At 50.5% G+C, this 70,994-nt stretch overlaps 1 protein-coding gene across 1 annotated transcript; it reads right to left on the reverse strand.

Annotated features, from left to right (window-relative positions):
• Positions 1–17,294: 17,294 nt before the first annotated feature.
• PKP1 (plakophilin 1) lies at positions 17,295–59,623 on the reverse strand. Its single transcript, XM_049770629.1, has 13 exons — positions 59,422–59,623; positions 48,041–48,147; positions 30,678–31,072; positions 27,886–28,030; positions 27,024–27,231; positions 25,916–26,093; positions 24,542–24,656; positions 23,070–23,225; positions 22,300–22,476; positions 21,342–21,495; positions 20,438–20,624; positions 19,817–19,901; positions 17,295–17,369 (listed from the first exon to the last, which is right to left on the reverse strand). Exons 1-13 carry the CDS (start codon positions 59,621–59,623, stop codon positions 17,295–17,297), a joined length of 2,184 nt encoding a protein of 727 aa, XP_049626586.1.
• Positions 59,624–70,994: the final 11,371 nt, after the last annotated feature.

A 70,994-nucleotide genomic window follows, 5' to 3' on the forward strand; every position in this document is an offset into this window, starting at 1 on the left:
GTCTAGCACCCCTGGCAGGGGCCCAGCCCCTCTGCAGCCTCTCCTCTTCCCTCATGTCTGTGGGGCCTGCCCAAGGCCCACCCAGTTAGGCTGTGATTCACAGAAACCAGCTTGGTCACCCCGCCCCACTTCCCTGGCACCGGCTCATCCCGGCCCACTGCCCACCCCAACTTCCAGGGCCATTTAAGCTGATCTCAAGGGGACAGTTGGGAGACAGCGCCCGGCCCCAGGGCGCAGCCCCACCCGCCTCTGTGGCCCTGTGCTGCCGCCACGCCTCAGCACACCCTAGTGCCAACGCGGTTCTCCCGGTCGGGTGGGCCTGGGTGCCGCGGATCAGCACCGGGAGGGCTGCTGAGCTGCTTCCAGGCGCCACAAGAGCTGACGCTGCGCTGGGCAGGGCGGATGGTACAGCCATATGGCGCATGCGTTGCGCTCTGGAGGACACTTGGGGTGTGGTGTGGCCTAGAAGCCTCCAGCCTAGTCCCAGGCTTCTTGGAGAAGCAGGACTGGAACTGGCCCGAGTTGGGGGTCACAGGCAGAGAGGGTGGGTGGGAAGGACTATGGAACAGCAGGGTCCCCTGCTGCTCCCAATTTACTCATGGGGTCCTACCTGCTGCCTGGCCTGGGGGACTATGGATGCCCCACTTGCAAGGCACCGATAGGTGCTTCCATGACTTATAGGGTCCCAGAGTCCCCTGGACGTGAACACAGGCTGTTGTCATCCTGGAGAGGTATATGCAGACTCGCTGCTTCTTCCATGACTGCTGAGCCCCTCCGTGCCCCCTCTGCACCCATTTCCCTGATGCTCCTTCAGAGCATCCCCATCCTGCCTCCCTACACTCAGCTCCAGGGCTGTGCAGCTTTGGGGAGAGTGGGTACAACCAGAACAGTAGTCTCTGGATGGGAGACTCTGGGCCAAGGACTTGGATTCACAAATTTGCCACTAACTGGCTGGCCTGGGCTACAGCCCTGAATCCCAATTTCTTCCTCTGCAGAGTGGTGGTGACTGGCATGGTGGTGGCCAGAAGGTGGGAATAAGTGTGTGGGGTAGCCAGCACAGGGGCAGAGCAGTACTGGGGAGCAAGTTGTGTAGGAGCAAAAGGGGAGGGACCCTACTAGTTTGGGACACAGGCAGAGGTAGGAGAAGGGCGTTAAGCCTAAACAGTTGGGCCCAGGGTCACAGTGCAGGGACTTGAAGTCCAGCTGGCTCTGCCATGAACTGTCAGCCCAGATACAACCAAAGGGGGGCCTGTGGGATTCCTGCCCTGAGTCTAGCCAAATGAGGCCCCACCCAAGTGAAGCCTTGCTCCACCTTTCAGAAACTAGGTTGGAGTTGAGGCTGGGCAGTCCTGACTGCAAGGCCTGTCACCTGATCCACTGGGTACAGATCTGTGTCAGGAAGGGCTGGAGCTGAATGAAAGAATTTCTGGGAGAATCCGTGGTCCCCACACTGGCTTCCATAATGCATCTCAGGGTTGGGGTGTGTGTGTGTGTGTCACTGATTACCTAGAACTGGGGAGGCTGATTCTTACACCTCGTTGTGGGCTGCCACCCCCACACTTGTCACACCTTTTATACCCCCCCACACCTGCCACCCCCTCACCTGAGTGAAATGACAGTCTGCACACACCTGACCCCTCAGCTTTTCATATGGTCTCTGCACCTGCCCTACATCACTTGGATAGAACCTGGAAGTGACAGAGGCCTTGGCTGGGAGGCAGCAACAAGGGTCCTTGATCCTGGGAAGGGCTGGCATCCATGCCAACCCTGGGCTCAAGCCCTGGTGCCCACTCCCTCCTTTCTGTACCCACCAGTTCCCTGGCGTGGCCCAGGGTGGGTCCTACTCATCCCTCCTCGCTCCTGGGCCAGGTTGGGCCCTTGCTGGTCATGGGAAGATGCATCTGGGCCTTACTCACCTCTTCTAGCCTCACCCTGTGAAGCGTGAGGGACCCGCCTGGCCCCTCTTCTGAAGACTCGGCACCCTGGTGATTGTCAGCTATGTGCATGGTGTGCAGGAACCTTTGCATGAACTCCTCAGCCCAGCTTTGTCATCTTGAACCCTCTACCTCATCTTAAATCTGAGCCCCTACGGGGTGCCCCAGCTCTTCCAGACCTCTCGTGGTTCAGCATCTCCTTCTGCCTTTCTGTTCTGTGGCATTGGCTCAGATTTCTGGCTCTTGGGGCTGCAAGACTCCTCTCTGGGTGTCTCCCCTTCCAGAAAGCCTTCCTGGATCAGCTCAGATCATGCTGCTTCCAGTATGAGACACAAATGCAGCCAGAGCACCTGTCATCCAGCAACTGGTGAAAGTGCATTCTTGGAGCTACCTTCTATTTATTGTTTTTAGTTTATTTCTTTGCACCACTCCCAGTGGTGCTCAGGGCTCACTCCAGTTCTTTGCTTAAGGATTACTTCTGACATTGCTCAAGGGAACATGTGCAGTGCCAGAGTGCAAACCTGGGTTGGCTGTGTGGAAGGCAAATGCCTCCCCACTGTGCTTCTTGCCCAGAGCTGGCAAGCACTGTAGTTTAGGATTACTGCCTAGGGGTTACCCTGGCCAACATTCCTAAGAAAGTATTCTGGACCCTGGCTCAGCCAATATGAGTGGCTGCAGGCAGAAGAAGGTATTTTTCTCCTGAACCCAGTGGTCTGTTCACAAAGGAAGGTCACATGTCAGCTACAGTCAGCTGACCAGTCTTTCCAGGCCCCGGCTTCTGGAGGGCTCTGCTAAGGCTCAAGATAAGGAGTGGCGAACAAGTTCAACACAAAGAGCCAGAATTTTAAACTGTGAGAGTCAGAGAGCCACACCATGCAGTGACTTGCCAAAACAGACAAATACTCACACAAAAGCATATAATTTTAACAATAATATATTAAACACATAGTGCATTTTGCCATTTTGAGTGAGGGTAAAAATCCTGCAGTGATGGTGAAGGTGTGCTGCGTCCTCCACACTAAGAACTAACAGCAAGATATGACCCAGCATGTGACGGCAAGATATGACCCAACATGTGACACACGGGTTCCCACTCGCTGGCCCGAGCAGTTGTTTCCGAGGGATGGGAGACGGGATGACGCAGCCTGGGGGCAGGACTTAGCGCTCGGAGATCTCTCCTCAGAGGTCCCTCCTCAGAAGCAGCAGAACAAAATCCAAACTTGGCAAAGAGCCACAGTAAACAAAATCATGATAAGAGGCAAAGAGCCTCGTTCATTTTGGCCGGGAGCCGCGTGTTCAACACCCCTGCTCCAGATGCTCCCTTCACCAGTGCATCTCCGCATGCAGGGACTGTGTTGCCAAGTGCCCAGGCCTTGACAAACCATAGACTCTTGTCCTGCTGGGCACCAGCTTCTCTAAGTGTCTGTCAGAGGAAAGGAAACTGAGTCACCTCACAAAGGCAGGGGTGTGTGAGGATAGGAATGTGTAAATTCGAGTCAGTCTGTATATATATCTATGCTTATGTGTGTGGGTAGATGTGTGTGTGTGTGTGTGTGTGTGTGTGTGTGTGTGTGTGTGAGAGAGAGAGAGAGAGAGGATATGTGAGTGTGTTAGCTCATCTGAATAGGAGTATGTGAGTCTGGAGTTTGTCTCTATGGGTGAGTGTGTGAATCTGTGTGTGAATACTGCATGCTTGACGTCTGTGTATGTGTGTACATGTCTACATGTGTGAGTGACTATATTTGTGTCTGTGTGTATATTTCTATGTGAATGTGAGTCTGTGTATATATATGTATATTTCTGTGTGTGCATGAGACTACCTTGTAGGGGTGTTTGCTTGTGTGAGTCTGTGCTTCTTTCCTTATGTGTGCGCACATCTGCATTGTGAATCTGTTGTCTGTAATTGTGTGTGATGAAGGGAGTTAGAGAAACTTTGCAAGTCTCTACCTTCATAAACATGGATACATATCCACACACATACTTCCATCCACACAGACATCCAATGAACATATATCCACATGCACACCCACCCACATACTCATATGTACACATATGCACCCACAATTCACACAGTTCATGCACATATCCACACACACCTATATGCACCATACGCACAAGAACGCACTTCCACACACACAGACACCAATTCTGCATGAGCCTCTCACAGGGCCTGGTAAGGGGCTGAGCTGGGCCAGAGATTGGGAGTTTCTCTGCCGCCCCTACCACAAAGCCTTATAGCTGGGTCAGTGGCACATCTGCATCTGGAGCAGGATGTCTTCACAGCTGATTTGAATCCCAGATGTCCCCTGTGTCCCAAAGCCAGGGGCTGGCATGACTGCAGGGAGGGGCTCAGGAAGGGCCCATCCTGCTGTCTAGTCGCAGCAGTTGGAGGCACCACCCTGAGACTCCTCAGTGACCTGAGGCTCAATGGCTCTGGAAGGCGGGACTGGCCCGGCCAGCCTGAGCACTGACTCACTGGCTTTGGCTGGCCTGTGTGTGGCAGAGGATTGAGGCAGGAGGGTGGGGATGCGGGCAGGAGGCCCAGGTGCCCGTGGACATGGGAAAGACCCACTGAGCTCAGGCACCAGCAGAGCAGCCAGGATGGGAGGAAGCAGTGCTGCTCTCTTCCTGAGGCTGGAAGGAGTCAAGGGGCTTCACCGGGCCTCAGGTCTGTGGCAGATGCAGCTTCTGCTGTCCACCGCACAGCATATTCAGCTACAGGCCTGCTGCCCTGAAGGCCAATGGGTCCACCTACGCCCAGAATTCTGTTAGCAAGTCCAGTGAGGGTCCAGTCAGTCCATTACCCTAGCAATTACAGAAAGGGCTGTGTGTGTGTGTGTGTGTGTGTGTGTGTGGTGTTGTGTGTATGGCCGTGTGTGGTGTGTGCTATGTGTGTGAAGTATGACTTGTGGGATGTGTGACTGTTATGTGCCTTTGTGTGATTCTGTGTATGGTATGTGTGTGAGTGTAACTGTGTGTATGTGTATGAATGTGATTATGTGGGGTGTTTGTGTATATGACTATGAGGCGTGTGATTTTGTGCGTATGGTATGTGTGTGTGTGACCATGTATGTTGTGTGTTATGTGTTTGAGTGAGACTTGTGTTGCATGTATGACTGTGAGGTGTGTGTGACTGTGTGTGTGGTATATATGACTTGTGTGGGGCGTCTGTCTGTGTGTGTGTATGTATAATGTGATCCAACACAAGCCCAATGTCCTTGCAGTCACAGGCTTCTGTGCTCGCTCTGACTCCAGCACCCTGTGGTTTTGGGTTGTGACTAAACTTGGATGCCTTGAACCTGAACTCAGGGCCTCACAGAAGAGTGAGCAGGTTCCCTGGCTGAGGAAGCTTAGGGGCCCAAGTGGACTATCCTGAGCAAAGGCCTGGTGTTGAATTAAATAATTAAGGATGGGGCTGGATGGCGATGGATGGTGAAGGATTTCTTTCTGCCACTCCAGGCCACGTGGCTCTGCAACCCCATTTAGCCGGTGAGTCCCAGGCCCAGGTGAAACGCGAAATCACTCACTCACAGGCAGGCTTCAGGAAGCATTAACTTTATTCATGCCCTATTCGCCACATGTGTGTGGCCTATCTCATAACCTTTCAAGCATTCAGCCATTCTTGGCTAGCCCTGCGTCTTAACTCACTTCAGCCATCTTCAGGGCCAAAGGAAACGGCCAAAAGGGCCGAATTCCCTCGGTTCCAGCCTTATCTAACTTTTCCAAGACCCCTCCCAGGAATGGGAGGGTCTTGCAGGTAAGGTTACACCTAATATTCAGTTCCCAAGACCCCTCCCAGAAATGGGTGGGTTTCAGGTACACCACAGCCTGGTTCCTTCTCCATGGCCCCAAGATGGAGACCAGGCCAAGGCTGGTGAGACACAGACTGAGGAGTAAGTGAGGGGGCATCCTAAGACACAGGGGACTGCTGGCTAGTTATCAAAGGGCAGAGTACTCTAAAGAGGGAGGTCAGGAGGGCACATAGGATCCATTTTCCTGGGAGCATCTATGTATCAACACAAGCATGATTTTTAGTCCCATTTCTGAGACTGTGTATCCAAGTCCTCTGCATTCTCTTCCCAGTTTACTGACTTTTCAGGATCATCTACAATCCCATTTACAACTGACCAGATACACTGAAACACTTCCTGTTTTCCTTTTTCAAGTGGTACCAGGACTCAAACACAGCCATGCCAGTCCCTTTCCTTCTATTTCCATGAGTATGGGAACATGTTCTGAGTTGGGTACGGTGCTGGCTGCTGAGAAAGGTCCCAGAGAGCATAAATCAGGGCTCCTGCCACAGGGATGTCTGCATTCCACCAGGGAAAGGGGCAGAGGTGGCATAAGTCTAGACCTGATCTGGGTCTCCACACAGGTGCCAGTGGGCTGAACCCCATGACCAGGCCTCCAAGGATAAACAGGCTTCTGACAGGCAATGCCAGGTAGAGCACACTGGGTAGGAGAAATGACATCATGACATGGAATAAAATGGGCACATTGTGTTTGGAGAGACATCGTCTGGGTGTAGCATGGAGGGAGGGAAGGAGTGGACAGAACAAATTGTGAGAGTAAATTGACCTCACAATTCTCCTCCAGCCACTGGGAAGTGGCAGGAGCTTTGTCTTCTGTGGTGGCTACTTTGGTGGCTGGAATGGGTTAGGATGGCCGGTAGAAGGCACTATCTCCAGCCATGGCCAAAGCCAAGTTCCAAGATGACTCTGAGTGATGGGCAAGGAGGGAAAACGATGTTTTCAGGTTTTGAATGAAAAAGGAAGTTCTGAAGATAAGGCCAAAACTGCTGCTTGGTTTAGTGAGTTGGGGATGGGAATTTCCTTAACTTACTATTTTGTTTCTCAAAAGTAAATGCATCCTTATCATCAGGTAGGCTTTCAACTTGGGGGAACAAAGAGTGAAAGCCAGGAAGGAGTAGGAGGGGAACCAAACTATGTCTAAGAGAGCTGAAGTGGGCTGTGTGAGTTTCCCTCTTGGGGCCTTAGTTTCCTTGAAGGAGCAACAGAGACAAGCACAATGTCACGACTTTCTCACCAAGCCCCAGACACCCTTGCTGCCTCCATCCCACTCTTCTGCCTTGCTTGGCTCACCACACTCACCCCTAATCCACCTTGGCAATTGTTCTCTACATGCATGCGCCTGCAAATGCTGAGCAGTGACTGCAATGCCCTCTGCAGCCTCTGCCCACTCTGCCCCTTCCTGTGAGTTTGAGCCAGCAGCAGCTTTGTTCTGACCCAGCAGGCCTGGGGAACAGTCATTTCTCTGCTCTTTGAACAATGGTTATTCTCAGCATCTTCTGGACACTATGGCCACGCTCACCCTCTGTGACTGGTGTTTGTGGATTTAGATGTGGAGGTGAAAAATAGGGAATAGGAACATTTGGGTCTGCCTTGAAACTCAACTTCCATCTTGTGAAACCAAGGTTTTGTGCATTTTGGATCACCATAACCCCTTTGGGCATCCCAGTTCCCTCTTCTCATTCTCCTGAAATCTTTATTTCTTTTTATAATTATTGATTTTTGGGCCATACTTAGTGGTGCTCTGGGCTTATTCCTGACTCTGTGCTCAGGGATCATTCCTGGTGTACTTGGGAGACCATGTGGGATGCAGGGGATTGAACCTGAGCCTGCTACTTGCAAGGCACATGTCATTTCTACTGTACTATGGCTCTGGCTCCCCCCCAAAAATATTTGTTCCTGATTGATGTCACTTGTTCAAGATTCTTCTTGTTTTCACTCCTGCTCATTTCCACATTTACAAGCATATTTCATCCAATACTCTGATCCCTTTGCTGATTTATAATCTCAGTTCCAATTTAGGTATTTACTCCATTGTAGTATCCAGGAGGACAATTTCTTCTTAATTTCCATCTCAAGCAATGAAATAACCGCTATACCTGATGGTGCTTAGGTGTTACTTGTGGCTCTGCGCTCAGAAATTACTTCTGGCAGGTTCAGGTACCATATGGGATGTCAAGGATTGAATCCGGGTTGGCCACATACAAGGCAAATTCCCTACCTGCTGTGTTATTGCTCCAGTCCCAGTGACCCTCACTTAATTCTCAACTCGCTACTTCAAGGACCTCAATTCTAATTCTTCTTCTACAGCTATTTGTTTCTGTAGCCAGCTCTCACTCCTGGCCTTCTTTCCCTGGGGAAAGCTTGGTTTTAAAGCCCACACTTATTCCATTACATCCACCCTTTACTCTCTTGCCTCATTGTGTCTTCCTGGGAAATTCCTCAATCAACGCTTTCACTGGTCAAACACCTGAATCTACAAAGTAATCATAGGTGGGTGGAGAGATGCCAAACCCAGGCAAATGCTCTGTCTAAATTCACCCCCACAGGTGCCCAGCACTGCTTGCCTGACCATTGAGTGGCTTATTTTTCAGTCCCCTATGTTCCTAGTAAACGATTTCATACCTCCCCAGCATCTCACACGATCTCTTCCATCATCATTGCAAAGAGCCAGACTTCTTATCTCACGGAAAATATGGAAGCAAAACAAAAACTTGAACGCCAACAAACTGGCTCCCTTGCTTCTCTACCCACGTCCCTGCTGCTGACTGAGAATGGATTGTTTAGTGTCCAAAGCAGACTCTGCTACTACAGCCAGGCTGGGCCTCTGCTCAGCACCTGCCTTCTCCCATCATGCTTAGAGGCTCTCTCTTCTGGACCAGTCTCCTCACCCACTCAGCCTTTCCTCTTGCAAATAGCTTCTCCTGAGGTCATAATTTACTTCCATCAAGAACACAATTATCTCTCTTTATATAAAAAATTCTTAGAAAAATGTTCAAACTTACCCTCTATTTCCTCTATTTTATCTTTTTTTTTTTTTTAAGCCACATCAGACAGTTCTCAAGGCTTATTCCTGGCTCTGCACTCAGGGATCACTCTGGCAGGCTCAGGGGACCAGATGGATTCTGGGGATCAAACCTGGGTTGGCTGCATGCAAGGCAAATGCTCTACCAGCTGTGCTATCTCTCCAGGCTTTCTTCTATTTTTTCTTTTCTTTTCTTTTCTTTTTTTTTTTTGGTTTTTGGGTCACACCCAGCAGCGCTCAGGGGTTACTCCTGGCTCTATGCTCAGAAATCACCCATGGCAGGCACAGGGGACCATATGGGATGCCGGGATTCGAATCACAGTCCTTCTGCATGAAAGGCAAACGCCTTACCTCCATGCTATCTCTCCTGTCCCCTATTTTTTCTTAAACCCACTCAAATCAAGTTCCTGCTCCTCTTATGTACCTTGTAAGGGCACCAGTGAGTCTTATGGCATTTTAAGTTATGGTGATTAATTCCCCTAATGCAGCATGTTAATGACCTAATAAGGAAGTTGGAGCTCACCACCCAAAAATTGTGAGGCACTTGGTGAATGACCCAATTCTTTTTTTTTTTTTTTTTTGGTTTATGGTTTTTGGGTCACACCCAGTGACGCTCAGGAGTTACTCCTGGCTACATGCTCTGAAATTGCTCCTGGCTTGGGGGACCATATGGGACACCAGGGATTGAACTGTGGTCTGTCTTGGGTCAGTCATCTGCAAGGCAAACGCCCTACCACTTCGTGACAGCTCCGGACCCAAATGTCCCAATTCTTTTTAGCTAATTCACCCGTTATGAAACTTCTTTATGGGGGGGGGGGTGGACACAGTCTGGTGTTATTTGGTAATTACTCCCAGCTCAGTGCTCAGGGAACATGTAATGTTGGGAACTGGACTGCCCATCTGCTCAGCCTTTTTTAACATTTATTTTTATTTATTTTATTTTCTTTGGGTCACACCCGGCTGCATTCAGGGGTTACTCCTGGCTCTACACTCAGAAGTCACTCTTGGCAGGCATGGGGGACCATATGGGATGTCGGAATTTGAAACACCATCCTTCTGCAGGCAAGGCAAACACCCTACCTCTATGCTATCTCTCCAGCCCCATGCTCAGACTTTTTGATTTGTCTCTCAGCCCCATGAAACTTCTTAAGGGCTGGACCAGAGCAATAGCACAGTGGGGGAGGTCACTTGTCTCACACTCAGCAAACCTGGATTTGATCCCCAGCATCCTATAGGTCCCCTGAGCTCATCAGGAGTGATCTCTCAGTGTAGAGTCAGAAGTAATCCTTGTGTATCACCAGATGTAGCCCCAAACCAAAAAAAGTTTAAGGGTTAACTATTAGGTTGAGAATGTGGGTCGAAATAACTATTGGGCTGGGAATGTGGGTATGGAAACCTTTTTATTCATATATATATATATATGTACAGAGAAAATATTTGTCTTTTAGTTAATTTAGTTGATATGCTTATTATGCCAAGGATTGAACTATAGCTTTATAGCCTGCACAGGGCCCTGGAATGTTTCTTACCCGAATGTTTCCTGCTGCTCCGACTTTGTCTTATTGACTTACATGTGCTGAATCTTCTCAGGAGCATGCAGATTTTCCCCAACTTGTAGCTGTCTGGATCCCATCTAGCTCTGTTAAAAACCTGCTGTAATGTCTCACTTTTCCCTTGGGGTCTTGGTTGCCTCATCTATAAATTTTATTATTATTGTTATTGATTTTGGGTCATACCCAGCAGTGCTCAGGACTTATCTCTGGGTCTGAGCTCAGGGATCACTCCTGGCAGGGCTTGGGGGATCCATCTGGGGCGAAGGGTTGAACCCAGATCAACCACATGTAAGGCAAGCAAGCACCTTACCCACTGTTCTATCTCCATCCCTCAAGGACATGCTTGATTGTTTATATCATTATATCAAATGTTAGTTGATTGACTGGCGGGGGAGCAGAGTGGTCACTTGGAGAGTGACAGAAACAGGGGGTACTAAGGGTTTTAGGAAGCAGAGAATAATTTTCTTTGTATCTGTGTGGATTTCCCTGGAGCTGACCACATTTGAACTGCACAATTTAGCATGCCTACTTTATTAAACTGTAACTTCACATTTAAATACTTGGGGACTTTGAATTTCTTTTCTTTTTTTTATTTTTGGGCCACATCCAGCTCAGGGGGTTACTCATGGCTATGTGCTCAGAAATCGCTCCTGGAGGGTCAAACTGTGGTCCATCCTAGGTCAGCCACATGAAAGGCAAATGCTCTACCTCTGGGCCACCACTCTGGCTCAGGACTTTGAATTTCTAATGACCTCTGTCAATCCTATTTTTAGGTCTCATAAAACTGTTGGAGGACCCAGATCTAGTATAGGTGGCCCTATGGCCCACTGAGCAGCCAGCACCCCTACTTTTGTTTTAGATATGCCCCCACAAAGGCATATCTGATCCTACAAGGGCCAGTCACCTCCCTGTCAGGAAGAGAAGGAAGAGGCAAAGATGACAAAGATCTGGAGCCTTTTAAGTCACCAGTTCAGACACAACCCTGAATAGATTTTTCCCAGCAGCGAGTCCATGGTCTTTCCTGGTGAATCTGGGTGGCTTCTTATAACTGGAACCTGGTAACATTCTTCCATCTTGGCAGCAGCCTGATAGCAGCTCTGACCAGCCACTGCCAGACACTCTGCCCTGAGGAACCCCATACGTGCCTTGTCACATACTGTCTGTTCCAGTAGCTTCTCCAGGAGGACACAAGAGGTGCCCACATTCAGGAAAGGGGGCTGGAGTCCCTCCTCAGAGGGCGTTCGTCCATCTATAGGACAGCCTGGGTCCTGCTTCACCCCAGGAGTAGTTGGCCCCTTCACAAGCTGGGTAACTTGGGTGTATTTGATTTTGTTTTGGGCTACACCTGGTGGTGCTTTGGGCTTACTCCTGGTTTTGCAGTCAGGGGATTACTCCTGGTGGTGCACTGAGGAACATATGTGGTACCAGGGATTGAACCTGGTCCTCTGATTGCAATGCAAATGCTCTACCCACTGTAGATGCTCGGCCCTGACTTGGGAGCATTCAACTTACTTGTACAATGAAGGCAGCAACATCAGCCTCAAAGCATCCGTCTGTGGATCAAGAGTTCAGGCACAAGCAAGTCTAAGGGGTGCTGGCCCTCACCCTCACCCTTTCACACTCCTCCCCTCACCTCTGGTGATGACCTCTAATCTGGGTACTGGGTCGGACACTGGAGATCCCAAGTTCTCCTCAACTTTGTTCCCCATAGAAACCCTCAACAATCCATTCCTTGCAAAAGCTCAAAGAAATGCCAGCAATTTATTAATTTCCTCTATTTCCAAAAACAAACAAACAAAAAAGAGCAAATACACAGTGTATCACACAGGGAGACTGGGCCCGGCCAGTACCAGGTTCCTGTACCATTGATGGGTGGGGGACAGTAAACATTGAGCTCCCCGCCCCTCCCCACAACCCTGACTCCTTTTCCTTTTAGCTAGGCTCTGAGCTGGGTAAGGCAGGCTCCTCATAGCCCCTGATGGGTGGGGTGCTTATATGGGAGTCCGTGGGATCTGAGCAGGGGTAGCGAGGGGGTCTGATTCCTTCCCCAGTAGGTACCAAGTTGGCATCTTGTTTAGGGTCTCTACCCTGCCTCCCCTACTTATTCCCAACCTCTAGCCCCCCATAGCTGGTGACAAGCCTGGATCAGAGGCTGAGAGGACCCCCAACCAGTGTCACCAACTCTCTTGCTACCACTAATCCCCCTTGCCCTGATTAGTTGGGACAGTTTTTAGTGACCGGAGCCCAGGCCTTGGGTCTCTGTGTACCCACATGCCTGCTGACCTCTAGAAGAGAATTCAGGAGATGTCGAAGCGGACAGGTCCCCCGCATATGAGGGCCCAAGCACTCTGAGAAGTGAGTACCATGGGGCCCCCCCGCGGTGAATAGAGGACAGTGCGGTGCACTGGGCTCAGGGGCCTTGAGTGGGCATGAGTCTGTGTGGACCCACCAGGGCAACCACACCCCCAACAGGCACATCCTGTACAGGGTGAGCTTTCAGTTGCCAGTAAAGAGGAGGGGAGACTTGAAGAAGAGGAGGAGGAAGGAGAAGGATAGGGGACAGGGCAAGAGAGGGGAGCAGAAAAGGAGGAAGAGAGAGGAGGAGAAAGAGAGGAGGAGGAAGAAGAGAAGAAGGGAGGAAGAAGAGAAGAAGGGAAGGAAGAAGGTGATGGGAGGAAGAACAGGAAGAGGAGGAGGAAGAATGGAAGGTTCCAGGGCCTTTCTAAAGAGGGCCGTCTAAAGAGGGTATAGTTCTGGCAGGGCTCCCATCTGATGCCGCTTCTGCTAGTTTGTGGGTGAAGGCTGCAATCAGAAACTTTGGGGACACTCCCTCTTCTCTATCTCACAGCCTGTAGGGGTCTGGAGGGTGTGATTTACAATCTCCCTACCAGGACCTCTGGGGGCTGCAGCTACTTCATGTCTCAGCTGCAGAAAAGCCTACTGGCTGCACTGTCCTGGAGCCTAGGCTCATACAGGCAGGGCCACTGGCAGCTCACCTCAGTGGAGAGCGGTTGTGGCCTCTGGTGTGACCCTATGGGTGCCCAGTGTGGATGGCTCCACCCTGTTTATCCGAATCTCTTCTTCAAGTTCTTCTCCAGGTCCTTGTAGATATAGGGGTGGGGGAGTATTGTCCTGATTGACCAAATGGCTTCTGATTTTCTTCTGGGAGTGGGAACAGGTTCCTTCAGCCTCACACAGAAGCTTCCCAGACAGTGGAGCTGGCAGCTTTGATTTTCAGTACCGTTTGCCTCAATTCCCTGGGCCTGGTGGATCAAGTACTCTCTAGTTGAAGCTGTTCTGCTGGCAGGAGGTGGGCGAATCCTTCTCCAGGACTAACCTGATCCAGCAAAGCCAGACTGTCTCTTTCACAACATCCACCTTGTACCCTGCCACCTGCCAGCCTCAGTCCATGTGGCATTGTGTACAGGAGGTTATTGGGCAATTAGTATGAGATACACTGACATTCAGTCATGCCAACCTCCCTGCCCACAGTTTCATCTCCTCCAGGAAGGCTGCCTGGTCTTTGGGCTTCTGGTGTTTCTCCTCCCATGAAGCCTTGGGTGGAGGCAGGCTGGAAGCCAGCAAGAATACAGGGAAAGCCCTGCTGTGGTAGTACACCCGGAACTCTGGGAGCTAAGAGAAAGATGCACAGCACTGCCAGAATGAGGTGTCATGGGCTTCACCAACACCACAAGCTCCAGACCCCAGACCCAGAAGCTGTGGCCAAGCTACTGATCTCAGTTTCTTGGTCCCATAGCTCATGACCATGCCCCTGGGTGCTCCACACACACATGTGCACACACCCTCACACTAACAGCACACACACACACACACACACACACACACACACACACACACACACACACACATTTACTGGTTCTCAGTGAAAGAAATATTGACATCAGACACAAGCCCCTTTAACTCAAGAAAGTCCCCCCACCCGCACCCTCCCAACCCCCATTGCCTGCCAGTTCCCCCAAGGAAAAACAATAGAATCTAAAAATATTTCCATCATCCACAGTCTTCAGCTCTTGGGTGCATTTGAACACTTCCAAATACTGCACAGGTTCAACACAGTAATCCCTCCAGCGAGGCCTGCGGTCTCCTCTGGTGGGTGGTGTTAGTTCTAGAAAAGGAGAAATTCTTCACTGAGAACTTTTGGGGAAAATATGGCTCCTGGCCAATACAGTCACCCTGTCCACCCACAGAACACACATCTTTTGGTTTTAGACTTTTGTTTTATACCCAGCATTGTTCAGGGCTTACTACTCCTAACTGTGCTCAGGGAATCATATTGGGTTGAACCCAAGTCAGCTGTATTAAAGGAAAGTGCCCTGCCTGCTTTACTATCTCTAGAGCCCAGAACACACATTTTTTTAAATTAGTTTTTGTTTGGGGAACCGTACCTAACGGTGCTCAGAGACCACTCTTGGTGCTGGGAATCAAATCAGGATGTTAGATTCTTGAGCCCAGAATACACATCATGATAGAAATGTACTCTAGCCTGACCTTGCTTCAGGGCTGCACCAAACACCTTCCAAGGGGAATTGCTATTGATCTAGAAGTTTCAGCTTTGGGAACCAGTGAGATAGCACAGCGGTAGGGCATTTGCCTTGCATAAGGCCAACCCAGGATGGACTCCAGTTTGATTCCCATATGGTCTCCCAAGCCTGCCGAGGTGATTTCTTTTTACTTTCTTCCTTTTTTTTTTTTGTTTGGGTCACACCCGGCAATGGTCAAGGGTTACAACTGGCTCTATGCTCTGAAATTGCTCCTGGCAGGTTCGGGAGACCATATGGGATGCTGGGATTCGAACCACCAGTCTTTTGCTTGCAAGACAAACACCCTATCCCCATGCTATCTCTCTGGCCCCTAGGGGTGATTGCTGAGTGAAGAGCCAGGAGTAACCCCTGAGTGCTATTAGATGTGACCAAAACAAACAAATAAATAAGAAGCTTCAACTTTGTCTTGCCACTACTGTGCCCACCCTGATCCACCACAGAGCCCAGCACAGAACTGAGCATCAAACTGAACTCTTGGACCCAATGGGTTTAGGCAGAGGAGCTGAGAAGCACCTTCCACTGAGAAGATCTTGCTGGCCCACGTGGATCTGTTTTTGGAGAATCTTAGCTTGATGCTTTCTGGTTTGATATGGTTTAATGATCAAATCCAGTCTTCTCTATATCCAAATTCTGTTCAAGGCTTGATTAAATATGCACTCTCAGGTATCGGCAAGAGATTATTGTGGGTAGGATATTTGTGGTGCATACAACTGATCCAGGTTCAATCTCTGCACCCCATATGGTCCCCGAGCCCTGTCAGGAGTAATTCTTAAGTGCAGGTTATACCCTGAGCACTGCCAGGTGTGTCTCAACATAAGCCCCTGGGTAAATAAAAATGCTTTTCTTCCAGGCTGGATAGCACAGGGAGTTGTACTATCTTTGCCTTGTACACAGCTAATACAGGTTTGATTCCTGGCACCTTGGTTCTCTCCAACCACCACTAGGAGTGATCCCTGAATGCTATTAGTTATGGCCCAAATTCTCCCAAATACAATTCTGATTATCCACTTCACAGCTGCTAGGTCAAAATTGTTGGGTTTTGGTCTAAGACCCAAATTTGGATGATTTTGGTGAAAGCTAAGGCTTGGGAGGCCTTACCACTAACATGAATGCTGAGTTTGGGGCTCCTAGAAACCTCAAAATGGGTTGTAAATAGGTTGGTCTATGCTGAGCAGAGGCAGAGATGGGTGGATGAGATAAGGGCCTTAATTTGGGGGAAGGATTTGGGAGCATGGGTAGAGGGGGGGGCTGATGGATGGTGGTGGTGATTTTGTGGAAAAATACAGTAAAAGATAAGAAAATCAATAATCCTAGGACATTCTTCATACCTGGAGCCCATCTAAGTTTTCTGGGAAGGAGCAGTGTGGAAAGCCCAGCACCCAACAGCTGTGTTGACACAAGAGTTTATTGTAAATCTCTGACTTTTGCTTTAAGAGGATTTTTCCCTAACTGTTGCTGCTTCCTATCTGTCATTCCTGCCCAGGAGGAACCAAACTATCTCCCCTGGTTAGTGCAAAGGCCAGTGAAGCATTTCTGAGTTGATCATGACTGAGTTAACTTTCAGCATTGAAGAGTCTGGAGCAACTCAAAGCTTCTTTTTTGTTGCTGCTGTTTTGGGCTATCCTCGGCAATGCTCACTCCTGCCTCTGCACTCAGGAATCACTTCTGATGTGGTTTCAGTTACCATATGGAATGTGGAGGATCCTCTCTGGGATGGGATGAGGCTGCTGCAAATATCCTGGTGTCCTGACTGTGTATTGTGTGAGGGGGGCTGTGTTCAAGGCAAGGGCTCTTCTCTCTTCATTATTGCTCCAGCCCTTAAAAATACTTTTTAATGTTATATTGAAAGAGAGATAATTTTCTAGGACCCAATGTAGATCAAGACCATTTTCTAAGAAGTAAAGATTTCTCTCTTTCTGGAGAGCTGTGGAGGCCCTGACCCAGAAGGGCACAGGCTCAACTCTGGGTGTATCTGGGGGTATAGTCTCACTGGCTTGTCCCTGAGGGGTGCTATGTGTGACTTTTACAGCTGTACCACATGGTCCTGCCCAGGCCTTTGGCCTGCTGATACTCCCTCTGTCTGTGGCGGCACAATACCTGCTGATTCAATCATGCATTGGCCATTGCAGCTCTCAGGCCCCTTGCATCAGCCTAAGGTAGTCTGTCTGCCAGTCCAGAGGCTGCTTCTCTGTCTTTGGGGAGCAGAACTGGGTCCCCTTTTTGGGATGGAATAAAGTTTCTGCAAATATCCTGGTGGCCCCTGGGGCCGTGTGTGTGTGTGTGTGTGTGTGTGTGTGTGTGTGTGTGTGTGTGTGTGTGTGTGTGCGCGCGCGCGTGATCAAATGTGCATGTGTACTGTGTTTGCACCTGTGTAGTCTCACCTGCAAGCACGCGTGCCTGGGCATCTCTTCTTAGAATCGAGAGGTGAAGTTCCTGAGACTGTTGGCCCCAGTCAAGGGTCCCAGCATGCTCCGATCAAAGCCGTGCTGCAGGGGGGAAGTATTAGCTGCATGAGGTGTCCTGGGGAGTTTTATGGAGCTCCCCATGGGTACCCCCCCCCCCCAAGCAGCACCCTGGTCCCCATGAAGCACCCTCATAACATGATACATAGGTGCGTTCAAATTGCTTTCACCTGCACATAGACAAGCCTGCTGGTCTTCAGTGAGTGGGAAGTTCCTTCCTAACCTGTGTTAGGGCTGGAGGGCTGGACATGCCCTCTACTTTATTTTAATTTTTTAATTTTTGGGTCTACTGGAAGTGATTAAAGGTTTCCCCTGGTTTTGCTCTCAGGAATCACTCCTGTGTACTCTGGGGAACCATATAGGGCGCTGGGGTTCAAACCCAGGTCAGCCATGTGCAAGGTAAGCATTCTACCAAGCATTGTTCCAGCCCAACCAGATAATTTTCAACCCCTGGGGTGGGGCTGGCCTGTGCTGAGAGGCTTCTGGGTACGAACTGTCTTCTCACCACCTGCAGCCCCATTAACTCCTGAGTAGAAACCAGTTTTACTCCTGCCTCTCCTGCTTCTTTCCCTCCCTCCTCTCTTCTTCCTCCTTCCTGTTTCTTTCTTTTTCTCCTTCCTCCTCCCTGCATTCCTTCCTTCATTACTCTCCACTTCTTTCATCTATCCCATCTATTCCCTCCCTTCCTTAACCTTTTTACTCCTCCTCTCTCCCTCCCTCCCTCTCTCCCTCCCTCCTTCCCCCTCCCTCTCTCCCTCCCTCCTTCCTCCCCCCTTTCCCCCTCCCTCTTTCCCCCCTCCCTCCCTCCCTCCCTTCCTCCCTCCCTCTTTCCCCCCTCCCTCCCTCCCTTCCTCCCTCCCTCCTTCCTTCCTTCCTTCCTTCCTTCCTTCCTTCCTTCCTTCCTTCCTTCCTTCCTTCCTTCCTTCCTTCCTTCCTTCCTTCCTTCCTTCCTTCCTTCTTCCTTCCTTCCTTCCTCCCTTCCTTCCTTCCATAGTATCTCCTCTCAGCAGTGCTGGGGGGCCTGGACCACTACCAGGATTTGCTGGTCTCTTGGTGCTAGCAAGATTATTTAATGGACCACCAGATCCACCCCAACCAGTGACTGGATACCCTGCAGTCCTAAGCAGAGCCACAACACTCTAGGCCACATGTGCAGCCCTGATTCTGTCACTTCCCCAGCATATAATAGGGGCTCTCTAAATGCTTTGGAGCAAATGAGAACAGTTGCAGGTATGGAGGGGTCCTGCAGAAGAAACCCCTACCTCCCGCTCTTGGAGCCAGCTCGATTCTCCTGGACCTGAGGGAACAGTGTTCCAGCAGCTAGTGTGAAGCTTGGCCTGGGGCTTGGCCTGGGGATAGGTGAGGGCAGGGAAGTTGTCCCTAATGAAGCCCTGGCTTTTGGTTGAGAGTTTTGAGCAGAGTCATCCTCTGGGTCCTTTCCTAACTAAGGCCCACCCTGGAGTCTCATTCCTGGACTTGCAGGGTGGACAGAGGCAGGGGGCCCACCTGGCTATGGCTAGACCCCTCCCAAAAGAAAGGCAAAGGTGCCTGGATGCTTCAGGATGGAACAGCCACAGACAGCCCTGGGTGGTGGCCACTTACAGCTGGATGGACATGTGGTAACTCAGCGGCTCCCTGGAGCTATACAGGAGTCTTATATGGTGTGGCTCTACCCACATTTGGGGGGTTAGCTGGGCCCTAGAACAGCTCCAAGAAGCTCTCCTTACTCTCTCACCCTCATAGTGGTGGTCAGAGGAGCCTTGGGCCGAAGCAATTCCAGGCCCCACAGTATCCTCTTACTACAGAAGATCCCCTAAGTACTGGAGGATGTGCTGGCCCCTCTTTTCCCCAAGCTCTGGGCTGAGTCCTACAGCACGAGCTTCCTGCCCATTTTGTCTTTCTCTCTGCGATTTCTCCATACGCACACTCCTTCCTGGCCCCTTCCTCTGCAGATTCCAGAGGTCAACCAGATACCATGGTTCTCTCGTAGCCACAGCAGCCCCAGGACCTGAGCCACTCTCCCCAGGTTCCATGCCATTATCTGCAGGGACCCCCCTCAGCTCTGTCTACACACTGGCAGCTCCAGAAAAGGGTCTGAGGGCTTGGGAAGGATAGAGGACAGGATCCTGTGTCCCCACCCCCAGGTGATATGCAGAACTTCTGTACCTGGCACCAGGGCCCACTGTACCTAGCCTGGTGTTACTTCTATCTGAAATCCTCAATCCAGCCCTTGTGAACCCGTGACTGTTCTTTAGCCCAGACCTCTGTTGCAGCTGAGACTTTCCCCAATGCTTTCTAGTCTGCCTTTAGTGTACCCACCAGCTCCTCACCCACCTCCTGACCTCAGTCCCCACACATCTTTCTAGTTGAGGCCCAGATGAGACCCAAGCAGAGTTCGTTCCAGAGTCGTGCCCCAGGCTCTTCCCTCCCTCTCCCTCCTCTTGATTCAGGGGCTTAGTTGGGGTCCTTACCTGTCTGAGGACTCCCTGCAGCTCCTTGCTGGACCACATGTCGGACAAAAGGAGCCGGGCAGCTTCAGCAGCTTTGGGTGAGGCACTGCAGGCGGGCAGGAGTGCAAGTGGGTGAGGCTTGTGGAGAAGTATGCTTCTCTCCCTCTCACTGTCACATCTAGAAACTCTGGGATACCCAGAGTGGACCAGAGCCCCTCACCCCTAGAGGTGTCTATTAGGGACACTTCACTCACTCTGAGCCCCTTGAGCCACCATCCTTGTCTTGGCAAGAAATTGCCAAAGGTGCACATAAAGTGTCCTCACGTTCGGTCTGTTGTGCCCACCTCCCCCGGATCTCAGAACCCTCATAACCCTTCATGGTCCCCTGTGTTGCCCACTGATTGTTATGAGGGCCTTAGCTCTAGAGACTTCTACAATTTCTCTGTAGTAGCCTCCATCATCCTGGTACACCAGCACTGTTCTAGGGCCTTCTCCTGGCTCCCCATTTGCTGAAACTGAGAGGTGAGCTCTGGGACCACCCTGCCCCTTAAAGACCACTCCTCCATCCATCTCAGTGCTCTGCCCCCTTTCCTCTGGTTCCACCTATCTCAGTGCCTGCCCCTCACAGCCCGCCCCATCTACCTGCTGCGACACAGGTTGAGAACATTATTGATCATGCTGCTGGAGAAATGCTGCTTAGCCACCTGCGGCTGCGATGCCATCAGATTCCTCACGGTGTAGCAGGCAGAGGACAGGATGTCTTCCGAGTTGCTGGTGTTGCCGGTGTGGCTGGTGAGCAGCCTGGTCACCTCTGGGAACACTTGGTTTCCTGGGGAAGAAGAGGTAGCAGAGTCAGGACGACAGCTGAGTACGACTCACTAGGGCCACTGTCCCTGCCTGCTCTCAGTCTGGCTCCACACAAGGAATGCCCAGAAGATTCCAATCCAGCTCCAGCCCCATGCTCTGGGTCTCAGAGGGACCCGCACCCTATCCAATCACCTTCTTTATGTGGGTTTGGGTTTTGGGGTCACTCCTGGCTTTGTGCTCAGAAATCGCTCCTGGCAGGCTCGGGGGACCATATGGGATGCCAGGATTAGAACCGGTGTTTATCTGGGGTTGGCCACATGCAAGGCAAACGCCCTGCTACTGTGACCCCCACCCAGCCACTTTCTTTCAGTCCAGTTTCCTCCTCCTGACAGCTGGCCCTGCCTCTAAGGGTAACATTAGAGGGTACCCTTGCACTAAGCTCTAGAAAGTGTGTGTGCCCGCCAGTGTGTCTACCTATATGTCCATGTATCTGTGTGTATCTGTGTGTGGGTGTTGGGTATGTGTTGTATTGTGTGTTGTGCTGTGTGCTTTGTTTATGATGGGTGTACTGTGTTATGATGTTGTGGTGTGTGTTGGGTTGTGTGTTATGTGTATTGTGTTGTTGGATGTGTGCATGTGTGTTGAGTGTATGTGCGTATATTGGTTGAAATGTTGTGTCTGCCTGCCGAGGAGCATCTAGTGGAGGCAGAGACACAGGCCTGATGCAGGGTCTGCTCACCCATCACTTTGTGCAGCACAGGGTGCCGAGACATGTTGCTCAGGAGTGAGGCGCCAGAGCGCACCACGTCAGCATTGCCGGATTGCAGCAGGCGTGCGATCTGGGGCAAGCCCTTCTCCTTCAGCCCGATCAGCTGGCTCATGCCACTGGACATCTGTGGGGAAAGGGCTGAATGAGGCCTGAGCTGGCTTCCAGCAACAAGGCCAGCAGGACAGGAGGGAGTGTCCCTATACAAATAATCCCCCCAACCTCTCAGTTTTTCTATTGCTACCCTAGCAGAGACACAAAAACTTTCCATTTGTGAAAATACAAATACCATGGTGACAAAGAACCTCACTTTCTGACCCCCCCCCCATCCCTGATCCCAGGCGAGCTCAGAACCTATGAACTCCAAATCCATTTTGTGCCTTTCTAACATCCCCAGCAGAACCTGACTCACAGAAGCCACAGGATACACAGGCCACCTTCCACCTCCCTCACTTTGCCTGGGCAGAGATGGGCACCAGGAGGTGGCATCCACACAAAGAGTCAAATGCAGGGTGGTGGGCCAAGCAATTCAGCCAGCCTCTGACTACTGGATCTTGATGGTTGTGGCCTGATCTAGGCAGGCTTGAAGCTCTCCAAGACCCCTAGTCCAGTCTTCCCATTTCCCGTTCATTTCATTTCCACCCATTTCCCTTTTGATTAAGTCAACAAGGTTCGGTGGACAGTGGCCCCTGCTACACATTTCTTGGATGCAAACAGACCTCAGATAGCCGTACTTATTCTGTCCTGCCCTCCCATCTGTATCGGGCCTCCCCACCTCTCTGGCTTCTGCTATAACTTTCTTACCAACCCCCAACTCTGTCTGCACTTTCACTTGCCCCTCCCTGCCCTGAGCCCATCAGAGCCCAAGGAGTCAGCAGGGGGCCTGAGATCATGGAGCAGCAGAATGGGCAGGGCAGGGGCGGGTCCTCACCAGTCCTTTGCTGGCTGTGAGGTTCTGCAGGGCTCCTGCACAGGCCTCCAGGGTGGCATCCTTTTTGCTCTTGCCCATCAGGTTCAGGTAGGTGCGGATGGCATCTGAATGGTACAGCCAGCTGCTGCCCTTGGGGTTGGTCTCTTCCTCCGGGAGGGGGCAGTCGTAGTTGTTGTTCTGCGGACGAAGGGGGGCAAAGTGAAGATAAGAACTCTAATAGTTCTGTTTCCCTTTTACAGCCCTCAGGGATCAAGCAGGTTCCTGGAGGGGCATGTCCATGGGCGTGTTCATGAGCTGGGCTGCACTGTACCATGCCCTTTCCTTAATGCCTGCTGTGGACCTGTCCTGCCTTCCTAGAGTGAAACCCTGGTCTTGAGTTACTCTGGACTCTGTTGGGCAGTCCACAGCCGTGGAAGAGGCCTGATGGGCTTCTTCCCAGAGCCTGGGATATTCAAAGGGTCCATAGGAGCCAGGCTGAATGAAGAAGGTGACTCTTGACTACGTGTACAGTGAGAGAGACCAAGGCCTGCCTAGGGCTGGAACTTCAGGTTTCTGGGGTATTCTCAGCTCTTCCTGGACCATGAAATCCCTCTGTGTGCAAACAGGAGTCCCCCTACTCATAGTTCTTAGGGTGCAAAGGGGGAACTTAGGGCCAAGGCTTTGATATGGGCCTAGTTCCTTGGACTTGACAAGGAGGTGAGGGTGGGAGGTGGGCCTGTGGTCTGTGGGGCCCATGGACAGACAGAAGGATGCCGGCCAGCGCCACTCACCATCATCTTTTCACTCTTGTTGCTGAAGCAGCCGGTGGAGGACTTCTCCGTGTAGGCATTGCGGTTATTGTACTCCAGCTGGCGGTAGCGAGTGGGCACCTCAGCGTCCAGTCGGTAGGAGAGGTTGTGGAGGATGCACATGCAGTTCTCCACAGACTGCGGGCAGAGCAGGGTGTGGCATGAGCCTCTGCTCAGCACCTGGGCTCCTCTCCTGCCTGGACTAAGGGGTGTTGTCAGACCCCTGGGCTGCTCCTCTGGAATAGCGGCCACCCAGCCAGTCCCTGTCCTGACTGGGAACCCTCCCTATCCTGCCATTTACTCATAGAGAGTGGGGAAAGGTCCAGGCTTCAAGCCTTGGCCACTTGTAAAATGAAAACACTTATTTCAGCAGGAGGATGAGTCACAGAGAGGAACTCGCAGGACCCAGGACACAACAGTTGGGGAACACATGCTGCTGGAGAGAAGGGACCACTGAGCAGCCCCTTGGCCTGGCCTATACGCTTTTAGGACTCATTAACACAAGGATCAGAGCTGCCCAGTCCCCACACTACTTTCCTCTGCCCAGGTGTACCCTTTTTAAGCGGGCTTATAGCCCCCACACCCCACTGCTGCTCCATGTGTGGCCATTGGTCTCAAGTGGACTCTAGAGTGAGGATTTGGGCAGCCTGTGGCTCAGGACATCTGGACCTGCTGCGAGCTAGAGGGTTCAGGGTTCCTCGAGGGTAAGTTTATTCTGCTTTTGGGGGTTGTAACTTGTGAGCACCAGGCTGAGCAACTCCTCAGGCTCTTCCTGAGGCCCTGTTGTCACCTCCAGTGGATGAAGGAGGACACAGAAGTCCTTTCTCAGGGCTTGCAATAGTCATCAGAGCCCTGTCCCCTGGAATGGTGGGATCCCACCTTCTTGGAGACTCTGCTCTGTCCTGTCTCTGTTTCTGTGTGTGTCTGTGAGTTTACAGAGGGCAGAACATTAAATAACCCCTGCACCCCATCCTAGAACAGCCTCCACAGCCATTCTGGCACTTCAGGCCACTGGCTTTTAGCTCTGCACCCAAATATGCCCCTACCCTCTGTGGGCCTGTCTCTAGATTCTGGCTCAGGCATCTGACCATGCTCTAAGGCTTCCAGAAAGTGCTGACCTTTGGGCTGGAGCAAAAGTATAGTGGGAAGGGCACTTGCCTTACATGAAGTCAACCTAGATTTAATCCCACTACAACATACGGTCCCACCAAGCCCACCAGGAGTGATCCCTGAGCACTGAGAAGATGTAAGCTCTGAGCAGCAACCACTGGGTCTGACTCTAAAAAGCCAAAAAGAAAAACTCACCCCAAAACAGAAAGTGCTAACCAGCCTTGTAGAGTCTAGGAAGGAAAATGTGAGGCCAGAGAGAAGTGCCAGAATCATGGCGGGGGGGGGGGGGGGGGGGGAGGGGAACTGTGTGCATGGGACCTCTGGGTCACCTCAGACAACCTCACCTTGTCATCACAACGGCTGGCAGCTACGCAGTTCTGGACATACCCTACCAGGGAGTCAATGAGCCCCGTGTAGTTCCGCATGGTCTGGCGGCCTATGTCAGCTGAGCTCAGGTTCCTGCATTGGGCCAGAGGGGTGCAGGAGGAAGGGGGAAAGAGAAGGGGTGCAGGGAGGAGATAAGAAAGAAGAGATGCAGGGAGAAGGGTGAGAGAGGAGGGGTGCAGGGAGGGGCAGAGGAGGGAGCAAATGGATGGAGGAGGCAGGGGGAACAGTTTGGGAGAAGAGTGGAGAGGATACGTGAAGGGTGGAAGTTGTGGGAAGAGGAGAAGGAGGAAGGAAGAGAGAAAAGGAATAGAGTGGTCAGGAACAAAAAAGAAAAGGAAAGAAGAAAATCTGTCAATGCCTCTATTCCTGGAAAAGTCCCATGCTCTAAGGTCCTAGCTAGTAATTTAGGATGGCCGGGCAGCAGACGCACTTCCTGCCACTAGAGGGTGCAAGTTGAGTGGGAATTGGCAGTCCTCAGCCGGGTTCTTTCTGGGCTCAGGAAGAGCCAGCGAGCTGGTTCAGGAACTGTACTGGGGCAATGCAGCTAAGAAGGAGGCAGGGCCAGGCACCAATTGCCCTTCCTCTTGAATGCTGTGCCATGCAGGAACTCATTCCCAGCAATGCGGACCCCTCTGCCTACCTGCTTCCAGCAGCCGGCCAGCCCCTGTTAAGTCCTTAATTACCCACCTGTTCATCTCCCTGCCTCTCGTGAGAGCTGGCACAGAGGAGGACAAGTTGAGACATGGGAAGGCATACCAGTGACACCCTCACCAGCGGCACCCTCCCTCCCCACTTTCTGGAGGTTCCAAGATGTTGGGAGAAGACAACTCCTTTTAGAGTGAGGCTTGACCCTAAAGGGAATTTGTTCTCCAGCTCCAGCTCCAAACCAGCACCTGCCCCCAGCTTGTAAACCTCTCTCAGGGAATAAGCACACCTAGATCCCTTCTCTACAGCTGCCCAAGGGGCATGGCCCCACCCTGGTATGGGACTCAGGAAAGTTTGGGCGAAGCAGAGCCATCTGCATACCAATGAATGTGGCAAATGGTTTTTAGCATCACAGCAGGGAAGTGACTCATTAGGAGACAAGCTCTTCAAGATAGGACAAGAAATGACTTGGGGGGTGAAGAGGGGCAGCAACTAATACCCAGATTGGATATTTAGGTACAATCTCTTAGATTCCTGACCAATTTAGGGAGGCCCCTCCAAGGGGACCCAGGTGCCTGAGTCAGTTTCAGATGTGTGTGTGTGTGTGTGTGTGTGTGTGTGTGTGTGTGTGTGTGTGTATGTGTGTGTGTGGCTGGGAAGATCCACATCTGCCTCCTTCCTCTCACCTCAAACAGCCTGTGGCATTGAAGAAGACCTCTGGGTCCACCACCTCCCGGGATACGTTGCTGTTGCCATCACACCAGCCGGAGAAGGGGATGATGACACGGTCAGCCAGGACAGGCAGAGCATCAGTGATGAGCTCCTCCTTCAGCTCGTCAGTGGAAGACAAGTTCCAGAGCAGCCCTGGGGTGGGGACAGTAGCATGCCAGGCTCAGAGAGAATCCGGGGGTACAGCCCCCACCCCTAGCTATGCTCAACTTGCTGCCAGCCCATGTGCTCAGCGTCTCCATGGATGGGACAGTAGTTTTTAGGCATACTGCCTGTTCTACAGGTCTCTGTCCAGCGCTTTTGTGCACATGGCAGTGAACACAAAACTCCTCAATGCCCCTGCTCTTCATACAGATGCCAGTACCCAGAAACTTCTGTCCTGTCTGCCCAGTTGAACACAAGGCTTACTACTGGCATTCAGGGATCATTCCTGGGTGGCTCAGGATCAAAGTGCCCTACCCACAACTGTCACTCAGCCCTTTTACTCTTCTACCATGCATCTGAAAGTCATTCCAGAAAACACTGCCCATGTTGCTCTTCTGGTCTTCACGTCTGTGGTTGTCCTTGTGAACTCTATTTCTTGGGTCCCCATCCAAATGCTTAGTATGTTTTATAGAGGGAAGATCCATCATCTCTGACCCCAGAAGCCACCCTCTCACCTCATAACTGTAACCTGAAGGCCACAGGACCTGAGGCAGATGGACTGCAAGACACCAGCCTTTGCCCTCTCTCCGCACAAGGATCTTGATCCCTGTCACCAAATGTGTACAACATAGAGTCACATCTAGATGCCACCCACTAACCCAAAGTCTGTACAAGGATGTTGCGGATGTTAGCCTGGTGCTGCCTGGGGAGATGGCTCCAAGATCCCAAGCTGTGGCTGGGTTTCTTATAGATGGTCTCCCCAAGGTCTAGCTCCCTGTTGACTGGGTCCCTGACTGAATTTTCAAGGCCTTGCTTCCCTTGTCTGGTTCCCTGTGGCCTGGCTCCCCATGGATCAACTCCCTATGGCTGTGCTCCTTGTGGTCCTGCTTTTGTAGCTGGTCTCATGGCTTGGTTCCCTACCGGTCAGCTGTTTCTGGATCTCTGTGCACCCGGTTCTTCTCAGGAGGCTGACAGCCTCGCGGATCCCATTCTGTCTGCGAGTCTCCAGCTTGTTGGTGGAGCTGCGGAACACCAGGTTGCGCAGAGCCCCAGCTGCGGCCTGCTGCACGTTCTGGTTGGGGCTGCGAAGCAGGTCCACAAGCTTGCAGATGCCTCCCAGCTGGTAGACCTGGGGACAGGGTACCACACTGTCAAGAGGAGATGCCTGGGGAACATTCTCAGGCCAAGGCTTACACTGGGCAAGTTAACATTGATTCAGTGTTTGGAAATCAGTGGTTGGCCATGGAGGCTGTGGGCCAGGCTAAAGGCCTGTCCTATCACAAGCCAAGGCAGGCCCTCACTGGGCACCCTAGCTGGGTGCTGCTGCCCCTGAGCCCTGGTATCCCCTCTAGTTGGAGTAAATAGACCTAAGTACAGGTAGGAGGAGGGGCTGCTCCATGGGAAGACTTTTCCTGCAGCCAACACATCTAGATATAAATGAAACCTGGCACCTTGTCTCGGGCTGACCCGGGACCCTACAGGTATCCCCCTCACCACCAGCCATATGTGGGGCTCCCTCAAACTCACTGCTCTACCACAGGGGCCTGGTCAGAGGGAGGATCATGATTCGGAAGACTGAGAGAAGGGGGGGTAGGAGGTTGGGGGCAGTTACTTTCTTTAGGGCTTTCTGCTCTTCTGGGAGTCACATTTGACCAAGGTGCCCACCACTGTACTGTGGACCCATCATACTCCTCACTCCAGGCAGAGGCCACTGCCAAAAACCTCATCTTAGTTGGAGTTCTAGGCTTTGGAAGGAAGGCTGGGAGCACGGGGATCCTGTTACCTGCTGCTTGGCAGACTCGTCCTGGAAACAGGTGTGCTGGATATAGTAGGCGCCAATGGCTTGGTACTTCTCATCCTGGGCGCTCAGGTACTGAACTGCCTTGGGGATGGTCAGCCCGCTGCACTCAATGTCCTCACTGCAGATCCTGCAGGGAAGGCGCAGAAGTGGGTTCCAGGGGCGTTCCCCTTATAGTCATAGACCCCGTGGAGAACACCCGAGGCCAGGGAAAGACACTGTGAACATGACCAAAAATTCTGAAAAGAATTCTAGTTCGGGGTCCCTCTGCACTGAGAAGAGTCAGCACCCTCTCCAGGGTTGGGGTTGCTGTTCTTCCCCTGGGTCTCCAATGACTCTGCCTAGCACCTGGGAAACACAGATGAGCTATGAGCCTTTCCTGCACCAGTTTCCTTCATCCCTTCACCACTGTCTTCCTTCCATTCATCGATTCACCACCACCATTCTCTCCTCCTATCTACTATCCATCCGCTGTCCATCTTTCCATCCACCCTTCAATTCTCCTATCCACCATCCATGACCCTTCCCTCTATCCATCACCTACATGTCCAACTTTCCTCCCTCCACCTTCCATGCACCATTCATCTGCCCCTCTTCCCCCTTCTCTCCATCCATCCTCCAACCCTCCTTAGGCCTCTTCCCTCCCTTCATCCATCTCCTCATCTAGTCATCCTCTCATCATTCAGTCCATCCACCTACCTCTCCTTTCCTCATTTCCCAAAGAAAGCTAATTCTTCCTTTTGATCCCTGCATTCCTTGATATAATTCTTCTTCCACAGAAATTCTTCCATTTCCTCCTTCCATCTATCCTTATGGTCTTCCCCCATTTGCTGTGGCCAGAGACCTCATATCAACTATTCTCCAGGCTCCTCCATCTACTATTGTTCCCTGCTTATGCTTTTCCCAACAGCAGCTTCTCTGTACTGCAAATTTGAGTTCAAACTGCTTAGACTCATAGCTAAGGGCATATCCTATGTATTATTTCAACTCCTGAAATGACTGACCATCAACTTCTGTTTGAGTTGCAGAAGTAAAACCATCATGTTCTAACCTAATGATCTGGGTAGCTTCTGTCCTCTTGGACCAACTCCCTAACAGGTCTGCACAGCCAAATGATTCTTTTCTCTCCACCCCAGTCTGCAGTTCAGTCCACACCTGTTCCCTCCAATATTCCCAGTTCTAGCTGTAGCCCCACATCTGTGAGACTGCTCAGGAAGGACCCTCCTATTTGGAACTCCCCTAAAATGGATAAGCAGGCTGATGGTGCACCTGCCTGTATTCCCCTAAGGTCAGTTCCCCATGGACCAGGGCAGCCCTGCAGACCCCACGCTACCCTATGAGAAATGCTCCTGGCATTCAGGCTTTCTCCCCTTCTTTCCTATGAACCTCCTATCTTCTGTCTCACCAGTGTAGGAACTCAATGAATGCCAATGATTTCCTGATTCTGAAAAAATCCCCAAGGGGAAGGGCTCTTTGGCTCACCTCACACTGAAGCAGTTGTTAGCTGGGACCTGTCAGCCAATGCCACCATTATGTGGCAGTTTACTCCCCCCCCAAAAAAAAAAACAAAAAAACATGTTTTTCCTAGACCTGCCTCCAGCCTCAGCCAAGGGCTGCTCTCAGCCAACTCTTTCTTCTCCAAACCACTTTACATTGCTCCGGCTCTCTCCAGCCCTTAGGCTTAAAAATAGGGCCCAGCTACTGCACAAAGCAAAGGGCCAAGGGAGGCGCCTGTACACCCAGAGTACAGGTCTTAATGTCTGCTCAATGTTTCCTCCTAGGGAACTCAGGTCCTTCCTGGAAGGGGCTGTGAGCTTTAGAGCAGAGGGGAACAAAGCTTTTGGTGCTCTCCTGCTCAGGCCTTTCCTCTGCCTGCACAGCAGTCTGGTTTGGCAGGCCCCAGGCAGATGATGGGCAAACTATGAGCAGCAAATGCTCTTGATGGCTGATAAAGAATAGCTGAGAGGGTGCAGGGACATACAGCATCATGAAGATGAAGCTTGAAGTTCTTTGACATTGTGGCCCCGGGTTTCCCTTTTCAGGGGAGCCAGGATTTCTCCTCAATTCCCCTGCGTCTGATGCTCCAGTTGGCAGTCAGAGCTGTGGGTGCTCAGCAGTACCAGGGCCTCTGACTTTGTGCATCTGTCCATCCTTCTTGGTGTCCACAGGAGTGAGCAGAGCACAACTCACCTCCCCACAGGCCTTGCTGCTTGCTGAAGGCAGAGGGGTCCCAAACTCACATAGAATTACAGTGGGGAGTGGGGTGCTTTTTATACTCTGGCACTGAACTCCCAAGGTTTCTGAACAAGCAACACTGAGGAGGCCTGAGAACTAACATTTCTTCCCAGTGTCCATCCTGCTGAGGTTCCTGCTGGAGGAACATATGGGGTAACCCCGCCCCACAAGTCAACCTTCCCTAAGGAGCCTCCTCTGCCCCTTACTAGGGCCCTTAGACACTTAATTCTTTGCAGAAGTGCTCAGAGCTTATTTCTGGCTCTGTGCTCAGGGATCACTCCTGGCTGTGCTTGGGAGACCCTTTGGGGTGATAGGGATAGAATGAGGGACACACAGCAGAAGCAGCCACAAGTAAGAAAGTGCTGCCATAACCCCCGTATTGTTTCCACTGTGGTATCTGGATTCCATCTTCCCTACACACTCCCCTACACTCTGGGGATTCAGGGGGACCAGAAGCCCTCTCTCCATGTCATTATAGCCTTGAAGGGGATTGAAGCACCTGCCACCCACCAGTTCGCGCCCTCCCACTGTGCCAGACTCACTTGGAGCTGGCTCTGGAGTGGCCAAAGGACAGGTCCTTGTTGCAAGTGAGGGGCGGCACATACACTGGGTCCTGCTTGGAGGTGCAGGAAGGTGGGCGGCCCGGGCACTTCTTGACGGCCTTCTGGCCACTACAGGTGCTGTAGAAGCTATAGCGATTCTGGGCAGTCTTGTGGCCCTTGCTGCTCAGCGTGCCCTTGCGCAGGGTGCCCCGGGGGTCACAGTAGAGGTCTGGCTCGCTGCGACTGGCCTTGATCTTCTGCAGGAAGCAGATGTCACTGCCTGCGCCAGTGGTGGTGCAACCAGCCCTGGGGTAATGCCGGCCCCAGTTCTCCATCTGACTGTAGGAACTGAAGCGCCTGTTGTCTGTCTCACGCTTCAGGGTCCCATTGTACATCTGTGGGTGAAGGGGAAGCTTGTTTAAGGCTGTGGACTATGTTTGGGGAACCCACTGACCAAGGAAACAACTCTCTGCCCAGGCTTTTGAGGAGTCTCCAGGCCTCGCAGTGCTGGGGCCTCAGCTAACATCTGAGACAGGACATTTGTATGTGCAGGTACCACTCAAATGGATTAAAAACCCTCAGCAGTTGGGACCTCTTTCCCATCTCAGGCACTAGGATGCCCAATTCTGGGGACCAGGGCTGTGGCTCAATGGTAGACCACTGGCCTTGCGTGTATGAGGTTCCCAGAGCATTCATGGGAGTTGGGCAAAAGCTGAGTTGGGAGTGAGTGAGCCTTGAGCACCGCCAGTGTGGGTCCTAAATCAAACCAAAGCAACACATGAAATACAGACTCTTGAGGCCGGAAAGATAGCACAGTGGTAAGGCATTTACCTTGGACTTGGCCAACACAGGACAGACCTGGGTTTGAATCCTGACATCCCATTTGGTCCCTCAAGCCTGCCAGGAGTGACTTCTGAACACAGAGCCAGTAGTAACCCCTGAGCACCTGAGTGTGACCCAAAAACCAAAAAAAAAAAAAAAAAAAAAAAAAGAAAAAGAAAAAAGAAAAAAAAAGAAATACAGTATAGACTCTTGTAGTGCTGTGAAAGGTTGTGGAGGCTGGAATGTCATGAATACAGATTTCACGTGTTCTGTCTGAAGAGGGGGGCAGAGGAAGGCACAGAGGAGTGGGACTTCCTTACAGTCACATGAATTAGAAGAACAGAGCTGTGGCTTATGTCTATGGCTCCTGTACCAACTTGCAGGCACCCTCCTGATGTAGCAGCTCCATTAAAGCCTGTCAGGGGGTTCCCAGTTCTCAGGGAGGTGTTCTGGTTTGGCCCGGACTGCGAACATTTATCCCCTGAGATATCCTTAGCTCATCCTCCTACAGGGAGGATAAAGAGGGAGCCCTTCAGAGAGTTATAGGGAGGCTCTGCTCCTGGACTTCTGCAGTGGGTGCTTGCTGGTCAGTCCCGAAGGAAAAGGTCAACCTATGAGGTGTCCCCAGGGCTGTGTCAACACAGCTGAGAATCAGGCCCCAGAGGCTGAGATGGAGCTATGTACAGCAGTTCTGGATGCTCCTGGTTGCTCTCCCAGGCACTGTCCCGGCCTTCTTCGATGCCTGCTTCAACTGATCCCTGGGTCTGAGAAGCAATATACTAAGTAAATAAAAAACAGATCCTCAGAGGAGTCAACTGGGGTCACCTTTACTGGGCCCAGCCCATGGTCCAGAGTCTGGCTGGTCCACCCTGAGTGTGAGTGAAAATGTGTTTAAGGAAGAGTGACCCTGCAATTGTGAATGAGCCTGTTTTACTGTGATTGTGTGGAGATGCTGAGGGGATGTGTCTGTGTGAGTATATCTGTGTGAATGTGTGTCTCAATGTGTGTCTATATGTGAATGCTGGTGTGTATGTCTCTATGTGTGTATATGGATCTATATGTAACTGTATATATGTCTCTATGAGTGACTTTATGTGTAACCGTGTGCATGTCTCTGTATCTGTGACTGCATATGAATGTGTCTCAATGTGTGACTATGTATAAGAGTATGTCTCTATATGGAGGTGTTATGTCTCTGTGTGTATGTGTGACTGTGTCTATATGACTATGTCTGTTAGTGCATATGGTTGTGTCTGTACATGTTTCTCTGACTGAGTATGTAACTACATGTCTGTGTGACTCTATGTGACTCAGTGATTTTTTGTGTGTGTGTGTGTGTGTGTGTGTGTGTGTGTGTGTGTGTGCATGCATAGTGAGGTCATTAGGTACCTGGTAGTCCAGCCAGGCAGAGTGGAAGAAACCAGACCTTGGCCAGGTCCCCTTTCATCTCCACAGTTTTGAGGAGCAGAAAACAAGCTGGAGCCCAGCCCCCGCTTGAAGACATGCGCACTCAGAGTTCTATCCTCCCACTATCTGTCCTGATTGGGGATCTCATGGCCCACCACGGACTGGGCAGGCACTTTGCTTCTTCAGATTGGGTTAAACCAACCTCCTCCAAAGAGAACAGCTGATGGGCTGCTGAGGGAAAAATTGCAGACAGGAGGGGTGGCCGTTGCAGGAGCCTTGGCATACACTGCATGCACTGTGTCCCCTATAGAAGCTACACAGTCCATTCCAGACCTGTGCTGCTTTGGTTGTGGGTGGCCACACCTCTGCAGACTCTACAGGCAGGTGGTACCTTGGTAGGAAGGCCGAGTTCATGCAAGGGCAACACTAAGCTCTTGCTCTCTGCAGCTTTCCTGGATGGCACCTTGGATATTCCAGGTGCTCAGGCACATACACTGTCCCCACTTAGCACACAGGGACCCAGGATGGCAGGCTGGGGCATGAGGCACCTGGAAAATCCTGGGGGGAGACATGGTACAGAGGCAGAGACACCCAAGTGGTACTGCATTTCCCAGACACAATGGGTGGCATTGATTATTCCTAGGAACCATACCCATGTCCTGGCTGCTGGAAGTTGTGTTGTGGTGACTGAGACAGGACAACCATCACCAGGAAGAGCAAGAGCATCTCCAAAGGGGCCTGAGGTCCCCTCCAAGGCTACCATCCAAGCCTGTGACTCTCCTTCTGAAGGCTAAAATAGTGTTCTCAAGGCTGAAATGGTGGCTCTGGTCTCACACCCCTGGACAAAGATGTTCCTCACAGACCCATTGTTTTTAGAAGCCCGACTATCTGGCTCAAGCCCTGACTAATTCATGGCCTGATTGTAAGTTGGCTGGAACTTAGCCCCTGGAACTGCCATGTCTGTCCTTGAACTTTGCTCACAGGACACTTATGTTGGTCTCTGCTGAGAGAACTCCGATGGAGTTGGCAGCCCTGTGGGGACTACTCTGACTCTCTGAGCTCTCTTTGAGATCTAATTGGCTTTAGAACCAGGCTGAAAGTTCTCCTTCACTTGCATTATACTCACAAGTTGTCCCATGAGGAAGTGAGAACAACTCAGGAAAGGGGTACATTCTGGGATTCAGAGGCCCCCTATAGTCTCATTCCCTGTCATAGAACACCCCTATAAGCTTCAGAGCCCCTGGAAAATGTGGTCTACACAGTGGGGCACCCCAGGAAGCCTGTCTTTGTGAGCTGAGTGTATGTATTTACAGGGAGCTCTTAGTTCTTAGCAGATAACAGATTCTTCATTGAGGTGATGCCCAAGCATTGAAATTTCTGGGTCCTGGTCTTCTGGCCCTAAAGACCAATAATACCTCCTTATCATGTGATGAGCAGGAACATTCACCTGCCACCCTTCCAACCCACTTCCTGGCCAGGTCCCAGCAGGCAGTTGTGGGGGTGCGCACAGGTGTCCAGGGTAGGTGGTGGAGACTGCTGCCAGTTGGTCCCAGCACACACCCACTCTCAGATAACATCTGTGGGCAGTGCCTCTGCTCTGAATACAAAGGACAGGCGCACACATAGCCCTTGTCTGGCTGCTCTGCTCCCTGGGAAACTTCAGCCTCAGGTGCTTGACCATAGATGGAACATTCCAGACACCAGAAACTCCTCTGGGAACAGCTACTGGGTTGGACTGAACAGCAAGTGGGGAAGCCTGAGGTGTGTCTAAGTAGAAAAACATAACTTGGAATGCCAGGAGCTCTAGGAGACAAGTTGGACCCCACATTCACACTGGGCCAGAGGGGGCTGCTATGAGCAAGAAACTGCTTGCCCTTTCTGTGAATGACTTGGATCTCAGAGTTCATCCCCTGATTCTTTGCTTCCCTTCCTTCTTGGAGGAGTGTGGGATTTCACTCCCCTCCACTCAGGGACCCCCAGATCTGTCCCCATGCCCACCCCTGCCTTCCATCTAGTTGCTCTTCAAGGCCAAGACCCCTCATCCTGACAAGGACTTTCTGAGATGACCAAGTCAGAGATCAGGAGCCCACACTGCAGAGCCTCTAAGATTTAAGTAGTGTTAGATCTTCAAGAGAAGAGAAGAGAAGGTCTTTTGGCCCACACTTATGGACTGGCCTGGGAAGACACTCCTTCTGTCCTTCCTCAAGAATCCTCTCTGCTCTTCCCTTTCCAGGCCAAGTTCTGAAGCTCATTTGCTCATCAGGGACTATTTCAGGGCCCCACCAGCCCCCTACCCAGCCTCCAAGCTCTGATGCTTTCCTACTTATGGTGTGGTGGTCTTGACCTTGCATAGACAAAGCTCTCATTTGCTTGAGAATCTGCAGTGTCTCTCTGGACTTCCCACCCCACCCTGACTATCCACTCATCTCTTCCCGCCCTCCACGCCTTGATGTGCGACTACCGCCCATTTTACTCAGCCTCTTGACCATCCTGAGGAGCTGCTCCAGCCCACCATCTCTCACCAGTTGAACAGTGTCTCCTCTCAGGCTCTCCCTGACCTGCCAGAGCTGTCTGAGGTTCCCTCTCTCATCCAGTGGCCTGTGGTCTTCTGGGCTCCAGCTGCTAATGCTGGTTTCGATGATTCCCTAGCTCACAGGATCCTTTGCCAGGCCTAGAACAGGGCTGGGCCTGCACAGGTCTCAGCCTAAGGGCAGGCTGAACCACCTTGGGAATCAGTGCTGTGATTCAGGCTGTTGATGGGCACTGAAGTGCCACTATAAACCAGGTAAGTGATTAGAAGGCAGGAGCATCAGGCTACCTCTGACAATCCAGGGGGCTTCTCTCCCCATGACCTGGTGGCAACTTGGTTCTAGCTATACTGTCCAGACGAGCAACCTGGCTCCAGGGCCTGGTATGTGCCCGGCAGACCAAGATTAAAGAATGTCTGTGTCCCCAGCTATTAGCGCATTTGGAAACTAAGCTTCAGCCAGCAAGGTGGGGCCTGCGGAACCGGCTTGCCATGACCCACGCCCTGCTCATCCTTGCCCGGCACAAGGCCACAGTACTCACAGGGTCATCTCCATAGCAAAGGTGCCTATGCCTACACCTGAGAGGGATGCATACATGAACATGGGGACACACATGGAGACATACACTGAAACACATGAACAAACAGATACACACAGAGATGTATACACAGAGACACACCCAGACATGTAGACACACATGGAGATGCACACTGACACACACTGACATGTAGACACACATGGAGATGTATACTTCACTCACGCACACTGACATGTACAAACATACAGAAACACATGGAGATGCATACTCACACACAGACATGTAGACATACAGAAATGAAAACTCACACGCAGGGACATACATGTGGACACACTAAAACGCATGAACAAGAGGACACACATGGAGATGTAGACTCACACATACTGACACACACAGGCATGTAGAAATACACGTAGATGTCCACTAACGTACTGACATGTTGACACACATGGGGATGTACATTCATACACACTGACACGCACGAACATGCAGACACACACGGAGACATACACTGACATACACTGACACACACAAACATCAGACACTCATGGAGATGTACACACACATACTGACATGCGGACACACATGTACACTCACACACTGACATAGACACATAGAGAAACATATATTCACTTACACATAAAGACATAAAGACATACAAATACAAACACATGCACACAGAAATACACATACATACGCACAGAAACATGCATACATGCATGCACATAGGTATATACACACAGAGAGACACATGCACACAAACCACACACAGACACAAAGACACATATACATGCGCAAAGATATCTACAGGCATACAGACTCATATGTCAGACACAGAAACACACATACATGCATAGAGACACACGACAGACACATATATAAACACATTACATATAACACACATGCACTCAGAGAAAAACACAGACACCCACATATGCAGTATGTTACATATTTCTATGTATTTCTATGTGTATACATATATTCATGCAAATACACATAAACATTCTCCCATACATAATAACACACGCACTCACAACTTCCCAAGGCTCACGCTTCAGAGCCTAGAAGGTTCCTCTGAGACAGTTACTCTGAGAAGAGGCATGGGGCTGGAGTGATAATATGGTGGGGAGGGCCTTTGCCTTATATGCAGCCCACCCTGGTTTGATCCTGGCACCCCATATAGTCCCGTGAGCATCACCAGGGGTGACCCCTGAGCACAGTGCCAGGAGTAGCCATGAGCACTGCCCTTGTGACCCAATTCCAAGAAAAAGCAAAAGAAAAAAAGGCCTGACTGGAATCCTCCTGACAGTCCCAAGTATCATCAGGTATCATCTCTGACCCTACCATCTCCTGTGCTGTGCCAATGGAGCAGTCAATTACAAGGTAGCCAGGACTTGGGGGTGGGGGGATGCTCTCCTGCTTACTCTCTGAGAGTGGAGCCCCCCAGCACGGGTGCTCAATGATCCAGGCTGGGGAGTGTGTGTATGACCGGGGGGGGGGGGGGGGGGGCGGGGATGCTGACTCAGCTCTGGAGGCAGCCTGGGAGTCAGGAGCCTGAGTCACAGGGTGGGCAAAGGGGTCTTCTTCCCTACTGCTCCCTCGGGTCAGGGTCCTCCTTTCTTCCTTGACTCTCTGACGGGTGAAGCCCAATGTCTTAGCTCAGAAGTGACAGTGAGTGCCTGCTGGGGTGTTTCCTGCGGTTCTCATCCCCAGGAAAGAGCCTGTGAACAGACTGACAGACATGGCTAAAGGGATCCAGGGGCTGCCTACAACAATGAAGCTTAGAGGAGTGGAAGCACCCAGTGCGGGCAGGCACCTTTCACTACTTGAACTGCTAGAAAGTGAAGAAGACAAGGAAAGCTTGGATGCCGGCTTCAGGTCTATTGTGGCACCTGGGACTTGGTTGGAAGTTGGTTGTGTCCCCAATAACCACAAAAAGAGGGGGTGCTCATGGCACTGAGTTATAGCAGTGAGATGTGGGTAATTCAGAACGAGGACCCTATTAAGGTCTAACAGCCTGGGCTCAGGGACCTTCAGGAAGGGCTTCCATGTCCTGGGCAGGCATAGTTGGGATGCAGCCCAATCTGTAATGGCTGAGATGGGGCTCAAGTCTTCTGGGATAAAGCTGGCCAGAGCCCCTTGGGCCAAGAGCAGAAAATGGTCACCTCATAGACACTGCAATGGAAAACTCCATTCCTCAGCATCTCGTCCCTCCTGCCATATAATGAATATGGGGAAATCTGAGCATCTTTGGCACCCCTCCTAACACCGCCAGATAGGTTTGAGGACTATTACTTCAATCTTCATTTCAGAAAAGGACCCACAGGCCTCAGTGGACAGGGCTGCTCCCCATGTTCATCCTGGTTTCTTCCTGGACTCATTCAAGGCTGAGGCTGGGGCTAATTTTCCTAGGCTTGGCAGTCAAAGTTAGAGGCGAGCCCTACTGCACCTGGGATGGCTCCTTGGAGTGGCCACAAAGGGCTGTCCAAGGTCCAAGGTCCAAGGTCCCCATGCAAGGGGACTCCTGGCATGACTTAACAGCTGGAAGAGCACACTAGAGATGCAGGAAGGCCCCACTGGGCCACACAACCACTACCCTACTCTGTGCTGGTCTTGAGTGATATGACAAGTGCTGGTTACTTTTCCATCCTCCTTCCCACTCTTCCCCAAGCTGCCCTCTCACCAGACACTGAGCCAGTGTGTTTCAGTTTCTGGAGGAGAAGGGCTCTAAGCTATATAGTAGAGGCTCTGAAGAATGGCAAAGACTCTCGAAGACACAGCTGTGGATGGGACCCCCAGCCAGGATGTGACATGGAGGGAAGGACAGGGGTGTCCCAGAAATAAACCCCCCTTTGGGCTGAGTCCATATGACTTCCCCACTCCAGCCTAGGTACACGCTACTACTCTATGCACCCCACCAACATGGCTTTGCTGGGGTAAAGTCAGGAGTGAGAAGTGTGTGGAAGTTCCTTGAGCATCTTCTAACACAATTAGGCCCTGGGCTCTAAAGGACACTTGAAAGAGCATTCCTCTTCAAGGTCCTCAGGGGCATTGTCTCTGCCTGGCCCTCTGGGGGAATCTGAGGCTCAGAGAAGCAGAGACTTGACTGAGTCTGTGAAGATCTGCCAGACTCTGGCCTCCTTCCTCTCTTCCTATCTTAGCTCACCTGAGCCTGGGATCCTGAACATAGTCCCAAAGGTTATGTTGCTTGGGGGGGGGGGCACTCTGCAGGACCACAACTCTGATTGGTCTCATACTCTGGCCAAGCCCCTCCTCAGGGGTACTAGTCTTGCCCCTCCAAGCTGATGGCTGAGCTGGACAAAGGTGATCAGTCTTGATGCCTGACTGCCTGGGGACAGGGAGAACCTGTGGATGGGAGAGGTCCATAGGGAAAATGTGGAAAAAGTCTACTTGCTCTCCCTACCTCCCAGACTTTCCCCCTACCTCACCTCCTCCCCTAGCCTCCCCATCGCAGAAGGGAAAGGCAGGATTCAGAGCTGACATGGGGTTTCCTGACATTTCCTGCAGCTTCTCTCCTGGTGCAGCAGTGGGCTAGGTGGGTTGGCAGCTTGGAGGAAGCATCATCTGTGAATGCTCCGTTGCAGGTCTGCCAGCCATGCAGGTCTCTAAGGGGAGTTTCTACTGGGTCCCCAGCTCTAACCTGACTCACAGGAACAGTTTTGGGAAAATTACCCTGCAAGAGTGCCACAATCTCTGGGAGTGGGAGGCATCTTCAGGGATGGTGGGAAGGGACAGGGCAGCAGCTAACAGCGCACCTCCCTGCCCACCTGCCAGTCCTGAAGCCAGGGTTCTCTGGACACCGGCCTAGCCTAACATCCTGATAAGTGGGATCTTTGGCAATGAAATCATGCTTTGCTTTCAGTCGGGTGATTGTTGCTTATAGCTAGGTCAGCCTTCATGGGTGGCCAAGGACTATGGCATGTCCTGTGCTGGCTCTGTCCTGCCTTGCTGTGAGCCTCAGGCTACCCCCAGCCTTCTGAGACAGTCCCCCCACCCCCATCAGCCCTGTAGCCCTGGCGATGTTGGGGAAGGGACTCCTCTCTAGTTGGGGGAGAGGCTTCTCTTTCTTTCTTTCTCTCTCTCTCTCTCTCTCTCTCTCTCTCTCTCTCTCTCTCTCTCTCTCTCTCTCTCTCTCTCTCTCTCTCTCTCTCTCTCTGTCTCTGTCTCTCTCTCTCTGTCTCTCTCTCTCTCTCTCTCTCTCTCTCTCTCTCTCTCTCTCTCTCTCTCTCTCTCCCTCCCACCCCTCGCACCCCCACCTGCTGCTGAGATTTTGTTTTTCAGCTGAGTTTGCTCTCTAGGGCAGGAAGGCCTCCCGCAGAGACATGCCTGGGGCCCTGGGGGGAGAATGCAAAACCGCACCCCTGCCAAGGGTGGGGACAGAGCTTCCGCCCACTTGGAAAAAGCTGCTGCCTTCATTTCATTGAGCCCAGTGACAAAGGAGACCTGGGAAGAGGCCCCCAATCTGCCCAGGCTCTGGGGATCACAGGGGCTTGGCGGAGAAACTGGACTCATTGCTCTCTCAGCCTATCCTTTGCTCCACTCCTTTGCTCCACTCCCACCGCCACTGGCTTGGACCCAGTTCTGACATGTCTACCCAGGAGGCAGAGGGCAGGGCAGGCCCAGCACTTTGCTGTAGATTCGCTTCCCTGAAGATAAAAGCGAAATGGCAAGACCAGTTCCCTACCAGCTCTCATACTTGGCCCAGCACTCTGAGGACTAATTCTGGGGATCCATGAATGATGGAGAGACTGGAGTTTTATGAACTGTCGGTGAAGACTTATAGGCTTATGGGCTAAATAGAGTCATTTTTGTCAAAATGAGAAGGAAAAGAAAGGGAAAATTTGTTTTCTAATTTTCTTCAGGTGCATAAAAGAGATGTTTGCAATTATTTCCAAGTCTTCAAAACTTCCCTCAGAGATTCTCATTTGAATACTATTGAATCTAATTTGAATCTGATTTGAATCCGAGACTCTAATTGAATCCCTCATTTGAACGAGACTTGCGTTGACTCCTTTGGGAAGACATGCCCCTTCTCCATGGCCAAAGACTTGTGAGTTTAGAAGTCCTCCAGATGGAAGGTGCTGAGCCCTGGCTTCCGTAAGCCTTGGCTTTGCCATCTGTGCCATCTGCTCAAAGCTCTGTATATTGTGGAATGAGCAATGGGGATGCATGAGAGATGAAGAGCCAGAGAAGCATTGTGCATGGACTGTGAGAAGGGCCTTCGATAGACCACTTCTGGGGATGACCAAGTCTCCCACCTCCCATCATCCGTATAGCTGTCAACATGTCCCTCAGTAGTATGTGTCTTTCTGAGCACTCAGATCAAATTGTCACAATCACTGGGGTCCACTTATCTTCTTCTGGGTTAGGAGGAAGTGGGGTTTCTGTGGCTCAGCTTCTGAGGGGCAGCACAGGGTCTGTGACCTTCAGAAGGCTGAAAAGATCTCTGGGGCTATCAATAAGCAACAAGGTGACCTCCTTGTGAATCCTTCAGAGAGGAGTTGCCAGCTTGAGGACCCACGATCCTCAGCATCCAATGCCTTCAGGTCAAAGAGCATGCCCTCCTCTCTCTGTAAGCCCATGATTTGACAGTGACAGAGTAGAGAATTCTTCACCATTGTATTCCTCCCTCTCAGCTCCTTGCCATAGTTGTAGGGCCATGGGCAAGAAATTGTCTTGCTGGTGGTCAGCTTGAGGCTTAGCCCAGAAAGGTTTCAGCACCAGTCACCTGGGCAAGGAGGGAGAACCAAAACTCATGCCCTGCTTCTTCCTTCTGTCTACCCTGACTCTCTCTTCCCTGCCTCAGTCAGGATGAAGGGCCTCTGGACCCACTAAGTGGTTGAATTCAGTCAGCCAGTAGTGGGAACAAGCCATGGAAAGCTGCTCACACAGGACCTAAATCCTCAGGTAGCAGAATGTGCTCCCAGAGAAAATGTTAACTTTTAGGTGAACAGGAGCTTGGAAAGCAGGTTCCAGACAGAATTGTTTGGCCCTGACTTTTTTCTCATCTGGAGTGTCTCCAGCCCAGAAACTTGTTGGTGAAAAATCACAGGAAGGCCTTGAGTTCTGCCTATTCTCTGTGATGGTGGTGGAAAAATGCTGTGCTCACCAAGGCCTGGCACTATTTTAGTGTCTGGCTTTGTGATATGAAGAAAAAAAAGAAAACAGTTTCTGCCACAGAGGGTCTCTTGCTGTCAGGCTCATTGCATCCCTCAGCAAGAAGGAAGGTTGTCTCTTCTTGTTGAAATAGCCTGGGGCCTTGTGGGACCCTCCTATTTCAAAGGTGGGTGGACATGAGTCAATCGCTGGCTTTACACCAGTCACTCCCTCTCAGGTCAGGAGCCTGCATCCACTAGCGCTCTCCCTCCACAGACTTTTCAAGAACAGAGGCCCAGCAGGCACTGCCAAGTCACTCAGAGCAGCCCTCAGTGCTGACAGCTGGACGCGGGGGTAGAGGCTGATCCTGGCTTCTTAGCATGGGAGGCAGGCTAGTTATGAGCCCTGTTACCTTTCTGCACACAGTGTGACCTGCGTCTCCTCCTGTGGCAAGGGCTAATTAGTTGCCAGTTTCCTGGTGCCTGAAGCAGCCCAGCGGGAAGTAGGAGGAAATAGAGAAGGCATTATCTATCTGTGGGCTTGAAGTGGACTCTCTGGGCAGAGTCATAGCTGACCCCGTCTGAGAGAACACAGTTCAGGCTTCTGATCCTGAACTACTCTGATTTTACTCTTAGGCTTTACAGAACCCTGAAAAGTGTACTGAATTCTATCCCAGATGACTGGATGAGTCCTTGACCAGGATTCTATAGACAAGAAAGCCCAGGCCTAGAGGGATAAAGACCATGCCAGGATCCTCAGATTGTAGGAGTTCCTCTGACACTAGAATCCAGGCTAGACACTAGAATCCCATGGCTCATCCCAACCTTACTACCCTTCAAAAGAGAAATTTCACCCTATCTGGAAATAGATAAACTGGGGTTCAGGTTACAAACCCTATCCTTAGTTAAGGGACAGAGCTGGTATTTGGACTGAAGTTTCTGGCCCAAGTTTAGAATTTGTTCCTCCTTTTGGGGCTTTACTAGAGTGTGCTGGATAAATGTGTCTCAGGAACATGCAGCTAAATTCATGAAGCCTGGCTGTGTAGATCAGCTATGTAGCTACTAGCTCAGTATGACAGCCCTGTGGTACTCCTGGCCAGACCTCTTGGTCACATATCTCTGCATGTTTTCTCTTATCTTTAGGCCTAGTTCTATGCAGGATGGTCTCATTCAACCCATAACCAAAGAATAGATCACTTCAAAGGACTCCCTGAAGAACTGAGGTCCAAAATATGTCTCTTGGCACATACATAGGCAAAACCAGTAGGAGCTGATAGAAAGTAGCTTGTAGAGGCCAGAGAGAGAGAGAGAGTACAGTGAATGGGTAGAGTGCCTTGTATGTGGCTGACCTCTGTTTGATCTCTATTACCCTATATAGTCCTGCAAGCCCACTAAGAATAATTCCAGAGTACAGAACCAGGAGTATACCCTGTGCACCACCAGGTGTGGCCCAAAATATAAAACAAAAACAGTAACAAACAAATAAAAAATCCAAACAAACAAGAAAAGTAGTTTGTCATCTTAATCCAGAAATGCTCATTGGAAATCCAACTTGTTTCCTCACCTCAGATTCATGTAGTGTGAATTTATTTGGCATAAAGCCCATTTCTCCTTTGGAAGAGAAGAGCCATACCTTCCAATGCCTTCAACTCTACCCACCTCTTCCATATGGGTCTCAGTACAGCAGAGATCTAGGGGCTTATACAGAAGACCCTAAGCAGGTCAAACCAGACTAATCAAAACTCTGAAATCATTCTTTTGGAGCCTCCTGTCTAGATGGAAGTCAAAGTGTGTGCTGTTTTTTGTTTTATTTTGTGGCCACACTCAGAGATGCTCAGGGCTCACTCCTGGTGAGGTTTGGGGGACCATATGGGATGCTGGGGATTGAACTCAAATTGGCTGGCTTCATTCAAGGCAAATGCCCTAATTGCTGTACCTTATTTCCAGCTTTTCCCTCCCTTTTTATTTTATTTTTTTATTAAAAGGAGTAAGGGGAAGCCACTGATCTAGCATGGACAAAAGTATCCAATAAAAGCACAGGACACACATCAAATATGAATTTCAGTCAAACAACATACAACTTTTCCCTGGAGGATGTTCTCGAGTGCTGTGTTTTTTCGGGTAGTCTCTTCCCACTCCCTTCCGGGCTCAGAGGGACCTAGCTTCAGCCAAGAAGTAGGCTGCTCCCCACCTTATGATGAGATAGTTTGACTTCTCAGAGAAAAAAATGGGCTTAGTCAGGGCACTCACGTAGGGAGGAGATGATGGGATTAGAAATAGGGGCCTCTTGCAAATCCTGACTTGTAGTGTTAAATATTGAAATTTGGAAAATAGAAAATAACCCCCAAATGGGAGACAGGTGAGAAAGGTGGCCTGCTATCCTATTAACAGGCTGTATGACCCTCAATGAGTCTTTTAACTTTTCTGGTAGTTTCCACAACTGTGCTGGGCATACCTCATGAAGCTCTAATACCTCTTCCGCCTGGGTCTGGGAGCTGGAGCAGCAAAGCTGAGGGAGGAGGTGGGGGGCACTTTGTTCCCCACCTTACCTGGGTCTTCTCTCCCCTGTTCCCTGGGACCCCTGGGCTTTGCTGTCACATGAGAGTCTCTAAAGAAGGAGAAGGAATTTGGGGAGATGGAAGAAATTGATTTGGGCCATAAGCAATCTTTTCTTTTCCTTTAAGTCCTATGATGCTTCTTTTATGGTAAAACTTACATTAAGTTATATTTATTACAAGAGTATGTCAGTTTCCTTGATTTGTTATGTAAGCCATCATAGTTAGAGCATACATTTTTCAATAGAAGAATATTGCTGAAGGTAAATAAAACCAGAGGATAACACTACAGCAATTACAACAGTTGAGAAATTTCCAATTGGAATTTCTGCACAACCTTGATATATGTATATAGTATATATGCTCAAGTATGACCAATTTTTGTTAAGGATTTGATATGTTCAACCAGGACCAAACCTTAAGCTCATGAAGCAGTTGATAGAGTTTTTGGTACAACACAGCCCGTAGCAATGTAGAAATAACTGGTTTTATCATAGGGTCCTTACAACCAACCAATTCTATTTAACGAAATTTTAATTATTTATGATTTTATTATATTTTGGTTTGGGAAACACACCAAGCAGTATTAGAGTTTACTCATGCTTTTGATTCAGGGATCACTCTGGCAGGACTCAGAGACCACATGAAATGCCAGGGATCGAACACTATTCAGTGAGCTGTATGCAAGGCAAGTACCCTTCCCTCTGTCTTATTACTTCAGCCCTTTGATAACACTTTTAGAAGTTCTAGAAACATCTGAGCCACTGGGATACTGATGTAGCCCTCTAGTGCAGCCACTCATGCCTGTGTTCAATTCCTCTGCCCTCTGGGCCTCTCCACTTGACTCCAAGTTCACTTAGGGCAGAGCCTCTTCCTTGGTGAAGCCTTGGTGTGCCCCAATCCCTGCCATGCAAGTTGCTTAATCCAACTTGGCTGACTGAGAGAACAAAAAGTTTCTGCAGGAAATGGGCCCTCAGCACCTTTCAGAAGTTCCTGAGACCTGCTGACGAGGCCTTTACAGCCCAACCGCACCCTGCTCCTTCTTTCTCTCCACTGTCGACTGCTATGTTGGTTTCCCCAGAGGGGAAGAAATCAAATAGTCCTGTGCCAGGAGTGTCAAGCCTGGGAAAATCCTGCAGGCCCAGGATTATCTCACCAAGGCCAATCTCTGCTGCTGTTTCTTCTTGCTTCCAACCCCCCAAGTCTGGACCCCTGTGGTTTTGCCTCCTCTGCCTCTCTGCCTGATTCCTCTATCAATGACTCCAATTCTTTCCTGTCTGGCCCCCTCCCTCTGCCAAATCCGCGTGTGTGCTCAGTGCTTAGCTGTTCCCATAGCCTCTCCTGAACTGAGAGGAGACAGGACGTGCCTCGACAGCAGCCCTAAATGTGAGTCATGTCTCCAGTCCCGCCAGCGAGGAAGGAGCAAAGAGGGTGGGGTCTGAGTGTGTTGGAAAGGGAAGACGTTTCTCACTGGCTGTCTGTGAGAAGGCACAGGGAGGGGTGCTGGTCCTTTTGGGGCATGGGGGTGTGTGTGGTGAGATTACAGGGGGTTGAACAATTAACCCTAAGACATGCTCTACCTGAAGATTTTTATTTTAAGAAACATCTCTTCCCAAAATGTTTCTTTAGAGCATTCTAAAGATGACACATTTCCATATATCATAACTCACTCCCCCCACTTTTAAAGGCCCCTTTGATAATGAGTCACAGCTAGTGCACTGTGGTATCAACCTCTGAAAGTAGACACATGGGCATGGAAATCCATACTATACAAAGGAGAATGTGGATGCTTAGGGAAGATATTGGGGAGGGGGATCTTGTTTCTAGGAGAGAGATAGACCCTGCAGTGCTCAGGGCTGACTCCTGGCTCTGTTCCAGGGATCATTATTGGGGATGAAATGGGATAGATACCAAATCCAAATCAGCCACTTGCAAGGCTAAGCCCTACCCAATATACTAATGCCCAAATACTCAGAGAAGTTTATGAAGTTTCTCTAAAATCACAGAGTCAGAGAGCAGCAAAGTATGGAAAGAACTTAGTCTTCTAAGTGAGAATTTGGTGACATAATGGATGTAAGGGAAAGTAATAGTGATTCGTCAGCACAATTCATTTATTCTCACCACTGGTCCCATCCAGGGATCTGTCTTTCTTGGTCTCACCTAATCTTTGGCACTGCATTACTAAATCATTTCCCCCTGATATTGTCCACTCATCACTCCATGGCAAAGCTCTGTGCTCACTCATCTGCCAGCTAATTGGTCTTAGTCAACCTTACTTATGTTTCATGGAAGGTAGCAAAGAACATCAAAAATCAGGAAAAGGGGAAGGGAGGCAATCATGTGACTCTTTTCAGAGACAACAAATCATCCAAGATTAGTCCTAAGAAAGGAAAGAATCAAACCACTGACAAAAGTGTGCCTGACTCATTACCCTCTCCCTTCCCCAGAACCCCAACAATTGGAGGTGGTGCTTGCAATATTGTGCACTCAAAGAAGATGCTACTGATACATGGATGCCCCCAAAAGACAGTACCCATTTCCTGTTGGAAATGGCATTGATCACCGAAGCAAATATCTCTAGAGTTTTATGAAAGAATTTTCAAGAACAATAAAGACTAGTGTAGAAATGCACAAAAAATAAAAGAAAGTTAGAATTTGCAGAGTAGGATAAACCTTGGGTTTCATCGAGCATAAATCCTCCTAAAAATAATTTCAAAGACATACTTTGCTGTATTTTTTATATGGGAAAGAAGCAAAACCCAGCAGTAGAAGTCTCTAAGCAAAGACCATTTGCTTAGTTGCACAGCAGAGCTAAACGTTGAACCCAAGCTTGTCCAATTTACAAACTCAACATTCTGTTCCAGCACTCACCCTCTCATTTAAGCATGAACATGTTCTAGTCTCAGGGACTAGAACTTCCTAGAGTTCCTCCTTGGCTACCAGTTTATATGAAATGAAGAGTCAGTACTGGCAGGAATTTCCTAGAAATATCTAAGTTCATTCACAAATGGACTTGAAGAATACAGACTTCTCTCAAGTCCTTTATAGAAACAGAGTGAGAAATGAACTTTAAAATATTTTTCTTTCTTTTTTAATCCTTTTTAAAAATGGTTTCATTGGAGACATTTAGAAATCGCACAACTGGAGTCCCCATTAAGAGCAAGGAAATGAGCAAAACCAAACCAAACCAGTGACCTAGGTCATTATCTAGGAAGTGATAACTAAGCCTAAAAAGGCTAGAACCTGGTTAAAATGGGCTCCTCTCACTTCGTTGGCCAAAGTGCTACCCTGTATCCATATTGTATCCCCATTCTGGGCCACTGTGATCCTTTTACCTACCATTCCCTTCTACCATGTCCCAGAGCACCCAGCTCTTTGAATGGAAGTGGTGCCTTACCGGATAACCCCAGGATCCATTCCCCGCTTGGAACTTGGAGTAGTAGCTGTTGCGGCTGGTGGTTCCGTAGTTGTTGTAATTGTCGGCCAGGCCATCATACATGGAACCTGAAGACAAAGGTAGCAGGTCAGGCCATGTTGGCTGTGTCGGGTGACTTCCTGCAGGACCAAGGGGTTCTCCCGTGAACCCAGAGAGAGGAAGAGGAGAAAGCACTATGCACACCACCTCCCATCCAGAAGCTACTTCAAGACTGTAGCTGGTTGCTGAATCTTGTGCACCTCTGGGGGAACCTGACATCCCTAATGGCGGAGGGGATGAGATACCTACAAGTCAGGACTTGACCCGGAGAGGCGCGGAGCAGGGCTGTGCCATTGCAGGGGATCACAATGCCACGGGGCACAAAGACCAGCTTCCCGCTGGGGGACGGCAGGCAAGACCGCCACATTCCAGGTGCAGAGCCTAGGTCAGCACCCCAGAGAAGTGGCCGGTGCTTACTGTCCACTCTGGGCAGGGTTCTCAGCCCAGCTTCTGTCCGGCCCCCACCTATGACGGGGTGACTTCCCACCCCTTCCTTCATCTCCTAAGGTCTCCTGCTGGTGAAGGGGGCGAGGCCATGCACCTCAAAGGTCCCACTGAGGATTAATGAATGTTTTCTGCGGGCTTGGAGGCCCACAAATGACAGGCTCCAAAGGATGGCAGAGAGTCATTAGAATTATTAGTGACAAGGTGGCCCTGGATCACAAAAAGCAGAACTGGATTTGGGGCTCCTGGAGGGGATCCCCTTTTACCAGCTTGGTAGGAAGAGGCTTTCAGGAAAGGTTCACCTCTGAGAAAACTGGTCTGTTCTTTGCCATTTTGTTCTCAAAGCATAGCTGATGATCTCACACATAACTAGCCCAGTCCTTTCCCCAGGCCAGGCCTGCTCCCCTAGAATGGACATAACCATTGAATCTCATCTCTTTTCTGTGTGTTAGCGAGGGAGGAAAATAGGGTGTTTAGGTGGGGTATGGTGGTTTAACTCAGGTTGGCTATGTGCAAAGCAAGTGCCTTCTCTGCTATATCACTCTAGTCCAGAAAACCTCACCTGAACAGTTCATTCAAGACAATCTCTGTGTCCTCTGAACATACACTGTCCTGCTCTCTGACCCCCAAGTCACTCCATTCTGGTATGTCCTGCTTCACTCTGGGGTTGGGGAAAGGGTACTGGCCATGGTTCTGTGTTTTGGATCAACAGAGCAAGACTTTTTCACTCTCTAAGGAAAGGATGCTTTCTGGGAATAAAGGGAAGTGGGTCCAGGACATTTTTACTTCTTTTCCCTACACTCAGAGTCAGAGTTCCACAGCAGAAACCCTGGTCCAGAAATGGTGTTGGTGGTCTCAGGGAGATTCAGCTCTCTCTATGAGTCACACCCACCCTGGCCTTACTAACATCTCGAGTTCCAGGTAGAGAGACAGGAAGTCCCAGTAGAAGCCGAAGGGACAGCAGGTGGGGGCAGCTCAGGGAGGGAGGTGGCAATGGTCCCTGTCTGGCATCACTTCTTCCACTCAGTGCCCCTGACCACCCCATAGCTCACCCCATAGCTTACTCAGGGGGTACTGCCTGAGTTCATTCCTACAGCATGAATGAGCAATCAATTGGCCATTAGCACCCTCAGCCTTGGAAGATGCTGCCCTGGACTGGCATTTGGGCATGTCCTTGTTTTCTTTCCTCTGCACCTTTCTCTGTCTGAGAAGGGCCTTGATCTGTGCTCACCTAGGCTCCATCCTCTCCGGTGTTCTGGATTGTACCTCCAGTGACACCTGCCTGCTGGCATTCACAGGGCTGAGAAGGAAGAAGGGCAGATGTCAAAGGCCCCTCAGCAGCTACCTCAAGCCCTCCCAGGACTATTCTGCCTCCCTAATACCCAACAGAGCCCTAACTTCCAAGAAAGTACCCTCAGCTTGTTTCTCTACCTCTCCAGAAGCCTCTGTCAGAGTCTAGGGGGGAAATCTCATATTATCTTCAGTGCTCAGAGAGGTGCTGTATCTGGATCAGACTTGGTCAGTTGGGTCCCCCTTCTAGTATCCTCCAGAGGTCTGGCTGGTCTGAGAGCACTTGGCACTCACTCCAAAAGTGGAATTTCTCACCAAAGGGCAGACAGGGGTCAGCCAACAGCTTTGGATGGAAACTTTGAGGTGGTGATAAATGAACACTCAGAGCTGGAGACCCAGGGTGGCCTCCTACAGGGGAGGCATCAGGAAGGGACCTGTGAAGTCCCTCACTCTCTCTTATCAGTGAGACCCCTCACCTCCTCCCTCACTCTCTCTCATCAGTAAGTCCCTCACCCTTGTGGTCCTTCCCTCCACCTTTGCCTCCCTCTCTCCTCCTATGCTTCTCTGTAAAGTTGGTGTCCTTGGCAGGGCTGTGCACTGGCTCCCACAACACACTCTGGCATTGGACAAAGCACATGTGTGTCCCATCTGGGTCCTGGGGTGACAGCAGTGAGCTGCAGCTTCTACTTTGTTCTGGAGCCTTCCAAGTAGTTCCTAAGTGCACCCTTAATATCCATGTGAAATTGGGGGTCAGATCCTGGCTGTGCCTGAAGCTGTTGGTTCAGCTTCCTGGTACGTCCCATGGCAGGGCAGCTGCCTCAGCATTGGGGCGGGAGTGGCAAACAGGGAACAGATCTGTCTTTGCACCTTGAAGTCATACCTTCCCTTGGGCCAGGCGAGAGAGGGGAGCAAGATGCTGTTCCTGCAGCATATGTGGTGACCCCTCTCCTGACTATTGGCTGTCTTTCTGGCAGGCAAATGCTCCCTTTGAAAGTTAAGTTCCATAGCAGGAACATGGTGCCTGGCTGGGAGTAACAGCAATGGTTGGTTGCTCTTGCATTTGCTCTGCTTTCCAAGCCCACCCAAACACATCTCTAGGCATTAGGCCTGATCAGCAATGCTCAAAAACATAGCCTTGGTCATAGGCTAGTTTTTAATTTCATGGCAGATTTGCCATAATGTATCTCTGCATCCCCCTGACTCCTCTCTCCTGGGCAGCCTTGACACAGAGTATGGGCCTGGCTGGGCCCACCCAGCCCTTTGTAGGCCACATCTCTCCTCACAGTATGGAGAAAGCTCTCAGGGGTCTCAAGATTCAACATCCCATATCTGCAGGATGGGGTGTCCTACAACTCTACCTCCTACCACAGAGGTTTGGAGGGTCTGTTAAACCAGAAGAGGTATGAGCTGAGGATTTGACCTTGGAGCAAGTCTCCTCTAGAACATCCAAGGTCACTTCCTCCCAGAGGAAGCCTGGTCTCCAAGCAAGGTGATATTAGCACCGCTTCCCCCAGTCACTCTTCCCCTCTTCTCAGGCATTGTGCACCCCCAATTCCCTCTCGGAAGATGCAGTTGCCAGGAGATGGCAGCTCCTGAGAGAAACTGGCTGCCTGTTGACATATGCACTTCCTAGGGAAGCATCTGCTGCCCACAGAACCCTGAAGTCAAAGAGCAAATGTTAGTCAGAAGCCATAATGGTCAAACTGGGTTTTTATTTTTGGGCTACACCTGGTGGTGCTCAGGGGTTACTCCTGGCTGTCTGCTCAGAAATAGCTCCTGGCAGGCACGGGGGACCATATGGGACACCAGGATTCGAACCAACCACCTGTGGTCCTGGATAGGCTGCTTGCAAGGCAAACGCCGCTGTGCTATCTCTCTGGGCCCAGGTTTGGTCTCTTGTACCCCATATGTTCCCCTGAGCTTACCAGGAGTGATTCCTGAATGCAGAGCCAGGACTAGCTCCTGTGCATCTCTGGGTGTTGCCCCAAAACAACAACAACAACAAAATAACTAAAAGAACAAAGAGCAAATTTCTCAAGAAAAATGTCTTCCGGTATGTTCAAGCAACACCAACTGCTCACTCATGCATTTGGCAGTGCTGGGAAACAAAGTCCTCCCAGACATTCTCATGTACACAGCCATAGTCTAGCTATGGCTACCTGTTTAGTACCCCTGAACCACATTTCCAGATGGGTTAGGGCAGTGGTAGGCAACCTGTGGCTCGCGAGCCACATGTGGCTCTTTACACTTTTAATTTGGCTCTTTTGTGTGCTGGGCGGCTGCTCCAGGCGTCAGGACTCTGCTCCTAGCCTCTGCCAGTGTGTGCCCTGTGTGGCTCTCAAAATAAATTTCAATCGTGGTTTTGGCGAGATTTGGCTCAGTTGAAAAAAAAAGTTGCTGACCACTGGTAGGGGAACTCAGAGGAGGGCTCTCAACACTGGCAGCAATAAAAGCTTTGAATGTGTAAGAATGAATTAAAAATCAACCACGTGAGGACATCAAGGTGCTTCTAGGAGGGTTGGCCTAGGATGCATTTTTTTAGGTGCAAAGGGGTCACAAATGGGAAAGGTAGGTGTAAGATGCCCCATCCTTGAGGATGGCATGGTGCCTTTATGTTATAGGAGCTACACTCTGGCAAAGGGCTCCTGGGTCAGGCACATGAAGGTCAGCTGCACTAGGGAGCTAACCCTGCAGAATGACTCACCCTGTCCACCGCCAAGCTTTCAAGTGTGTCACACCCACCACACCTGGAACATTCTACTTCTTCTCAGCCAAACCCTCTGTCTACATTCAAAACCTTGCACAAAACCAGCTTCTTCTAGAATTGACCCCACCCTGCACCCCAACCCTTTATTGTTACCACCTCAGAACTCCACCAACCCACTACTGCTCTGCTCCTGACCCCTGGGCCAGGTGTGAGTATGGGTTCTGTCAGAGTGTAAGTGTGAGTGATTGAATGAGATTTAGTGAGTGTGAGTGTGAGTATCACTGGAGTATGCATGTATGTATTTGAGGATGAATGTGTGTGAGTCTGTGTGAGTGTGAGTTACGAGCATGTTTGTGAGTGGGAATGTGTGAATGAGTAGATATGAGTGTATGAATGTGTGTAGTGAGTATGTGAGTGTGTGAGCAAGCACGCGTGTGTGTCTGTGAATGTAAGTGTATAGTATGTGGTGAATGAGTATATGCGTCTTGAGTGTGTGAGTGAATGTGTGAGGTTGCGTACACATATGACATCCATAGACCCTTCCTCTAGGCAGGCTGGAACTTCCTAAAGCAAGAGACCTGCAACCACTAGACCAGAGTGATCTAGGCCCAGCCACTTAGGACACTGGACACTGGACACAGAGGCATGATCTTTGGGAGCCATATTGTTCTCCTCTTCCCTGCCCAAAACCCCTCTTGCTGTTAGTCAGGAAGGGCACCAAGTACTGAGAATCCGGATGTGGGAGAGACATTGCTTCCACGAGAACCCTGGGTGTTTGTGAAATACTGAGATTCCTGCTGAGATTTATGATGTTTCTCTCACATCTCGCCTAGACTCTTCTGACCTTCAATAAAGTTCAACCTCAATAAAGTTCAATAAAGTCCCTTAGCACCAAAATCTCAAGAATGGCTCCCTTTGTCTTTCACTCTCTTCTCCCATAAGGTGCTCAGGAGAGCAGGCCCCTAGTAAGAGGACTTGAAAAGAGATGAGATGCCAGAAGCCTTAGTCCATGACCCCCTCAGATGAGTCTGTGGTAGAAAGAGGTGTCTGTACCCCATGGCCCTTTCCATTATGGGAAATTCCTGTCTCCTCTGTCCATGCTGAGGAGAGTGTGGAGTCTCACCAGGACCTTTTCTGGGTCTCCTGCCCTTCCCTCTGAGCATCAGAAAAGCCTGAATCCGGCTGCTCTCTCTGTTCTCTCTTCTTCAGAAGCTCACATGACTCCTGTGGGCTCTGCTGGAACCTGTTGTAGCCAGACCTGCAGGGACACTGCTCAGCCTACAGGATCAGGCAAAGACTAGCGTCCTGTGGGGGCAGGACTGGCACAGGGCTGTGGGCTTGGGTGTACAAGGTTTAGAATAGGACTCAGTGGCCCAGTTTTGATGTCAAGGGTAAAAAAATTCATCAGAGGGCCAGAGAAATAGTACAGTGGGGAGGGCCCTCGCCTTGCATGAGGCTGACCTGGGTTCAATCCCTGGCACTCCATATGGTCCCTTGAGCCTGCCAGAAGTGATCCTTGAGCACAGAGCCAGAAGTAAACCCTGAGCACCTCAGGGTGTAGTCCAAACATCGGCAACAAACATTAACTATACTAGATGTGTATGTGAGAGACACAGAGAGAGATAGTGCCTGATTAGGTTTGACACCCACACGGGGTCTCTAATGTGAGTGAAGGATGATGAGGATCAGGCAATAATCTTGAATTTTGCTCCATATCAGAAGTAATTTCCTCCCCCCCCCCAACCTGTAAGAGTTGCCCAGTATATCCTGTACTAATTCAAGCACAATCTCTGAGGCTGGGGCCCAGCATTGACCCTTTCTTTATCTGCCAGATGATTCCCCCAATCCCACTCTCTGCCAGTTCTCTGAGCTTGAAAGCCTTGGCTCAGAGGAAGGCTTTGGAGTCTCATACTGTTGACTAGGGAGAAACTCTGAGTGATGCGCCTTGAGGGAAGGACCAGCTTAGAGGGAGGACAGCTGCAAGCAAGCAGTTGGGGGTGGTGTGCAGAGACAGGACTTATCCCAGCAATTTCCACAGAGCACACTCATCACAAAGAGCTGGGGATGATCTCATCCCACCTCACAGCTGTGGAGATCCAGAGTGGCAGTGACTTGCCCAGGATCACACACTACAGGCTAGAGCTGCACATGGGACCCAAGTCCCTCCCAGCTGGTCTCCTGCAAGGTGGGTTGTGTCTGAGCAAGCATGTGTGTCTGAGCATGTGTTTCTGAGCATGTGTAGCTGCATGTCTAAATGGTCACATGTATGCATATGGGTTGTAATTATCCATGTGTGCGTGCACATGCCTGCGGGTGTGCTGAAGTCTTACCAAGAGCACAGTGGGGAAGGCATTTACCTTGGACAGGGCCGACCCAGGAGCAATCCCCAACATCCTCATAGGGTCCCCCAGGACAGAGCCAAGAGTTTTACCCTGACTACAGAGCCAGAAATTACCCATGAGCATGGCTGGGTGTGGCTCAAAAGCAAAAACACAATCAAAAGAGCTTCCCCCAGGACATCTAACATTCTTCTCTTTCATTTTGTTAAGCAAAAGTCACTCCCAGATTTTTGTTGTTGCTGTTGTTGTTTTGGTTTTGAGCCACACATAGTGGTGCTCGAAAGTTACTCTTGGCTCAGTCCTCAGAAATCACTTCATGTGGTCCCCTGGCAGGCTGAGGGAACCATATGGAATGCTAGAGATTGAACCGAAGTTGGCAGCTTGCAAGGCAAACACACTACCCTCTGTACTATTGCTCTGAACCCACTCTTAGATTTCACAACCAATATGACTTATTCCTATGTGGCATACAGTGTTTGGGGTTTATGTGTTTTGGAATCTGCCATCGAGACTAGCAGAGGTGAGTGAACCAGGAAGCATCACTGCCCATTGATTACTTCAGGAGACTCAGTGCTTTGGCATGTGTTGTAACTGGCCAACGGAAATTCTGCCTAAAATTTTAACTTCAAGCCAAACTACTATGTAAAGAAGCAAGAATTGGTTTATTTAAAGTTTAATTAATAGGCTTCATGGTGGGGATAGGTGACAACACAAAGAGCTTTTATACCCATCTCCTCACTCTGCTTTGGGGCGGAGCATATCCCCCAGCAGTAAAGTTTGTTCATGGCACTGGGCAGGAAGACAAGGTTCAAGCACGCTGCACAAGCCTCCCTGTTCAGCCAAAGGTTCAAGCTGAAAACACAAATCCAGACAACAAAGCAGAAGTGGTTCCTCCCCTGGATACATGGGGGACTCCAAATAGCACTTCCGAGGAAGGCTTCTAGCACACTCTCTAGTAAAAACACAAATTGGGGAGTACCAGAGTGGAGATGGCACCCCTCTAGCCTGAGACCAGGAATAAATATAGGCTTGGCAGGCTTTTTTTTTTTCACCCGTTTTTCTTTTTTTTTTTGGGCCACATCTGGCGATGTTCAGGGTGATGCATAGGAATAATTCTGACTCTGTGCTCAAAGATCACTGTGTGCAGGTTCAGGGGATCATCAGGGTAACAGGGACTGAACCTGAGTCAGCTGTGTGCAAGGCAAAAGTCCTCCTCCCTGCATTATCATTCTGGCCCCAAGACTTGGCCCTTTTAGGTGGAAAACTTCTGAGCAGTAGGGAGAAGGAGAGCATCAAAGCTGAAAGTAAGGGCCCGGAGAGATAGCACAGCAGCGTTTGCCTTGCGAGCAGCCGATCCAGGACCAAAGGTGGTTGGTTCGAATCCCGGTGTCCCATATGGTCCCTCGTGCCTGTCAGGAGCTATTTCTGAGCAGACAGCCAGGAGTAACCCCTGAGCAAACGACGGGTGTGGGCCAAAAACAAAAAACAAAAAAACAAAACAAAACAAAAAAGCTGAAAGTAAAATTCCCAGATGTGGAGACAGAGAAGGCCGAGTGTGCTGTTACAGGTTGGATTTTAAAGAATGGAGAAGAGAGATATGTTCAGATCCCACATTCACTGAGGCGGGCCTGGTGCAAGGTTACTGCCCCAGGCTCTGTCCAGCTGCTGATGGCTACATTCACCCTCTTGGCTAAGCTCAAAGGAACCATAACAGGGAGGGCTGTGAGCAAAGCTGCTTCTAGGCCAGCACCAAGGGTAGCGAAGACCTGGTTGTCCTTCAAGCACCAGGAGCAGTGGGGTGCCGGGCATCCCTTGGTGCATGACTGTGCTTCCTTTTATTTGGGAGTTATGGTGCCAGAGCCATCGCACAGCACAAGGGTGTTTGCCTTTTCACACAGCCAGCCCAAATTCAATCCCCAGCATCATATACAGTCCCCCAAGCCCAACAGGAGTGACCCCTGAGTGCAGAGCCAGGAGTTAGCCCTGAGTTCTGCTGGGTATAGCCCAAAACCAAACAAACAAATAAAGTGAACATTCTTTTTTTGTGGGGATCCTCTAGCAGCACCCAGGAGCCTTGGTCCACTCCCAGTGATACTTAAACCCAGTTGTATGGGCCTAGTTTGTGTGCTACTCAGATCTAGGGGGTGGTGGGAACACCAGGGCCACACCTAGCAGTGCTCAGGAGAATAAGCTGTGTGAGAGACTGAACTCAGGGCCTTGCATATGTAATGCCTGTGCTTTAGCCCTTCCTCCACCCTCTTGCCCTGGAGAGGGGGTTCTACCCAGAAAGGAGTTGAATGAGGTGTGTGTGTGTGTGTGTGTGTGTGTGTGTGTGTGTATCTGTGTGTGTGTAAAGCTAGAAGATCAAAGATTCTGTTTATTTGGGGTGGGAGGGTAGGTGAAGGGACAGCTCTGAGACACAGACCCCCAAATCCTCCACCACTTCACTCTCTCAGGGCAGATACATGGGACAATAGCCCAGATGAGAGTGGAGGTGGCCCTGGAACAAATAGGGAGTGCTGGGTGGCTCTGATGAAGAGGGGGAGAAATCTGATGAAAACAAAGCCAGATAAACCAGAACCACCGGCTCCCAGTGACCTAACCGCCTCCTCCACTCAGGATGCCGCTGGGAAAACTGGCCCCTGTGGGAACCTTGCCAGGCTGGGCGCTGGGACCACACCCACAGGTCAGTCCTGGAGAGCCCTGTTTTTGCGGAGGGGGCACTAACTTTGGAGCCCACCTCTCTCTGGAGGGAACACCCTTATGAGGTCAAGGACCTCTACTAGAGGAATGGGAAGGGAGGAAGAAGAGGAAATGAAAGAGAAGAAATGAAAGGAGAGGAAGGGAAACAAAGAAAGGAAAGGAAGGAGAAAAGGGAAGGAGGGAGAGGAAAGAAACAAAGGAAGGAGCAAGAAAGAAGGAAGGGAGGAGGAAGGAAGGAAAGTGGGATGGAAGGGAGGAAAGAAGGTGGGAATGAAGGAAAGAAAGACAGAAGGAAGGGAGAAGGGGATGCCAGTAGATGTGGTCACCAGACTGGACCCAGGCCATGAGGCACACCCCAACCCATGGTCCGATGGCTGCTGGGGAACGGTGGCTGGTTTGAGATTTGGGGGAACTGTGAGGTTGAAATGCAGGCCTAGGATGGGGTGCGAGAACACAAGAGGGAGGAAAAGTTGTGGAGGGGAGGACTTTGGCAGGAGTGTGCCGAGGTGTAAGCAGAAGTAGGGTCACTTGATATCCCAAAGGGACTCTAGTCCCCTAGACTCCCACGTCTAGTAAGCCACTACCAAGGCCCTCAGTCAAAGGGAAGGAGGCCAAAGTTTTAGGAGGTAGATTCCAGGAGCCCAGTAAAGACAAGACAAATAGCGTGAGAGGCCTCAAAAATGGGGACTCAGTCTTTTATTGGCTTACTCAGAAATGTGTGTGTTTATGCGTGCTTGTGTGTGTGTGTGTGTGCGTGTGTGTGTGTGTGCGTGCGTGCGTGCGTGTGTGTGTGTGTGTGTGTGTGTGTGTGTGTAAGAGAAAAACAAAGAGACAGAGATAGAGATGGAAATGGAGAGACAGAGCAGATTTCAAAACAGACACACATGAGTGCGGAGTCTTCCTCTCAGGAGCGGGGACTCAATACCTAACTGGGAACTGTCCTGCCTGGGTGTGAAGTCTGCAGTCATGAGCCTCTCACTGATTTAACTGAATAAACCAAAGCTTACAGATTTGGGTGTGTTCGACCATTTGGCTTCACTTTCCTGCGCACAAGTCCCTTCGAATATTGGCCCTTGAAGTGCAAGGTTTCTACCCCTTTCCCACATTCCCCAGTGAGGGGATGTGCCTGAAGAGAGGGTTGCGCAGGAGGTGCCCTGACCGACCCCCAACCCCGTACAATCTCTTTCCTTGAGCTGAGTGTGGAGGGAGCGGTGGAGGCGGCTGGTCAGTCAGGAAGGTCTGGGCCTGAGCGGCTGAGGATAGACTGGGCAAAAGCACCCCTTTTCTCCCCAGCCTCAGGAAGTGCTGATCTTCCAACCAGTTCTCCCAAGACCCATCCCCATCCCCATCTGAGTCCACTGCCCAGCCTGCCATGCTGCTTGCCAACCCAGAGACCAGAGGCTCCCACGCGTCCTTCCATCAGCCCTGCTTGAACGGCGAGCCTGGGGGCACCTCAGTAGGGCAGCCAGGCTAGGAAGGGGCTGCAGGTGAGGGGTGCTACTGGTGGAAAGGGGCGCGCAGCCACCGTTGAACCCTTCACCCAGCAGGTGAAGTCTTTGCCCTTCACCCAGCAGGACAAGACGCAGGGACCTAGGAGCCTGGAGCCCATTCAGCTTCCTGATTTCCGTCTGGCTATGCTCCACGGGGAGCTGGCACCTGCGTCTACCACGCGCTGCCACTTTGAAGGGTGGGAACCCCGAGGAGCAAGGAGCCAGCCGCCTGGGGAGCGCACACACGCGCTCCAGGGCTTCCCGGGGCTTCGCCAGGCTGCTGGGCCGGGCGCGCATCCCCAGGGCACCGCGCACGCCTTTAGCCTTTACCTCGGTTGGAGTGACTCAGGGTGGACGACTGGGAGGACTTGGACTTCTGGCGTTTGACAGTCATCATCACCTGCTCCTGCACTCGCTGCCGGCCCGACGTGCCCGTCTTCATCTTTTGGTCCGACGGCAGCGCCAGCGTGGAGTTGTCCTGCTCCTGGAAGCACTCGTAAGCCAGCGCGGTCTTGAGCGGCGAAGGGTTCATGGTGGCGGCGCGCGGGGCCCGGAGAGCGAGCGAGCGAGCGAGCGAGGCGGGTGGCGGCGGCGGCGGCGGCGGCGGCGGGGAGCGGCTCTGCTCGCGCTCAGCGGCTCCCTATGGCCATAGAGCGAGTGCGGCTGAGGGCGCTCCACCCCGGCTCAGCCCTCTCCTGCACTGGCGAGGCCCGCCCTCCGTCAGACTGGATATACCACCTGCCCTGCGCCACCCACTGCTCTCCGAGGCCAGGCTGCAGGGCACCCGCCGAGGGAGGGAGTGGGAGCGTTGGGGGGCAGGGCCCAATGTGGGGCGCCCGGGGCTTTCCTTGCTCGGCTCTTTCTCCCCCCACTGCCCGCTCTCTACGGGGGCAGGAAATGTGGAGGCCCCGAGGTGCCGCCCTCAGTCCTGTTCCTGCTTGCTCAGGTGGAGACTGTGCGCAGCCTAGACACCCGGGAGGCGTCTCTGTCTCTCTAGGAACAAGGCTCCTTTCTTTGCATCCCCCCACTATATTAGGAATGCTCATGGTCCTGAGTTTTGGGGGGATCCCTGGCTGTGGGAGCAGCCCCTGTCCAAAGGCAATACTCAGCCAGTGTTGGATCCCTCTTCTTCAGAAAGACTTACTCCACTATACACAGATCCGGACTTCACCCCTAGAAGAGGTGCCTGGCACGGATTTGGGGTTCAATAAAACATAGTTTTGAATGATTTGAATGATTGACAGTCAGTTCATTTCAGGTGAATGAAGCTTGGCTTAAACCCTACCCCTATCCTAGGTAAAATACTGGAAGTGTGCTTTGCAGACACTCCCCAAACTGTCCCACCATTCACCTGAACTTTCTAGTATTTCTGGGTACATTCTCATCTTCTATCTACCTCACCCTATACCAGTGCTTCTCAATTATTTTCTGTCATGTCCCCCTAGGAAGAAAACATTTTTCGTGCCCCCCTCCGCGACTGTAAATAGTATCTTTATTAAAAAAACTTTAACCTGCAAAACAAAAATATGTAAAATAATTTGAGCTTATTTTTTAATCAGGGGTGATGTCTGGATGAATGGTTACAATGAGCACGTTTGGCAATGCATAGCTTTTCGAAGCGGGGTTTGAAGCAGGACACAGCGACTCTCAGCTCCAGAGACATACAGAGGCATAAACACGGGGCTTAGCTTGTTATGACAGTATTTGCCGAGGTCAAATGCGCCCCCTTTACGGAGCCTTGAACTTCCCCTGGGGGGCGTGCCCCACTATTTGAGAAGCACTGCCCTATTCAGACATTTATAGGGGTGATCCATCCTTCAGCTGTGTTCTCATTCCTGAGGTTGCCCACACTAGGAATTGAGTGAGTACAAGATACTAAACATTTATTTTAGTTTATGGTTTTGAGGTTACACTTAATGGTGCTCAGGGTTGCTCCTGACACTGCTTGGGGATTGGTCCTGATGGTATTGGGGTCCATGTGGAGGTTTTTGGGCTTGAATTGACTTCCTTTATGCTAACCATGGCCCTTGTGCTGTCTTTCTAGTCTGGGAACTGAGATTGCTTTTTTTTTTTTTTTTTTTTTTAATGCAATCCGATCGATACAAATTTCTCTAAAAGATCCCACTCCACTTTGGCTTCTTGTTTTGGTTTGGTTTGGAGCCATGCCAAGTGGTGCTCAGGACTCATTCTTGATTCTGTGCTCCAGGTTCACTTTTGGCATTGCTCAAGGGACCATATGTGATGCCAAGGATTGAATCAGGATTGATTATGTGTAAGGCAAGTGTGCCTGCTGTACTATTGCTCTAACCCACCCCCCTTCACTTTGTCTTCCAAAGAGAAAGACATGAAAGGATTTTTAGCATTTCTTATGGCACAGGGCTTTCCTTCTCAGTCTCTATCCCTTAAATGTGTGTGTGTGTGTGTGTGTGTGTGTGCGCGTGCGCGCGCGGATCTGTGTGTCTGTGTGTATGCTACATGGCCAGTTTCTTCTTTTTTGGGGTCCCCTCTTGCTCTGTCGGGCTTCCACTCCAGCTGTCATTTGTACTTGTCAACATTGCTCCCCCACTCCACTCTGCTGTTTCCCTTTGAATCCACAGAGGCAGGGACCACCCAAACCTATGCTTGTAGGGGAGTGTGGTTTTGAGGAGCAGTCCAGAAAACTGCTTGAAAGTAAACCTGTCCCCATCTTGAGAGGTGGGTATTAAATGTAGTCCCAGATTTCTCCTCAAATGCATCCCTGCAGTGCACATACTGAGCAAAGAATGCTGGCCAGCAAATCATGGATTCCAAAAGAAATAGTGGAGTCTTTGGGTTTCCAAAAGAAACTGTGGAATCTTGTGATCCTAATATCTTGGCAGCAAATAATAAGAGATGTGACCAACAATATGTCATTATAGACCCTTCTTTCTTTCTTTCCTTCCTTCCTTCCTTCCTTCCTTCCTTCCTTCCTTCCTTCCTTCCTTCCTTCCTTCCTTCCTTCCTTCCTTCCTTCCTTCCTTCCTTCCTTCCTTCCTTCCTTCCTTCCTTTCTCCCTTCCTTCCTTCCTTCCTTCCTTTCTTCCTTCCTTTCATCCTTCCCTCCCTCCCTCCTTCCTTCCTTCCCTCCCTCCCTCCCTCCCTCCTTCCTTCCTTCCTTCCTTCCTTCCTTCCTTCCTTCCTTCCTTCCTTCCTTCCTTCCTTCCTTCCTTCCTTCCTTCCTTCTTTCTTTCCTTCCTTCTTTCTTTCTTTCCTCCCTCCCTTCCTTCATTAAAGATAAAAAAAAAGAAAAAGAAAGAAAAAAGTATGTCATTAGTAGGAAAATTCAGCACCTGTAACTCCATTGTGACATAAGCCATCAGATATCCAGGCTGGACTGTGCCTTGGACATCATCCAGTTCTGCATTTTTCTGAGCAAAGGTGGCTTGACGTGGTCATCAGTTAATATGTGACAAAGCTTCCGTTCTCACCACCTGGTGACTCCTGGCCAGTGTTCTTCCCTCCATGCCAGGAGGCTTCCCTTATAAAAGGCCCATAAAGTGAGCATTAAAGTACAGCAGTCACCAATTCCTTTAGGACCCAAAGGACAATAAAGTATACATGATGGCACATAAAAATACAACACCATTGTATCACAGTCAGGGCCTATCTAAAATCTAATATGCTAGTTACAATAAATGCTAATTAGGTCCTTAAATAATGATAATTTTGCTACCATTAGGACATAGAAGGGCCCTGGAGGAGGGGATTGGAGTTGTCCATGCGCAGCTCCTGGAAGCTTTGACTGATGACCAGTATAGACATCGTTAGTATGAATTTCAGATTTTTGAAACATTTATCCATTATTCTGAGAATTCATGGGAGTTGCCAGCATTTTCTGTGCCCCTCGGAGCATTGTTTACCCATCAGGCATGGATTCTGCCTGTCAGCAGAACTCTCCTTCAAATCCGTACAGATTCTAAAAGGAAGCCAATAAAGTACCTCACCTTTCTTTTGCAGAAGGGGAAATTGAGGCGCAGTGGTATGTCTGGGCTGAGTAAGATAGAGCCAACCACAGACAGCCTGAATCCAGGACCTGCACATAGCCCTCTGGACCAATCTCTCAACTGTTGACATCACATGCATTACAGATGGCCCTCTGGCCATGTGTCACTCACCAGCTGACAAGTTCCCTCCTCTATCTCCTGCATCCAAACTATAAAGTGGGGAGGTCAATGGATGGTTCCTAAAAGCTACTCTAACCTTTACATTTTAGAGCTCTGATGTCATTAGTGGGCATAATGGAGTAGAATACCTGAGCAGTATTTTTTTTTTGGGGGGGGAGGAGGAGGTATGGGGGATTTGAACCACAGATGGCAGAGGTCTAGGAATACTTCTGGCTCTGTACTCAGGATTGCTCTCCGCAGTTCTCAGGGAACCAGTGGTACCAGGGGTTCAACTGGGTTGTCTCAGCAAAGCCTGTGCTCATCCCCTTGACCTCTGTCTAACCCTGCTCAGTATTTCCCTCTTTACTATGCTCAATAATATCAAAGTGAAGGGGCATCTGAGAGGAATCAGAGAACATTAACTGATACTCAGCCAAACAGCCCCCAGCAGGTCCCATTGGCTAAGTGGCTCACTGACAGTGTCTGTCTCCCCATAACTTCTCCCCTATCCCCAGTAGGTCTTAGTTTTCAGCAAACCAAAAAGGCTATATCAGGGGTAAAGCATAGAATTAAACCCAGATCCAGTCTCCTACCTAAAAGGAAGAATGGAAGGGACAGGAGAAGGGGGCACACCTGGAAAGGGGCTTTGGGACTCAAACATGGCTTGAAACATACAGACTTTATCACCGCTCTTGCTTGCCTTTCTGGAGCCTCAGAAACAAGAACGTCACACTCTGAAAGTGAAGACTGACTGTCCTGGTCACTCTGTGGTGACTTTCAGCTCTGAAGGAAACAAATTCTGAATAGATTTGGTTGCATTTATGAGTTGTGGGTTTCCTGATTTTTGTTAATTTAAACCTGCTTTTGAAACTAGAGGGAGTCACTAGAATGTGTATAAAGAGTGGTTTGAATCTTCTCCATTATTTGCCTTATGGAATTAAGATTTCACTTTCAGGGTCAGAAGGATGGTCTGGGGTTAAGGCACTTGCCTTGCACACAACTGATCATGTTTGATTCCTGGAACTCCATAGGGTCTCCTAATTTTTCATCAGGAAAAGTGTGGCTCAAATCCAAAGCCAAGTGTGGCTCAAATCCCTCTATAAAAGAAAAGATTTTGCTTTCAGATGCTGGGGAGAGAAAAGAGGAGTTAAAGGTACATCCATTGCCTGAGTCTGGTTCCAATTCTATCCTTGACATTTCATGATCCTTAAGAACCTCAGGGTGTCCCTGCCTATATGAATCTAGTGGTCCTTGTCATCATAGTTTGGAGCAAGTCCCAGCACTGATCCATTCTACCCAAGTGACTTCAGATTGACAAGAGAGCCCCCTGAGCACTATTGGACAAGTTCCACCACACACACACACACACACACACACACACACACACACACACACACAATATTTGACTCTTGGCACTCAAGACTGCCAGTAAAACTTCCTGTGACCTCAATGTTTATAGCAATGTGGACTCTGGGGACCTGTGATACAGCTCAGGGAAACAAGCGTCTTGTTATGGAGAGCCTGGGAGGGATACCTCATGCTCTCTGTCTCTGTCTCTCTCATGTTCACTCACACACACTGGACTCTGGACTCATTGATTGCATGACTGTTTATTGAGTAGCTGCTCTGACTGCTCTGCCTTCTGCACTGGCATCACAGGAGGAACAGATGAAGCTCATGGCCTCCTGCAACTCATCTTCTGCAAATGGAAGAGGCAGGAGAATCAGAGGCAGGACCTTCTCTGGTGAAGGCTGAATAGAGGCCTCTTACTCATCTTGCCCCTTTCTAGCTGCACTTGAACCTCAATCTGACACAGATCCCTGAGGATCCAGGCAGAGGCAGCCTTCCTTTCTGTATCGCTCTGCTTATCAGCATGGCCCCCTTTCCTAAGCTTAGGCCTTTGTCTGACAACTGCAGTTAGAAGCTTCATCTGGTTCTACCAGGAAACAGGCTCCCTGATCACTGCCCACCTCACTGCAGGAGTCTTGGTGCCTTCCCACAGGAGCAGCACTTCCGTCCCAACTCCCAGAACCAAGTAGCCTCCATGTAGCTCCCATCAGCTGTTTCCCTTCAGCTCCCACGAAACTGGTTCCTGCCGGTGACTGCCCCTGGGCCTTTGTATGTCCACAGCCATCTCTGATCAGAGCATATAGGCTACTGCTTCCTTAAACTTTGCTTACATACAATGCAGCACCCCTGTCTTCCCTATCTACCTCAAATTCTGCGAGACTAGCTGGAGAAGATGCCCATTTCTGTTCTCGTGTGCATCTAGTGTAGACAGAAAGAGCTTGTCAATGAGCTTCCAAAGAATGCAAAATGCAACTAAGGACACAAATGATGGGCTGGTGTGGAATATACAGATAGGGTAGGGTGTGCTGGGAGGGTCATTTGGCTGAGACCTGACAACTGGGGGTGGCACCTTTTCTCAGGAGTGGGGAAATAAGTGAAGTGAATGGTGGAAGAAAAGCCATGAGTTTAGCATGCCCTTGAACCCACAGATGCCTGTGACCTCAGTGTAAGGGGCAGGAATGGAATACAGGACAGGCCCAGAGGCAGGTAAATGAGCTCCATGTCTGTTCTAGCTATTTAAATCACCTTGAACAACATGAAATAAAAACTCTAGGTCCATGGTCAAACCAACCAGTCTAAGCACTTCAGAGCCACAGGAAATCAATGGCCATAGTGCTGGACAATGGGTTATGCCAGGCCTTCTAACTTCTCTAGACAATGGCTTTGAACTGCCCGTCTGTGGACTGGTGCCAATTCACAGCAATTTCCTGCCAGTCCATTCAAAAGTTACTACTGTTTACAGTACTCCTGGATTATGTCTCTATGCTGTTATAAATGCCACATGGAGAGAGATAAATGTCCTTGTTTCAAGCAGCACTTTCCATTTCTGCCTTGCCCTTGGGTAGACTTTTTCCTATTTCCATTGGTCCAAGGAGAGGCTGTAGGAACTGTTTTGGTTTTGGAGCTAAATTTGTTTTGGTTTTGGAGCTAAATTTAGTGGTGATCTGGCTTGACTTGTGAGTCTGGATTCAGGAATCACTCATGGTGGGGTTCAGTAGACCATATGGCATTCCAAGTATGGAACCTTGATTGGTCATGTGCAAGGCAAGTGCCCTCCCCATTGTAAATTTCTCTGGTCTCTTATCTAGAGGATGCATGTTGGAACACTCTGCTTTTACCCAAAACAAAGGAATTCTCTTTCTTTTCACCAAGCTCTTTGACTTGTAAAAGGCTACCTGAAAAGTACTTTTGTCTCTCACTTGACCCTCCCTATCCAGGTTGAAATTTGAACTGATAAAGAGATTTCTTTGGTGGACCCAGAGAGACCACGTGAGGAGAAGCCACCCAATTCTATAATTCTCTCTCCAATGCCTGGCTTGGTTTATTAATCCACATGCGAACCTGTTTCAAACCAGCTCACCCTGGTTTTTAGCGTGTGGATTTACTTTACATAGGCAGATGCAGTTGAGAAGCCATAAGTCAGGCCATAAATAAGAGGTTACATTCTGTCTCCTGACCCTGTCAATCTTATTTTATTTATTTATTTATTTATTTATTTATTTATTTATTTATTTATTTTTGGTTTTTGGGCCACACCCAGTAACACTCAGGGGTTACTCCTGGCTTTGTGCACAGAAGTCAATCCTGGCTTGGGGGACCATATGGGATGTCGGGGGATTGAACCTTGGTCCATCCTAGGCTAGCGCTGATAAGGCAGACACCTTACCTCTAGCGCCGCCACGCCGGCCCCTGTCAATCTTATTTTTACTTGTTCTAGAACTCCAAATTATATTCTATTCTCTCTTAACACCCTCTAACTGTGGGGGTGCCCACCCTGACCCACAGAATCAGTATCCTCACATGGAGTGGTGGGGCAGAGGGGGAGCGCCCTTTATCTCACTGCCCACTCTCCTCTGGTTGGTGCCCATTGGGGGCACTCAGTTAAATTGGTATTTGGAGGGGGTGGAAGGGGCTTCAGCTCTGAGCAATACACCCACAGACTTAAACCAGGGTTATTTGTACTGAGGGTAACCTGAGGTTGCCTCTCATGGCTTTGCTCACTTTCTCTTAGTCCTTTGTCCTCACCTTCCCCCATTAAGAACACCCAGGGGACCCCAGAAGCTCCGCCCACCTCACTGGTCTTCTGGACCTCCTGCCTTTCTCCTGCCCATCTGGTCCTTGTCCCCTCATTTCCCAGGGAGTGGATGAATGAAATTCTGGGGAGTGCTTTCAGTGCCCTGCATACAGCTGTCCTCAGACGCCAGAGTACGAGAGGACAGAGTAGAAGTCTACTTTGTTTTCCAATACATGAATGGACATGGAAACTATTATGCTCAGTGAAATAAGTCAGAGGGGGAGACACACACACACACAAAATAGTCTCACATATCTATGGGTTTTAAGAAAAACAAAAGACATTATTGTAATAAAGCCCAGAGATGAGTGTCAGAAGGACCGACTCACGATATGAAGCTCACCTCAAGGAGGGGTGAGTGCTAGTTAGAACACTAGCAACTACCATGACAATGCTAATGATGAGAGAAGTAGAATGCCTGTCTTGAATACAGGCAGGAGGGATAAGGGAGGAGAAGGGACATTGGGGTGGGAATGCTGCACTGGTGAAGGGGGGTGTTCTTTTTGTGATAAAACCCAACTACAGTCATGTTTGTAATCACGGTGTTTAAATAATAATAATAATAACAACAACAATAATAATAATAATAATAATAATAATAATAATAATAATAATAATAAAAGAAGTCTACTTTGGTGTGACATCCGTCCAGGCCAGGCCACAGTCCTGGAAAGAAAGGGTTGAAGTGGAGAGCTAGGGCCAGAGAGATAGCATGGAGGTAAAGCGTTTGCCTTGTATGCAGAAGGATGGTGGTTCGAATCCCGGCATCCCATATGGTCCCCCGAGCCTTCCAGGAGCGACTTCTGAGCATAGAGCCAGGAGTAAGCCCTGAGCGCAGTGGAGAGCTAGAGGCTACTGGAGTGAGAGGACTGCAGAAGCCAGGCTCCCATCGCCTTCCAAGGGCCCTGATTGGAAGTCAGCACGTGACCACGGGTCGCTCTCCGGGACCAGACCAGGCCCGGCTCGGTGAGCGCTGGTGGTGGTGAGGGCAGAGCCTGGGGCCTGGGTTGCGAGGCCGAGCCTGACAAGCGAGCGCGAGGCTGGGCCGGGCCGGGCCGGGCTGTGAGCGGCGGGGCCTGGGCGTGCACCGAGTCGTCCCGGCCCAGAACTCTCTGGGCGCGGTGGGTGGGGCTGGCCGGGAGGAGGGAAGGTGATGAATAACATTACCGCGACTAGTCCGGGCCCAACGGGCTGTCGTCAGCACTCGAAGCAGCACCCGCCCCGCCCCACCTGACAACCCAAAATTCCAGTTCTGCCCCCCCATCCCGCCCGCAGCGCCAGCCTTCCTGACCTCTCCTTCCATGCGCGGGGTGGGGTGGGGAGGTGAGGAATCTCTATCTCTCTTTTCGGGGGGACAGGACCAGGGTATCAGTGAGTGACCAAGCCGAGAGAGAGAGAGAGAGAGAGAGAGAGAGAGAGAGAGAGAGAGAGAGAGAGAGAGAGAGAGAGAGAGAGAGAGAGAGAGAGAGAGAGAGAGAGAGAGAGAGAGAGAGAGAGAGAGAGAGAGAGAGAGAGAGAGAGAGAGAGAGAGAGAGAGAGAGAGAGAGAGAGAGAGAGAGAGAGAACAGGAGAGAGAACAGGAGAGAGAGAACAGGAGAGAGAGAACAGGAGAGAGAGAACAGGAGAGAGAGAACAGGAGAGAGAGAACAGGAGAGAGAGAACAGGAGAGAGAGAACAGGAGAGAGAGAGAACAGGAGAGAGAGAGAACAGGAGAGAGAGAGAACAGGAGAGAGAGAGAACAGGAGAGAGAGAACAGGAGAGAGAGAGAGAGAACAGGAGAGAGAGAACAGGAGAGAGAGAGAGAACAGGAGAGAGAGAGAACAGGAGAGAGAGAGAAGGAGAGAGAGAACAGGAGAGAGAGAACAGGAGAGAGAGAACAGGAGAGAGAGAACAGGAGAGAGAGAACAGGAGAGAGAGAACAGGAGAGAGAGAACAGGAGAGAGAACAGAGGAGAGAGAAAACGGGACAGAGGAGAGACAGAAAACGGGATAGAGAGTAAAACGGAGGAACAGAGGAGAGAGGAGAGAGAAAACAGGGGAGAGAACAAAGGAGAGAGAGAAAACGGGAGAGAACAGAGAGAAAACGGGAGAGAAAACAGAGAAAAGAGGAGAGAGAACAGAGAACAGAAATATTAGTATACAGAGATTAATAATTTCATGCTGGAGAGGAATTCTGAGCTCAGGCTTTGTATGTGGGATCCTTGAGCTCCGTTCGTTCCCTTAGAAGCACCAAAACTGAATACTGAACATCATCAGCTGGGGCCCAGCCCTTCCCAAATACTGAGAATTTTCAGCAGCACCCACCCACCTCCCTGCACTCCTTATAGTCACTGGTGACTATTACTCAGGCCAAGTTGCTGCTTATGCCCCTGGTACTCTCACACAAACCCTTGCTCCCCAGAGTAGGTACCTCCCACTGGGGTCCCATCCCCACCTCACTGCTGTCTGTGATTGGGACTCATAGCTTTGCCCTGAGCAGCTTTAGAACTGGGAGGGGGGCGGAGGGGGGAACCCGATGTGACCTTAGAAGGGTCAGCTGAGTGCCAAGTCACGTGACTGGCTACAGGAGCTGCTGCCCACCACCTTGAGGGGCTGGGGCCTGACTCCTCCAGTCAGAAATGGAGGCTAGAGAGGAGGCCTGCAAGTATCTAGGAGCTATTGCTGGGCCTCTGTTGGAAGCAGCACTAGCCCGTCAGAGGTGGAGCCGGCCTAGGGAAAGGCCGTGGGAGCTACAGAGCTGGCAGGAGGTTGGGGTGTGCGCCCAAAGAGCTGAGCAGGCCCCAGCACCCTTCTGGGCTCACCTGCCCAGCCCCCAGGGCAATTGGATGAGTCACCCGCCCGCGCCCGCAGACAGGGCAGCCACACCCAGGGCAGCTGGCACCTCCTGTGTTTCTGCTCAGAGCAGTCTGCCAGGCCACAACTGGGTACTGACGGGAGTAGAGCAGAGATGTGCCAGGGCCCTGGGCCAGGCTACGAACATGCTGAGTGGCACAGCTGCCTGCCTGCCTATCTGCCTGCCCCACTGCTCACCTGCCTGTCCTACTGCCTACCCTTGCCTACCTACTTGCCTGCATTACTGCCTGACTGCCTGTCCCCCTACCTGCCTGCCTGCCCCACTTGCCAGGGCCCCTTGCAGAAAACCAGGCCCAACTGCTTCCTCCTTAGCAGCCCCCCAAACAGAAAGTGACTGGCACCTCCCACTTCTATATTTGGAGGTGCTGGCTCCAGACTAGGCCCCAGTGAATGTATCTAAGTGGAGAGGTTCTCTAGGTCACTTATGGGTCCCTCTCCTATTCCCAGGGCATGACTGCCACTCCTCTGCCCACTACATTCCTATCACAGTCCCACTCTTGCTCAGGTGTTGGAACGCCCCCTCCTCTCTGCACCCCTGTACCCAGCACTGCTCTCTGTGGCCCCATGCTAGCAGCGGACTCCTGGGCCCTAGTGTGACTGCAAGAGGTGACAGTCGGTCTTGTCCCTCTGCATTCCAGGGTCAGGCTCCGTTAGGACACTCTCAGGACCAGATGCTCTGTAGGCCTCTTTTGCTTCCTGTGCTCCACTCTCTCCAGCCTTATCTCCAGACCAGAGGCTGTGACCATAGCCCTGTGGGCTAAAACTAGGTTCTAGCTACGTCAACCAA

Source organism: Suncus etruscus, chromosome 3, assembly GCF_024139225.1.
Source record: "Suncus etruscus isolate mSunEtr1 chromosome 3, mSunEtr1.pri.cur, whole genome shotgun sequence".
Lineage (NCBI taxonomy): Eukaryota > Metazoa > Chordata > Mammalia > Eulipotyphla > Soricidae > Suncus > Suncus etruscus.

Bases quoted from the DNA above. Each gene is read 5' to 3' on its own strand.
- PKP1 (XM_049770629.1), bottom strand. From the start codon at position 59,623: ATGAACCCTTCGCCGCTCAAGACCGCGCTGGCTTACGAGTGCTTCCAG. The intron at 23,226-24,541 runs GTGAGGTTGTCT...CTCTGCCCGCAG, and splicing joins CCAGCCGTTGTGATGACAAG to TCTGTGGAGAACTGCATGTG. The intron at 21,496-22,299 runs GTGAGGACCCGC...CTTTCCCCACAG, and splicing joins TCACAGCCAGCAAAGGACTG to ATGTCCAGTGGCATGAGCCA.